This window comes from Lathyrus oleraceus, chromosome 1 (assembly GCF_024323335.1).
Source record: "Lathyrus oleraceus cultivar Zhongwan6 chromosome 1, CAAS_Psat_ZW6_1.0, whole genome shotgun sequence".
In the NCBI taxonomy this organism is placed as follows: Eukaryota; Viridiplantae; Streptophyta; class Magnoliopsida; order Fabales; family Fabaceae; genus Lathyrus; species Lathyrus oleraceus.
The window spans coordinates 201,009,082-201,081,170 of NC_066579.1; the positions used below are offsets into that span (position 1 = coordinate 201,009,082).

Consider the following 72,089-nt stretch of genomic DNA (forward strand, 5'->3'; position numbering starts at 1 on the left):
CGATGGTTGTATACATGGTCTACTCAAGGCTTGCTAGCTTACTGCAAAAGAGAATGTTCATTGCTCTTGTTGGCTTTATTTTGAAACCTTGGTACTGGCAGGTCAGGCATGCTGCGGTTGCATTATGATACATTATAGGTTTTGCCATACTGTTTCATTTTGATTCATTTCCTGATAGTTGTGACTTTGGTTTGTAAATCCGTTCTTGATTATGTTGGTGTTAGTGAACTGACATGCTTGACTCTTTGTTGTTCTATTCCATGGCAAGTTCATGGATGGACTAGTGTGATGGAGCATTATGGTGTACCATTGTCCTGTTTCTATTTGAGATCCATGACAGAGTAACAACTGGTTTTGCAGGCTTGTTTCTGGTTGTTGCAGCCCTCATCTGGCTTGTGCATTGTTTGTCATGGTGAGCTTAAGACCAAATCTATATGCATATTTTGTCCAATTGGTCAATGTATATGCAGTATTTAATTGTGTGATCATGACACTTGGTTGTGGTGGATGCAGTACCATCTTTAGAAAGGTAGAAATTGGTTGTCAAGGCAAGAGATCCAAGTCATGGCATGGTGGTCATGAATTTGAAAATGAGCCAAGTTACTTGGAAATGAAGAAACAAGGAAAAACACATCAAACATGACTCTTGGATGATGAATCAAGGCAAAATGGGCTAGATTAGGTCTTAGGTGGTTAAAAATGGGTGAGTTGACTTTGGTTAAAGTTGACCAAAAAGTCAACTGTTGACCAAAGTCAACCATTGGTCAAAGTTGTAAAAATGTGTATTTTTCATGTAATGACTAATGTGATGGATTGTAATAGCTTAAAATGGATTAAAATTGATTTGAAATTAGTTTGAAATGGATTGAAAATGGTTTGAAAATGGTTTTCTCTTTGTACATGTATGCTTGATTTTGAAATAAAATGAACATGACTTGACTTGTAGATGGAATAAACACATTACATGGCTCAAGAACATAGCTATGACTTGATGAAATAAGAATGAGGCTTGAACATGAATCAATAGACTTGACCGCACCATTTGGATTGTGATACAATAGGCTTTAGTGGTTTGGGTAGACAAGGCCATGAATGCACTAATAACAAGACATGGATTGAATTTAAGACCAAAGACCAAATGAAAACAAGTCAAGAGTGGACCAAGTACTTGAGGTGACCATATGGAATGACATGGATGGAGCCAAGCATGGAAGTTATGGAACCAAGGCTTGAGCCAAGATAAAAGGACAAGGATCAAGGTGGGCACCAATCATTCAATGGATGAAAAGAGGATGAAATTAGGGGTTTGGATGTCACCAGATGGAAAGTCAAGCTACAAAGTCCATCAAGATCATTCCCTTCTTGATTAGGGTTTTGGTGAAGCTTACTTCCCCAATCAAGCCTCTTGAATCCAACCAGATGCTTCATTGGCAAGTCTTCCAATGTATGAGCCCTTACTAGGGTTTTAACGGCCAAGACAAATCCTAGAGAATATCCAATAGATCCATCATCATATTACCAAGAATTAGGGTTTTGAGGACCCCTGAAGGTTACTTAGATAACACCTTGTTGGTTTCCTATTTCCACTATCAAGAAATTAGGGTTTTACATCCCCTATGCTTTGATGAAAATCCATGTCACACTTTTGAAATGATTCCTTATACAAACCCTAGCTCCATAAGCCAAGAGTTTTGAATCCATGGTGATCCACTAATGGAATGAATGATGATATGAATGAATTGTTAATGTATGCAACTGATCGCCAAGTCAAGTGGTTGGATGAGAAGATGGAAAAAATGGAGGACAAATTTTGGGGTACAACAGTACAGGGTATGCTCTTGGTATCTTGGTTGGGTGTTTAGCATGTTAAGGTCATAGGTTTGTCTGTTTATGGACCAATAATTTTGATGGATAAGGGGTTGTGAGTAACCGGCCTGGAAATGTTGTGGGGGTTAGATGATGAACCTTCTTGTGTGTAAGTAACCTGGTGTGGGTCGTATAGGTACATTTCCTCGGCGAAGAACTCAAACCTAACTTATTTGTACCAAGCTATATAATTACGAGTTGGTTTTTCTTCGGTTGGCATCACCGTGTCAGTTAAGATATGGTTTTTCTTTGGTTGGCATCGAACTGATATCATTTGGTCCAAACATCATTTCCCTCGCATCTTTATCATTTTTAACTCACACCTACCCACATGTGACATCGTGTATCTCAATACTTCTACTTTTTTCACCTTCAGGTATGTTTTTGTCTAACCAACGAACCAACTCCCTCTGTAGTTACTTGAAATGACAGATGTTCCATAAGAGCATTTCCATCGAAGGCTTGTCTCTCGAATAAATCGCTTTCTCATAGAAGCGACGAAGGCGAACCATGTTTGAAATATAATGAAAAGAAATATGGAAAAATAAATCACACCACACCTCTATTTATATAAAAAAATTACACAATATACATATGCGCCAATTGGATTGACAACACCATGTGCAGAAGCCAATTCAATTAGCGCCTCCTCTTTAAATTTAAGGGTATGCGCCAATTCATCTGACACTTATGTGTTGACGTTTTTTTTGAAAGTGGGGTAGTTTGGAAATTAATTTGAAATATGGGTTATTTTGGATTTTTTTTTGAAAATGTGGGTTATTTGAGTAAAAAACTCTTTTAATTCTTCTAGTTTGATTCTTCTAATTTGATAATTTTTAAATTTTACCTCTCTATTTTAAAATTCAGTTTTTTGTTCTTTCAACTTTATATCATTTGATATTTTTTTGGTCTCTTTCTAATTTTACATATGTGTCATTGATGATTAGGATAAAAAAAATTGTTTTTAACGACGTGACGATGAATAAAATAATTTATTATTTATTATTATTTTTACATAATAAATTAATAATTGAATAATTTGGTTTGAATTACCATCCTAGTAAAGCCAATGTCGTAGTTGATGCTTTGAGTAAGAAGTCGTTGCATATGTCGATGCTTATGGTTTGAGAGTTGGGTTTGATTAAATAATTCCAAGATCCGAGTTTAGTGTGTGAAAGGACACGTAATAGCATGAGGTTGGGCATGTTAAAGCTGACCATTGGTATTTTTGAAGAGATCATAGAAGGTCAAAAGATAGACTTAGGATTGGTTGACCGGTTGGTGTCGATTAATCAAGGTAAGGGTGGTGATTTTAGAATCGGCGAGAGTGATGCAATAAGATTAAGGGATAGAGTTCGTGTATTAGATGTGCTCGAACTTAATAAGAGTATTCGTGAGAAAGGTCACAAAAGTGGCTTGATTATTCATCCTAGTGCTACTATAATGTATCAAGACTTGAAGAAGTTATTTTAGTGGCCAAGAATGAAGAAGGAGATTGTTGAGTTCGTGTACACTTGTTTGACTTGTCAGAAGTCAAAGATTGAGCATCAGAAGTCGTTGGGTTTGATGCAACCATTGTCTATCCCTAAGTGGAGGTGGGACAACATTTTAACAGGCTTTGTGTCTGGTTTTCCCTAGACAGTGAAGAACCATTTGAGTTATCATGGATAGGTTAACTAAATCGGCTTACTTCATTCTGATTTAACTTAACTATCGATTGGAGAGGCTAACCGAGTTGTATATTGAGAAGATTGTCCATTTACATGGGATTCCATCCAGTATTGTATCTGATAAGGATCTGAGATTTATGTGGAGGTTCTGGGAGTGTTTGTAGAAATCTTTGGGTACGAAGTTACATTTAAGTTCTGCTTATCACCCGCAGATAAATGGTCAAAACGAGAGGACCATCCAATCCTTAGAAGACTTATTGAGGGACCGCGTGCTAGAAAAAGGAGGTGCTTGAGATAACTTTTTATTGTTGATCAAGTTTACCTACAACAATAGTTTCTATTCGAGCATTGGAATGTCACAATTTGAGGCATTGTATCGTAGAAGGTGTAGGACACCTTTATGTTGGTATGAGTTGGGAGAGAGTGTTATGATTAGACCGAAGATTGTCTAACATACCACATAGAAGATCAAGGTGATTCAAGAGAACATGAGAGCTTCACAAAGTCACTAGAAGAGTTAACATGATAAGCGAAGGAAAACACTTACGTCCCAAGAAGGGGGGCACGTGTTTCTAAGAGTTACTCCGTTAACCAGGGTTGGTCAGGCGTTAAAGTCTCAAAAGCTCACTCCACATTTCATTGATTAGTATCCGATTTTGTAGAGGATATGAAAAGTGGCATATCAAATTGCTTTAGCACTACCACTTGCTTATCTTCATGATGTGTTTCATGTGTCTTAGTTGAGGACATACATTCCAAACCTGTCTCATGTGATCAAAGTGGATGATGTGCAGGTGAGAGATAACCTGACTATTGAGGCATCACCCGTGCAGATAAAGGATTGTGAAGTGAATCAGTTACGTAATAAGGAGATTACATTAGTGAAGGTAGCTTGGGAAGGACCAACTAATGGAAACGTGACTTGGGAGCTTGAGAGCCAGATGATGGATTTGTACCCGAATATGTTTACTTAAGGTAATTTTCAAGGGCGTAAATTATTCAAGTGAGCGAGAGTTGTAACACCCTAGTTTTTGATTTATTGAAATTATTTAATTTATTATGATTTTTGTGTACTTATTTGATTATTGGGTAATATTAATTAAATGAATAAGGGTGGTGGGGGTGTGTGACATTTAGGTGAGAGTGTGAATGGTAATTAGAGGCTTATAGAGTTTGATTAAATTAGTAGAGTTTAATTTAATAATTAAAATAATAGTATTTTATTAGATTTGTTTAGTTTAATAGAAAATAGAGAGTTTGGGGTCAAAGTGTGATTTATGAGGAATAGAAGGGACGAAGGAGTAAGAGGAATAAGAGTTCAGACCATATTTAAGATTATACTAAGGTTTACCCTAATGATATAAATTATAAGTTTAACCTAGTTTTAGGGAGTTTTTATCAGTACATAAAATTAGATATGGAGAATAGAGAGGAGGTTAGGGAAAGTGCAAGAGAAAACTTAGAACTCGAAGGGGATTAGAGAATCAACTAATCATAATTTTGCACTGCTGCTATGATAGCTAGGTAAGGGGGAGAGCTATCTCAATAGTGAGTATATGCATGAGGGGTATAATTAAGGAGTCCTTAACCTCCAATAGGGCTTTGGAATGTTAATAAAATTTTGTTATTGATGATTGATTTGATATATGCATTGATGATCAGTGATGAAATTCATGTGTTATGAGGTATGATAAATTCTATTTTGATGAGTTAAAATATATTCAACATTGTTGTTATTTTGAAGGTTTTGGGAACAACATGATTTTATGAAAACCCATGAATTAAAGATGATGATTTGATGAAATTAGATGTTATTGTAGAGTATATAACATGTGTGTGATGTTTTGGATCGATTTTAGATGTCTGGATTGATAATTAGGAGTTCTGCATCGAACTCCATTGAAGAAGATGAAATTATGCATGTTTCAGGGTGGTGATGGGTAACCCGTCATGCTACCCAAGCTTGCCTTTCATGTCCATCATCACATAGGTGACATTCTAGAGTGTTGAGGTCGGTGACGTGTGTCACGTTGGTGATGGCTAACCCGTCATGTTGCCCATGTCTGTGTTCCAAGTCGATCGTCACATAGGCGACGTTCTGCAGTATTGCGGAAGGTGACGGACGTCACGACCGTGACGGGTAACCCGTCATGAGTCTGCACTGGGCACACATGTTTGTTTTGATGCTATTAAGTTGCAGATTTTGATTCCTTGTCCTTTATGTATGTTTTGGTTACTATTATGCTATATTAGTTACTGTTTAAATAATGTTGTGTTATGACTTAACAATTAAACACAATTTTAATCGAGTTTATGATTTAATCGATGAATGATGGATATGTGCTCACGTGATGATGATGTTGTGTTAATTGTTGTGAACTGTGATGATGGTATGTTGTTGTATGAGCACAAATTATATCGTTGAATTATGAGTATGTTATTGTAGGATGATAGTTTGGGAGGGGAACTATTATCGTTAGGTCAATGCATGTTTTGTTTATTGTCGGGAGGGAGTTTAAACATTATATTATTGTTGCATTAACATGCTATGAGATGCATTTATTATCTCGTTGTTGTTGATGAAAGATGCAAGTTGTAATCCGAGTAGGATGGATTAGTGACTTGTCCTGAATCCGAGCAGGGTGAACCCGGTTTCTGAGTGAACCAATTGATGATGATATGGTACCACATGCATATGATTCTGGTTGAAGTTATGGGTCTCATTGCATAATTTAAATAATGAACATGTAATTATTTTGTGTATGTTGATGGAGTGGGTGTGGGAATGATGTTATGTGATTGTTGTTAGATGTGTAGATGTTTGGATTCTACCTTGTAGCTTATGCCATTAAATTATTGATATGAGTTCTCACCCCCATTGCTTTTATGATGTCCATCATGGACATCTTACATATACTCAGGAGTAAAGTTGTTGATGTGAGTAGGGAATAACTCTTGAACTTATTTTCATTAGTTATCGCATTTTTAGTCACTGTGCTCTGATTCTGTAACAATGGGAGCGAACAATGTTTTCTTTTATTATGTTTGATGCCGACTTATTTGTTATGTTGAATTTTAAAAACTATTATGTTGAGTTGTTTTGAAGTTGTTGAGAGTTGGATATTAAAATCCCTTTTGAATTATTTTTGTGAAAGTTAACTCTTTATAAGACCCAAGTTGAAGTTGGTATGTTTGATTTTCGCAATTTAATGTGATTTCGCTACGATGATACCCTAAGTGAAGGTGAGCATGTGATGATAGGTGTTGTATGTTGTTTATTTTTCTGATGTGTGTTTTCAAAATGTCTATGTTATGTTGAAGGGTTGTCGAAGTAACACCTCAAGTTGTTGAGTAATCCTTATTTATAAGTTTCGGGGTTTAGGGTGTTACATTTCACACATGATGAGACATCTGTTCCCACATGAGTTCTATCTTCAGAAAAACAGCTTGAACATACCATGTTGTTTTGCATAATGTAGTCAATCCAAAAAGGAACAACAATCCCCACTTAGTAATTTTTTTGCAAAACAACATTCTTCAAACACATAAAAGATATGAGACATAAGTTGAGTATTAAACACACTACACACAAGCACACAGAGCAATAACAACAACAATAGAAAGACAAAAATCAGAATAACACACACCAATAGCGGCAACAGAAGTAACAAACATCTATAAATCAAATGGTTTCTACACATCAGATAGTCGGTCACATAATGATGTTTCCATAATTAGTCAAACAGACAATTAGTCAACATACACACACATCAGGGTCAGTACTGAGTTGCCAGTCATGTCAAAAGTCAACACACATAATAACTACTAGAACATCATATTTCATACACAATTAGTAGATCAACTCACACATTCTCAAAGGCCAGATGCTCCAACATGTTAGCATACATCAATACTACTACAACACACCTTGCAGCATACATAGTTAATGGTTAGAATACACTACCAACATACCCCAACTACTCCCACTTTTTTGCCACAATTTAGAAAGGTAGATAATAAATCAAATAAGCTAGAAGAAGAAAATACATTCATTCATTATTAGTGCAAATAAACCATAAACATAGATGAGTATAACTGAAGTGAAGAACTTAACAGATCCTTGAATGTTTAGGAATTATTACAGATCCAACAATAAAACATGCCTAAATACTAGGGCCAAATGAACATAACAAAAACACCTAGATAAATCAACCTTCAGACAATATCTTTAGACCAACTACCTAAATCCATGAAGGTAACCCAATCTTCATCAACACCTGAGTCAAAATCATGTGTTTGAACATGTCTCTTCTTCAAGGACTTCATCTTGGTTAAGTCTTCTTCTCATTCATAGATGCTCTAACAGATGGTCCAGTATGTGTCCCCACCTTGTATTTTTCCAAATCCTTATTCAGTGACTCTAAAGCCCTATCCTTCTTCCTAAACTTGTCTTCTAGCATATTGACATCCTCAACTTTAGCTTTTATAGATGATTGACTCATTTTTTAAAAGAATGGAAAGACTTGAGACAAGAGAGAGTGAAAAAAAATTTGGGTCCAAAAGAGAAATAGAAGAATAACTTCCTTGCTTGTAATGATGGATCAGTTAAAGGGAAAGTGTGAAATTGGAATAATTAACCTTGTTTCATGTGCACCTCAGACCTTATGAGAGAGATACTTTCTTGTTTTCCTTGCACATCTCCCTAGCTTTTAATTTTGTAGACTCTCACGTATGAAAATACCAAGAGCACCCCTTAACCTTTCAATTTAAGTTGCATCCAATGTTGTAGTAAATATGCCAGTTAACTATTTTTCAGTTGCTACATGCTCAAGGTTGACAACCTTGATGAAATGATGCCTTATGTTAATGTGTTTAGTTCTATTGTGTTGGACAAGATTCTTTGAAATATTAATGGAACTCAAATTATCACAGAACAATGTCATGACATATTGTTTGACATTATACTATTTTAATATTTGTTTCATCCAAAGCAATTGGGTGCAACTGCTTCATGCAACAATATATCCAGCTTCGACAGTGGATAATGAGACATAATTTCACTTCTTACTGAACCAAGAGATCAAGTTATTTCCTAGAAATAAACATCCATCAGATGTGAATTTTCTATCATATGCACTCCCATCCCAATCATCATCATAATACCCTAATAGAGTTGAATTTGTACTATGTGAATATATAATTCGATAGTCACACGTCCCACTTACATACTTCAACATTCTCTTCACTAGAGTGAGATGACTAACCTTGGTTTTTGCTTGATATCTTGCACAAACACCTATAGAGAAAGTGATGTCACATATGCTTGTTGTGAGGTAGAACAGACTCTCAATCGTGCTTATGTATAAACTTTGACCAACATCAACACCCTTTTCATCTTTGGTTTTTTTTCCATGAGTTGTAGCAGGTGTTCTCTTGTGACTTGCATTAGCAAGCTTAATCTTCTTCAATATACTTTTAGCATAATTGGTTTGAGATACAAAAATGTTGTCTTCCATTTGTTTTACTTAAAGACCAAGAAAGTAAGTGATCTCTTCTACAAGACTCATTTCAAATTTAGACTTCATTAGTTGGACAAAATATTCCACCATTTGGTCTGACATCCCACCAAAGACTATGCCAACAACATAAATTTGGGCTATCATGAGATTTTCTCCACCATTCTTCACAAATAGAGGTTTGAATATTCCTTCTCTTTTATATCCATTGTTAACTAGAAATTCAGTTAATCTTGCATACGAAGCTCTTGGGGTTTTCTTTAAACCATAAAGAGTTTTATTTAACTTGAACACATGATTTGGAAAACTAGAATCAATAAATCCCTATGGTTTCTCAACATACACTTCCTCATTAAGGTAGCCATTTGGGAAGGAACCTTTAAAATTCATTTGATACAATTTAAGTTTCATCATGCAGGAAATTCCCAATAACAATCTAATGGACTTAAGTATAACAACTATAGAAATGCCTCATCAAAATCAACACCTTCTATTTGAGTGTACCCTTGGGAAACTAACCTTGCCTTGTTCCTAGTAACATTACCATTCTCATCAGATTTGTTCTTAATCCATTTAGTACCAAAAACATTCACTACTTCAGGTCTAGGAACTAATTCCCATACATTACTTATTTTGAATTAAGATGACTATTCTTGCATAACATTAATCTAGAATTTATCAACCAGAGCTTTCTTAACATACTTTAGTTTAATCTTGGAAATATAATAAGAATTTGAAATCATGTCTCTAGATCTGGTAATGACTTAATCATTCAGATTTCCTATAAAATTTTCAATGGGATCATTCTTTTGAATTCCGATTGATGTTCCCTTATTGACTTGAGAACTTTCAGAATTTATGCTTTCAGAATCAATGTCAGACCCCATGTGTGGGACATCTGCTTGGACATTTGTCTGTTGGGGAGAGACATCATCTTCATCTTCATTCTCTCCTCAAGATTATCACCAATGACAACATTTTTAGACTACATTATTGTATTGGTATGATTGCTATATACACTGTAAGCTCTGTTATTTGGGGAATAACCTAGGAATATCCCTTCATCACTCTTTGGATCCATCTTTCTTCCTTGCTCACGATCTGCTAAGATATAACACTTGCTACCAAATACATGAAAGTGTTTAACATTGTTTTTTTTCCTTTACACAGTTTATAACAAGTTTCTTTAGTTCTAGATCTAATGGTCAGACAATTGTGAATGTGACAAGTTGTGTTCATAGCTTTAGCCCAAAAAATAGTAAGGTAGTTTCTTGGCATGCAACATAACTTTGGTTGACTTTTGCTATGTCCTATTCTTCCTCTCAACCACTCCATTTTTTAAGGTGTGATATATGCTGAGAATTTATGACTAATCCCTTCAGATGAACAAAACTTATAAAATTTTGAGTTTTCAAACTCTATGCCATGTTCAATTCTTATCCTCACCATCCCACCCCCTTTCTCTTTGGAGTTGTTAACATAGCTCTTTGAAAACATCAAAAGTGTCAGATTTTTCTTTGATGAACTTTACCTAAGTATATATAGAGAAATCATCCGCACAAACAAAGATAGATATTTTCCCACCTAGACTTTTAACTTGCATAGGCCCCACTAGATCCATATGATGTAACTCTAAAACTTTGGTGGTGGCAAGATGCTGAAGCTTCTTGTAGGACATCTTGGTCTGCTTGCCTATCTGGTGAAGGAGAATTGCGGTCCAAAACGCAGCGGAAATTAAAATTTTCTCCTTTAGAGATCCTTACGAATGGTCATGATCAGTGATAGAATATTTACCTCTTGTGACGACTGAAACCTTTGGTGCAGATCTCTTGTGACAATCAAAACCTTTGATGCAGATCCACGGAGCGATCACGAACGTTGAACGATGACAACGTCTCTACTCAGTCCACACGAACGGGTTCCTTCAATCTCAGTGCTAGATGGTACGAATGAAGGCTTTGAGTGAGAGAGAGAGAGAGTGTGAGAGAGAAAACGAAAATAATGCAACCGCAAACAATGCTTCTGCACAAGGGTTCTATTTATAGAACCACTTGTGTGGGCTTCAAGCTAAAAGCCCACTTAAGTGTATATTGGCCCATATCTTATAATATGCCCAAAATCACTTAAGCCCATGGTACCTTACCATATTTCGTATTCTACTCAAGTACACCGTACCTTACGATGTTCTATAATTCACTTAAGGGCACCGTACCTTACGGTATTCCTTAGTTACTCTATCTCTCATCAATCCGTCCTTTGTGTGTGACCCTATAGGTTTTCGTGACGTTGGCAATTATATTAAATCACGCATTTAACATAATAAATAGTGAGCGGTATCTAGCAACACATCACTGCTACCCAAGACACGAAAATGTCATGTGATATGACAATTCCTTTTGTGATAATACTTATGTGTATAATTACCCTTTTGCCCTTATGTCTATATTGAACACAAGGCATAGACCGTGTCATCCTTGTCCAGTTCAATATTGGGCCCATAGACATTTATCCTGTTATGCAGGATGGGCAAATTCCATCTAGGTCACTCATGTCCCTCAGCATGCTTTGTGGAGTACCCATCAACTATCTTTATGGTTATCCAGTTACGGACAACGTTGGATCAGCAATAAAGCACTCGACTCTACATCTAGGATCCATAGTGGTTTCAGGTCGAAGAGTGGAATACACTATTATCACCATGAGAATAACTTATGACACCTTGCATAACTTTCTATATAGTATTCTCATAGCGGGTCAATCCGGTATAAATATTACTCCTAATATTCATACCTATGTTTAAGACTTGATAACTCTTTATCCATGATCCATGAGATGTGATCATCAGTCTACAAACATAATAGTCTTAATGCTTTAATGTTATCCCACTTCACACTAAAGCTCGACTACGGATACTTTAGGAATAGTGTCCTTATGTTTAATGTGTTCTCATGATTAAGTCACACTTAATACATTAAACGGACTATCTATTCCAGGGACTTTATTAATCAACCATAATAAAGAGAATACCTTTTATTATTCGATACAAGTACCAAAATGTATTGGCCTCTAGGGCTTACACCAACATCTGGAACTATCAACAGATTTTTCCTTCTTCAATCTTGAGCTTTGGCAATCCCTTAATAGCATATTCAGATATAATATTCTTCATACCCTTGAGGTTTAGATTACCATGTTTTTTATGTCATAGCTTAGTCTCATCAACCTTGGATATCAAGCATGTTAAAGTCTGAACTTAGGTTTGAGATACCCACAAATTACAGTTGTCTTTTAATCTTTAAGCTTTCATTAGCATCTCTTGATCTATGATGGAGACAATACACTCAAACTTGTTGAAGTTCATATTAAAACCTTGATCACATAGTTGATTGATGCTTATCAAGTTTGTTGTTAACCCTTCTACCAATAACACATCATCAAGACAAGGAAAATATGGACTAACTAGTTTTTATATGCCATTGATTTTTCCTCTAGCTCCATCACTAAAGGTGATATAACTGTTTGAGTATGGCTTCAACTCTTCAAGATAACTCCGTTCACCATTCATGTGTCTTAAACATCCACTATCAAAATACCAATCTTCTCTTAATGAAACTCTAAGAGAGGTATGAGCAATGAGATAAGTGACAATTTCCTTGGCCTTCTAGACTTTCTTATCTCGAGTTCTCTTCCCTTTCGTACTTTGGTACCTTGGTGTCACACTTTGAAAAATGAGAACACGACTAAGCAAAATGCAATCGCGCGCTCGCGGGATGGGCTGAACAGAGTCACCACTGAACTTTATTTATTCCTAAAATAGTAAAGGGAAAATATCGATAAAACCCTTAAAAGAACGAATAAGATATGGTCATCGCAACCAATATCAGGGTTCGGGAGTCGGTTACGCAAGGAGAATGTATTAACACCCCTCACGTCTGTTGTATTCAACGGGAACCGTTTAGTTAGTTTCAAATGAATGTTAACTTATGTTAGTTTCTAGTTTTCTACTTATTTGGGATAGAAAAAGAGATAAGATAAATGTTTTTGAATTCTATTAATGAGAAATGATCTAAAAAGGTTTTTATTATTAGGGGCAAAAAAAGGAACTAAACCTAATTTTTTTATTAATAGGCCTGATAATATTTCGCAATCATGCTCCTACATATTTCCGAGTGCAATAGATAATTCAAGGCTTACATAGTTCTAGGTAACAAATATTTGTTTGTTGTTCGATTTTAGCAAAATCTATCTTGTATTAATCGACGAGAAACATTGCTTTACCCAAAACATACGGGGAGCAGACGTATACATCACATCAAATGGATTTACAAATCAACATTCAGAAAAATGTCATTTATCTCAACTCAACAATTATGGATGAAGCATTGCTTTACATCATCTTAAGACAAAATGTCTTTAGTTTTGAAAAGGTTTTTGAGATCATACGGCGGCGAAAAAATAGTTTGATTGGTTGAATATTTTTTTTATAGGTGAATGATAAGCATTTGATGAGAACGAGACATAAGCATCAGGATCAATCATTCGGGGTTCCACCGAAATGCTAGATTCCAATGGTCATTTTTCATTCGAATAAAAATTGTTTGATGGACAATGAACGCTTGATAAGAATCAATTGTTCAAAGAGTTGCGTCAGAATGCTTGACCCAACGGCCCTTATTTTGTCCAAGTTGATAAAAGTGTTTTAGGAAAGAAAGAAAAGAATGAACAACTAACCTAAAACGCGAGGCACGAGACCGATCATTCGAGGGTTTCCACCAAAATGCTAGATTCCAATGGTCCTCTTCTTTCGAGTTATTTAAAAAAATGTTTTAATATTTTAACTTAAATAATAAAGCATTTGAATCGGGATAAGAAAAAAATTAATCAGATTAAAAAGTACAACTTAGGGTAGGACCAAAGTTTAAGAAATTAGTCATAAATATTTTATTCTATTAATTAACCAACATCATTACTAGATATTTATTTAATTATTTATTCATAATATTTTAACAATAATAAATAAAACTTATTTGAAAATAATAATTCTATAGTTATTCAAACATTTAGAGAAAATAGCAAGAAATTAAGTTTGAGAAAAATACAATTATATTTTTTTTCATGTCTGGTAAAATAAAGTGAAAAAATAAGACCAACTTAATATTAGACATATGCATATTATTAAAAAAAATTATGATAATAAAACAATTAAATACTTTTTTTCTTCTCTTTAAAATCTAACTAAAATAATAACAAAAGAAAATAAATTAAACATAACTCATTTTTTATTTATTTTCCTAACATAATCTAAAAATAATAATAAATATAACTAAATTAACTCTTTTTATATTTTTATAACATAATTGGAAATAATAATGAAAATAACTAAATTAACTTTTTTTTAAATATTCTTATAACACAATCTAAAAATAATAATGAAAATACTAAATTAACCTTTTTTAATATTTCTTATAACACAATCTAAAAATAATAATGAAAATAACTAAATTAACTTTTTTTTAATTTTTTTATAACACAATCTAAAAATAATAATGAAAATAACTAAATTAACCTTTTTTTAATGATTTTTATAACATGATAAAAAATAAGAAAAAAATAAAATAAATGGTAAACTTATTTTTTTGGAATTTTTTATGACATAATCTAAAATTAAAATAAAATAAATGGTAAACTCTTTTTTTGGAATTTTTTATGACATAATCTAAAATTAAAATTAAATAAATGGTAAACTCTTTTTTTGGAATTTTTTATGACATAATCTAAAATTAAAAGAAAAGAAATAGCAAATTTAATTTTTTAGAATATTTTATGACATGATCTAAAATTAAAAGAAAATAAATGGTAAGCTTAATTTTCTTGACTATTTCATGACATGATCTAAATTAAAAGAAAATAAATGGTAAACTTAATTTTATGACATGATCTGAGTAAGTTTCTGGAAGTTTAAAAGGATCCACCAATGGGTAAATTCCATCCTTCAGACAGCTTTCTAGATAAGTCATTAGAACCTGTGGAGGATCAACTTTGGTAAAGATAGGGTAGTCATCAATTGGATTTCTTGTACCGCGAATATCATCCTTGGTCAGGATTATTTTTGGTCTTCGAAATTTGGAGATAAGACCCATACTCTTCAGATTCTTCCCCCAAAATATTTTCTCAGCATCCTTTACTAATTCTTTTATCAAGCCACTGACCAGAAGATCATCCACCACACCACTTTCTACCATAATATCTGAAATCTATCTACCATTGGGTATGAACTTGCTTCTGGCCTTCTTGTATGATCCACCAGTTCTGGATTCTCTAATAGAATCCCTTATGCACTTGAACAAAAGTGATGACAGTCCCAACTTAACACCCTTTTCTAGAAGTAATAGCATGGTTTTCTGACGAGTGTTGATGTAGTCAGAGTTGTTTGTACTTGACCTATGATTGATGCACCCCAAAATGATATTGAACCACACCCTTAAGTTACTTGTTAAGTCCTTGGCGCTAGGACCTTTTTCATCAGCAAAATTTGTCCCTTCTTTGAATATGACAGGACAGATATCAACATCTCTCTTAGTAATGATGGTTGCACAATGAACCTCTTTTCCTTTGCCATCATGACCAATAAGGTCTGCAATGGACTTCTTAGTGATGACAATCTTCCTATTCATGACATAGGAGGTTATGGTTTCCCTTTCAGTTGTAGCATAAACCCATAGTTATTTTACCAACACATGGTAAACTGGTCATGTGAGTCTTTCAAAGAAAGTGTTCCAACCTTGAACATTCAACATCTCTGTGAAATCAAAATCGTTATCCTTTAGGTTTTTGAAATCTACTATAGTTTCATACAGAACAATTAGCTCATCGACCGGAGTATGGAAAGTTAACTTAGGAATTCCTTCTAACAAGTTACTTTCAGTTGCCTTTGAAGTTTGTTCAGCCATTGATGATTGCTATTGTTCAGCCATTGATGATTATTGTTGTTCAGCCGTTGAGAGAGGAGGGTGAAGATGAGAACAGTTAGAGAGAGAGAAGAGAGGTAGTTTAAGGTTTGAAAAACTTGAAAGTGTGGGAGAATTGTGTGTGTAGTGTGAAAAAGTGAGTGAAGTGGGTTTAAGTAGAAAATCTTTGCAATAATCACAAAACGGAGTGCGCAGTCATGAGGGGAAGTGTAAAGGTTTAGATATAATTCCGAGAATTGTTAAACCCAATGTGTCACACTTTTATCACACATGCTCAAAAAGTGAGACAACTGTCTCCACTAAGAACCATACATAATCAAATGACAAGATAATCATTAAACACAACAACTGTTCAGAATCAGGAAGACAAATCGATAAGATTATTCTAATAAGAACCTTTCTGATTCATGAAAACTTCCTTACTTCAGAAAGCTTCGTGTTTCAGAGTCAGAAAGCAAAATAATCTCAGAATCTAATCTAAAGTTCTAAAGTCTTAACATTCTGAATCACATCTTTTCATTTTGGACACAGTTTTGTAAATATATTTTTCAGAATGAATATGAATCTATTTTCAGCAAGGGTTTTTGTAAAGATATCAACCCATTGATGGTCTGTATCAACAAATTTTAAGTGAAAATTTCCCTTTTGAACATAGTCACGTAAAAAGTGATGTTTTATTTCAATATGCTTAGCCCTAGAATGCAATATAGGATTCTTAGATAAACAAATAACAAAAGTATTATCATAAAGAATATGAATATTACTCTCAGATATTTGATAATCTTCCATCTGACTCTTCATCCCGAGTATCTGAGTGTTGCATCCAAAAGCGGCAATGTATTCAGCTTCAGCTGTTGATAGAACAATTGTTGATTGTCTCTTGCTGGACCATGAGATCAAGTTATCTATCAGAGATTGGCAACTTCCAGAAGTACTTTTTCTTTCATTTCAATTCTATCTCCAGCTTCGGTGCTATTTTCTGATGTATTCAATGAATTAGTGATTTAATTCAATGTGCATCGTTAATTATTTGAGTGTATTCTTGCCCCTTTCTATTTGTTGTTGCCTCTGTGTTCTCCAGGGGCATAGACAATCAGGTATAGGAGTAGATGCTAGATGATGTTGATGTGCCTCTTTAGTTATTTATCATTCAGGTCTTAGTGGAGTCACTCAGATATATAACATTGGGGAGCAAACTGTTCTATGTTTTCTTTTGTTGCGTGTCTTATTTATTTTAAGGATTGTCGAACCATTTTCTCCTTTATTGTTGTTGAGAATTATATGTTAAATTTATTGGTTTTCTACTGCTTAGTTTTGAAAGCTTTATTTCTGGTTCTTTTATGCTATGGTGAAGCATGTATGACACTCTATTTGTTGAGTTATATTGAAATATTTTATTAAATGTCAAGTCGGAGAAATATGATGTTACAACAGGTACCCGAGGCACCACATGCACCCGAAGCACTACGGGCACCCGAGGGGTTTGGAGGATGTCGGTCCAATTTATCGTTGCTGCCTCTATACCCAATGTAACACCCCGTATTCAATTAACTCATTTAATTGAATTATGTCGCTTGGTTTAATGATTTAAATGACTTAATATGCTTTTAACCATTTAATTAACGATAATATGTGTTATGTGGTGTTTGGGGATTATTAGAATTTTAATTAGTTTATTTAATTAAAATAGTAGAATATTAATTAAATAAATAGAAAAATAAGAGAAAATAATGATTTGTGGCATAAAATAAAATTACTAGAATAATAAGGGGAAAGGGAGAAAGTGGATATTAATAGAGGGATAAAAGTGTGAAGAGGGGAATTAATTATAATTAAGGTTAAAATAAATAGTAAAGAGAGAGGGAAGCCAAACTGGACAATACATATAATTGAGAAAAGAGGTAAAAGTGTGAAGAAAAGAACAAGTGTTTGAGAGAGAAGGAGAAACCATATCCAAGCTTGGAGTTTGTGCTAGAAATTCAGGTAATGGGATGGGGAGGGGGGGGGGGGGGGGGGGGTAACTACTTGAATATAAGTGTATTGCATGAAAGATAGAGAGAGATCTTCACCTCCCTCTAGGTTTTTATTCATCAATATTATGTTTTATGAATTCTTGAATGTGATTATGTGTAATCCATGATAATTGCAATATTTTATGTGTGAATTCGTGCTCTATTATATGCTTAATATTATGTATAATATGTTGGTATAAATTCTAAATTTAGTTGTCTCAATTGATGTGCTTTGGTGTAACCTTGAATTTGAGATTAATCGATGAAAATGAGCGATAATAGATAAATATGTGACAATTTGATCCTTGTATCATATGTATATATTATTTTTTGTGCAAATTAGGGCACTGAGGGTTGAAATCGGAGTTTCAAATGAGCTCCCATGGTCAAAACGTAGAAAGTGCATTTTGCAATAACGTGACGGGATGCCCGTCATGCTTTTGTGATAACTGAAAGGATGTCCATCATGCTTTTGTGATAACTGAAGGTCGTCAGCATGATGACAGGGAGACAGTCATGGTCTCCAGGCAAGAATTATTCTATCGGTCGTCACATAGGTGATGGTTCGTGAAAGGGGGGGGTGATAGGCTGGGTGACGACCATCACCCAAATGATGTCCTGGTCGTCATGCTGTTAGGGACTCGTTTTTGAGCAGTTAGTCCGATTTTTGATGTCATTTTCTCGTGTAGTCGATGTTTGACTAAGGTTTTAGAGTATTGGGTGTAATTAATTAATTAAGGTGACTTATTATTATAATGGAGCAATAATTAAATTAATTTTCATAATTGTATGTGTTGAATTATGATCATGTGGGTGATTTGTTGTGCTGTGAGTACAATTATGCATTGTGAATATAATTGTATGTGTTATGCTGAAGTGTGTAGTTCATAAATGGGGACTATTGTTGAATGTTGTATTACATTGTTGGTTATGGTTAGAAGTGGAGCCATAATTATTGTCGCTGCATTATTGTATGCCATATATCATATTGTGTATGTGTGTTGAAAGAGACAAGTCATGGGTTCAAAAGTGGGGATCTATGATCGTCTGAGATTCAAAAGTGGGGAGCTGGGGTTTAGAAGTAGGGACCCAGTTCGAATAAGGAACCATTGTTGAGTGGACGAGATCAGTAACAAACCTCTGATGTTCAAATTGGTAACACATGAATTGAGTCGAGTTGTGAGTCACATTGCATACATAAAGGCTATGTGAATTGAATTGCCGTGTTGTTGTATAATTGAATGTATGTTGTTAATTGCGTAATTTTATCTACCCTTGCATTCTCTTACACCGTTAATATATTTGAGCATATTTACACCCTTTTCTTGTTTTTTGTGTGTTGCTCTATACATTGTTGTACAAATACCCAGGAGGAGTAAGTGTTGTTGTGAGTGGGAAGATGAACTTTGAGCTTTTCTTTGTTTAGTTATTTTGAGTTATTCATTTGATTAAGTTATTTTAATTAAGTATTTTCAGTTTGATGAGACATGTGAAGTTATGTTATTTATTTGAGTTCCGCTGTGAGTTTTGAAAATATTTGTAAAGTATGTATGACGTGTTTGAGTAACATCCTAAAATGTGAATTTTATTCTTCATTTATGAGTTGGGGTTTAGGGTGTCACATTACTGGCATCAGAGCAGGTCGGTCCATCCGACCATGTTTTCTGATGTTATTTATTCCCTAGTATGCGCCATGTGTATAAACAACATCGATATACTGTTTCTTCTAATGGTTGTTTACTTGTGTGCAGAGAAATGTCTGGAAGAAATCATCGTGTGATAGTTGATGCTTTGGAGGCTATGGCTCATGTGATGGGTCATGCAAATCAAGCGCTGCAGAATCAGAATGGGATGGCAAATCTTCAGGGTGATGGCTTGTTCAGATGTGCATAAGGTCCTGTTTGGTACTCATATGTTGGATGAGGAAGCAGAGTATTGGTGGGATAATGCTCGCCAGAGGCTTGAAGCTGCAGGTACTGAGATTATATGGGAGAATTTCAAGTCTGAGTTCCTTGAGAAGTACTTTCCTGCCGATGTTTGTAGTAAGAAGGAGATCGAGTTCCTTGAGATGAAGAAAGGAAACATGATTGCTGCTGATTATGCTATGAAATTTGAGTAGTTGTATAGGTCTTGCCTGCATTACAATAGGGTAGGACCTAAAGGTTCAAAGTGTATCAAGTTTGAAAGTGTATTGCGTCCAGAGATCATGAAATTCATTAGGTATAAGGAGGTTCGTCAGTTCTCTATGCTGGTTAATAAGTTTAGAATCTATGATGAGGATAGTCGTTTTAGATCTGCTCACTATAAGAGTGTTAGTGAGAAGAAAAGTGGAAATCAAAATCGTGGAAAACCTTATGGGTCTCTAATTGATAAAGGGAAGTGGAAAGCTTCAAGTGGGAAAGAGACAAATAAAGGAGGTGCTCCTGCTTCTGTCAGATGTTTTAGTTGTGGAGGAATAGGTCATCATGCTAATGAATGCAAAAGTTCTGGTCATAAATGTTTCAAGTGTGGGAAGACATGACATCGTATTGCTGATTGTAAGAGTAGTGTGCTAACTTGCTTCAACTGTGGAGAGCCAGGTCACATTAGTACTCATTGCTAGAAACTAAAAAAGGGTCAGTTTGAAGGGAAAGTTTTTGCTTCGAGTGAGGCATGAACTACTAGATCAGATAACTTGATTCGAGGTATGTGCTTTATTAATTGTGTTTCTCTGATTGTTATGACTGACACGGGTGCGACACATTCGTTCATATCTCTCGATTATGCTATAAGTTTGAATCTAGAAGTGTCTTTTATGGTTAAGTATGGTCATTTATACCCCAACTAATAGTTCGATGACTACTTCGTGGGTTTGTTTGAATTTCCCTTTGACTATCTTTGGTAAGGACTTTGATATTAACTTAGTTTGTTTACCATTAAGATTACTTGATGTTATATTGAGAATGAACTACTTGGAGTTCGACCATGTTCATATTAACTATTTTGACAAGTCTGTGATGTTTCTAGAGATCGAAGTAGGTGAAATTCAGATGTTTATGTATGCTAAGCAGGTGGAAGAGTCTTTGAAGGATGTCGCTCATGTGTTTATGATGTTCGCTTCTTTGAAGGCTAAAAGCAAAATGGTGGTTGGTGATCCACTAATTGTTTGTGATTTTCCATAGGTGTTCCTAGATGGTGTTAGTGATTTGCCTCTAGAGCGCAAGGTTGAGTTTGCCATAGACTTAGTACCTGGTATTATCCTATGTCGATTGCACGTTACAAAATGTAAGCTTTAGAGCCGAGTGAGTTAAAGAAACAATTAGAAGATCTCTTTGCAAAGAAATTTGTTCGACCTAGTATTTTATTGTGGGGGTGCCAATGTTGTTAGATATATGTTGTGTGATGTTAATATGTTAATTCTCTATTTTCCGATTAATTTGAATACATGGAGTGGAAAATTGGAGTTCTGATGTGAACTCCATAGCAGAAACGAAATTCTGCATTTTGTAGGTCGGTGGTGGGCACCATGGGCATGACGGACGCCATGACCATGACAGATAACCCGTCATGAAGCCCAAACTCAGTTTTGGAGCCGATCATCAGACATGTGACATATGTGTTTTGTGATGTCCATGGCGGGCTCCATGCCCGCGGCGGGTAACCTACCATGCACCTTAAATAGGCGTAAATACTCGTTTTAATGATGATAAATGACATATTTTGGTTTTTCGAATTTTGTAGATGTTTTGAGAACTGTCAGACTCTGTTAACCACTGTTTAGAATGATGTTTGGTATGATTTATGATTAAATAAAATTCTAATCGAATTTGTGGGTTAATTGATGAATGTTGGATATGTTTTATTGTATGAGCATTATTTATATTGTTGAATGGTGAGTATGTTGTTGTGGGATGATAATTCAAGATGAGAACAATTTATCGTTGGGTCAATGCATGTTTTGTTTATTGTCAGGAGATGACTTTAAACATTATGTTGTTGTTGTATTGACGTGTTGTGACATGCATTCATATGCCGTTATTGTTGATGAAAGAGACAAGCTGCAATCTGAGCAGGCTGGATTGATGACTTGTCCTAAATCCGAGCAGGGTGAGTGAATTCGGGGTTCGAGCAGGTTGTGAGTCTAGTTGAGGTTGTGAGTCTCATTGCATAATTTTACATGATAACTATGTGATTGTTTGTGTATGTTGATTGGATTGAGTGTGAGAACAGTGGCGGAGCCAGATAAAAAAATTTGGGATGACCGCTAATGTAAAATAAAGATTATAAATAAAATGTAAATAATATTTTAAATAAAACATTAAAGTTAAAATAAATACAAAGTTAATTACTAAAAATTTAAATTACATGACTCAAAACTACCTTAAAGTAATGCTTTACGCGTTCTGAGTGACTTGAAATCGTCAATAATTGACTCCAAACTAATGCTTGCACTAATCTCCCTTTTAATATATACTATCGTGCTATCTCCAAGAAAGCCATCATCCATCTTGTTTCTCAACTTAGTCTTAATAATTTTCATTGCTGAAAAAGACCTCTCAGTTGTGGCCGTAAAAACGGGAAGAGTCATGATAAGACGAAGTAGTCTATCAATCAAGAAGTAAGTTTCAGCCTGTCCAGATGCAACCAAACATGAACATAGTTCTTGAATAGTTGATAAATTATTCAAGTTTGATGCTTGACGAGCAACAAATAGAAAATGTTGGAGTTGAAATTGCAAATTATTCTTCTTTTGATCACTAAAATCCATAGGATAATATTTTTCAACTAAAGAACAAATAATATCAATGCTAAAAGCTTTATATCCATCCTTAGGAGATAAAGAACAAGAAAGAGTTAACAAATCCATTGCTTGCTCACTGAATCTGCTATTTAACTCTTGTAACTGTTTGTCAATGGTAGTGAAAAAGATTTCAACTTTAAAATAATGTTGAATTGTGACTTGATTCTCTTCAAGACGGAAGCGTCCAAATCTTGTTGTTGAATGAACATCATTAAGATCAGGAATCTCAATACCATGCTTTTCACAAAAAGATACCACTTTAGTAAACAATATATCCCAACCATTTTCTCTCAATCCTTGAATAATATGTTTTGTTGAATGAACCAAGTTCATAGCATTAACTACATCTTGATTTTTGTTGTTGTAAGGCTTGACAAAGCATATCTGTTATTCCCATGATTTCTTTCATCAAGTGCAAAATAAATATAAAATCAAATGCCTTCAAGTAATTGTAACAACTATCTGCATCCCCACGTGTAGCATAACTCCCTCTATCTTTTGCAATTTTTTTAAAAACTAAATAAGTTGCTTCATACATGTTTATCAAGCTAGAAATTGAATCGTAATGTGATCCCCAACGAGTATCTCCAGCTCGTTTCAATGTACCAACTTGATTTGCACCTTTACCAGTTACAATCTCATCAATCTCTAACAAATAAGCAATTTCTTCTAATTGGGCAGCTTGTAACTCATCATGACGCTTTGTAGAAGAACAAACAACATTTACAACAAAGATCAGCTTCTCAAAAAATTTATGAACATGTTTGACTTCTCTTGATGATGTAACTAATGCAAGTTGCAATCGATGAGCAAAATAATGAACATAGTATGCATAAGGACAATCCTTCATAAAGAAGGCTTGTAAACCATTTCATTCTCCTCTCATATTGCTAGCACCATCATACCCTTGACCACAAATGTTAGAAACATCAAGGTTATGTCGAGAAAGTATATCACATACTGCTTCCTTAAGAGTTAAAGATGTGGTGTCTTTAACATGTGCCACATCAAAAAATCTCTCTTGTATTAAACTAACTTTATCAACAAATCTTAATACAAGAGCCATTTGTTCCTTTTTTGACTCATCACGAGCTTCATCAACAACGATACAAAATTTGGAATCACCAGTTTCCTCACGAATACTCTTTTTCACCCTACTAGAAAGAATCTGCAAGAGCTCTTTTTGAATTTGATGTGAAGTATACTTGCAATTTTGTGGAGCATTTTCCAACACAACTTTTGCAACTTCATCATTGTAGGATGCTAAAAGTTTCAATAACTCAAAAAAGTTACCTTGATTTCTTGATTTTTTACTTTCATCGTGACCCCTAAAAGCACAAGCTTGTAGTGTTAACCAACGAACAATGTCAATTGAAGTCTTGAGTCGTAACCGATTATTCATTCTTTGACTTGAACTTTGCACTTGAATAACATTTCTAATATGACCATCTTGATTCAACAAGTCTTGACAAGCTTTCATTGCATTGTTGTGTGGTGAGCAATGATCCTTCCTTATGTGTTTAAGAAAGGAACAATGTTTTCCATTCCTAACTTTCTTCCAATTTCTAAAACCCATAGAAATAAAGACAAGTGATCCGGGACGTCCACTTAGTTTTTTGCTAAAAAGGTAACATGGTAAGCAATATGCGACATCTCTAGATGGTGAATATTCTAACCATGATGGAAATATGCTAAACCAAGTATCTTGAAACCTTCTCGGATGATCATCGTTACCGGACAAAGGATAGTTTTCTAAATGAATTTGATATGAACCCCATTTTAGATAAGCTCTTCGTATTGCATCCACTTGATTTGGTGGATATTGCCAAATCGGAGGACGCTTTCCAGGATCGCGTTCCAAAGAATTTTCAAAACCATGATGATGCTCTTCAATTGTTGGATTCTCAAGAACTGTTTCAGATTCGGATGTCGGGATTATAATTTCTTCATCTCTCTCTTCTCTTTCAATTTCACATGCTTTCCTTTTGAAAAAAGAATCAATTTTCCTATTATTCATCTTTACTCTTCCTATAATATCATATGAGATCCAAAAATCAATTTAGAGAACATAAAAATTAAAAGAGAAAAAAATTAATAAACTTAATTAATCAACTTTAATCCGTTTTCAAATACCGGTAACTTCACTATTAGAAATTAGCAACAACAATGATTAAATAAATCTTATTACAATGTATAACTATATTTGTAAATTACAGTGTTATGAATTGGTTTAATAAACCTCATATAGATTATTTTAACACATCAAGAAAGAAGAACCCTAAAAATCTCAAAAAACACAAATCAAGCAATCACTTTAATTTGTTACTTTTTATAAAAGAAGAATGAATAAAGTTTTTTTACCTGTTAGATGCCGATCACTTTAATCTATTCCGATTCTGGTGCCGATAGCAAACCCATATGAGAAAGAAAGGAAAGGTAGGAGCTTTTTACCTTATCTGTATTTTAACCTAACTTTGAATGAAAAATAAAAAATAAAAAATAATTTTAATTTAAAATAAAGATGTTTTAGTAATTTAATATATATGAATTAAAAAAAAATAAAAAGTTGAGGAGTGGTCGTGGCCTTCCCACGTCCCCCCTCAGTTCTGCCGCTGTGTGAGAATGATGTTGTGTGATTGTTGTTGAACGTGTATATGTTTGAATTCTACCTTGCAGTTTATACCGTTAATTTATTGATGTGAATTCTCACCCCCTTTACTTTGATGTTGTCCACCATGGACATCTTTTAGATACTCAGGAATATAATTGCTACTGTGAGTGAGAAGTAACTCTTAGGAGTTACTTTTAGTAGTTATCGTTTTATTATTAGTCGTCATGCTCTGATTCTATGACACTGGGGGCGAATGATATTTCGTTTATCATGTTTGATGTTGACGTGCTTATGTGGTTGAAGTTTAATAACTATTATGTGGTAGTGTTTTGAGATGAATATTAGAAATTTCTTTTTGAAACCATTTTGTGAAGGCTAAGTCTAATACCTTAAGTGAAAGTGAGTATGCAATGACATGTGTTTTATAATGATAGTTTTTTGCTGTGTGTTTTCTAAATGAATCTATTTTATTAAAGAGTTGTCGTTTGTGACATCTTAAATTTTCGAGTAATTTTTCTAGAACGGAGGAGATAAGCAGTTCCTTGCATAATAAAAAAATTACATAAATTATAGTAAATTTGACTAATTTGAAGTTTTGGGGGTTGAGTCAATTTTATTTGGGCCTTGAATACGTATACATAGAGCTAGAAATTTACAACATAGAAAGAAAAACAAAAACATCCGAGTAACATACAAACTCACGCCGCGCTCTCTCTCTCTCTCGTCAGGCAAGCTCTCTAACTTTTTCTAAATATTTTTTTTCTCTTTTCATGTAAGATTTTTACCTCCGCAGTTTTGATGAATTTTTTGCGCTCTTTTTAGCGAATTCGAGACACTCTTCTGCTTTGTATCAATTTTTCTTCACCACTTTTTATTCACTTCACTTATAGATTCCTATGTTGAAACGGGTACCTGAGTTTCTCTCGAGTTCGATTGAGTAGGACATAAAGTTTGAACTTGTATGCGATTAGCACCTTGTTTGAGAAACCCTCACGGTTTTATCCAATTGAATATTGATTTACTGTAATTTGGGGTTTGATTTTTTTGGTATGATACATATGCTTATCTTTCATTTTTATTTTTGGTTAATTTTGTTTTTTATGATTAAAATTGTGTTTGTTGAGTTTCATTGTTAGCATGTTCATGTTTGCACAAATGTTATTAGAGGATTTTAGGGTTTGCTCATTGCTGCTGTCCTTAAATTGGAAGAGAGAGAGATGAAAATGAAAGAGCTATCCAGCTTGATTGTTGAGAGAGTAATCTCAAAGGAGTTTTATGCAAGGTTTTAAAAAACGGTGACGAAGACCGCAAAAACGGCCGCGAAAAAATGGTATCGCAAGGTGCCGATACCGGTACTATTATTTACCGGTTTTATGATAAAGAACAAATTGTGATTAATTCACACCGCGATGACCGCAGTTAGTGTCGCAACACCTATACTGACCGAAATCGCGAATGTCTTATGGGCCGATATTTAAAACTTTTTTAGTGTTTAAACTAACATAATAGTTCATGTGTTGATATTTGTCTATCAATCAATTAATGAGCTGAAGGAATTCTAACCAGGAGTTTTAGGGTTTAAATCTTGGAAACTGACATAATCACGTATTTACTAATATTTCATTTTCTTTTTTTATAGGTGATTTGAAATGGCTGAACCTTCCAAGGTCATTCACGTTCGAAATGTTGGTCATGAGATATCTGAAGTAAAATCTCTCACCCTTCTCTATATATGTTTGTACTTGTTGCATATGGTTTTTAATATGATCATGTCCAGAGTCATCTCAAGTTTTTTGAGGTCCTGTTTCACCACGATTTAGCCGTGACAATATTTTATGAGGCCTTATTTAGCCATGGTTTAACCGTGACAAATTTTGGGTGCGATAGCCTACCTTGCATGCTCTCAAAGACGACTCTGATCATGTCATGTATTTAGTATGGGCTATGCTGCACTTACTTTAACTCTATTATGGCCAGAAATGTGTTTTATGTTAAATTTACTCTTGTTTGGGAATGGAAGTATCCATGTTAGATCTTTATTGTAATTAGTTCTACAAGACCTATATCTGATATTAATTGTTTTAACTAGCTCTAATGTAATGTCGGTATATAAAACTAAGTTGGATAATATTGTATTAACTTCAAAGTTGCGTGTTCTCTTTGTTATTAATTGCTATATTTATTAAAGGAAGCTGAAAGATCGTGTCAGTAGATTATATTCTGTTGACATAATTTGAGGTTTATAATTTGATGCAATTTTGCGAGCCAGTGATTCGTATGAATTATGTCTTGTAATGAATACAAATGATTTTGAATACTGTAATATGTGCATGAATTGTTACAATTCTGTGTCCTTGATACAAATGTATGAGTCAGCAATTTTGTATTTCATTTTCCTATTCTTCCTTCCTTTTTCAATTTTATGATATAAATTGATTTTTTTTTAATCTACATTCATATCAATGACACATAATTGCACCAATTCATGCACATACAGCGTGAATGTCATTAATATGAATATCACGTAAAAGATAATGATTATAGGATCTGGATATTATTAGTTTGGGAAATAGACTTTTTGTTGGAAAATAGGTAATAACCAAAGAAGAATGTGTTGTATTGTACCACAAAGACGTGCTCCTTTAAGAGCTCTAAGTTTCAAATTTCTTCAATTATTTATATACTCTGTCTCATCTGGTTGCAGAATGATTTGCTTCAGCTATTTCAACCTTTTGGAGTCATCACAAAGCTTGTGATGTTGCGTGCTAAAAATCAGGTTTTCTTCATGCCTTCAAATGAATCTTTTGGTTTTTCTCCGACTCTTAGAACTCACAGATGAATTGTTATCATTCTTACAGGCTCTTCTCCAAATGCAAGAAATTCCTGCTGCAGTTAGTGCTATACAATTTTATGAAAATGCTCAACCAAGCATAAGGTATGCGATTGTGTCATCTTGTTGTTGGACGACATATTTTTGGTATTTAGAAAACACTACACATTCCCTTCGGTGTTAAGAATTGCTGTTTTAATCATCTATCTGTTTCATTCAAGGGGGAGAAATGTTTATGTCCAGTTTTCTTCTCATCAAGAACTGACGACAGTGGATCAAAATCAAGGACGAGAAGATGAGGTTGGTTTTATTTTGGTTTTTCTTTAATTGAACGATATATACTCCTTTTGTTCCCTTTTACTTGTCGCATTTTGTATAAAATTTATGTTCCTATTTACTTGTTGTTTTCAAAGTTCAATGCAACATTAGTTACCATTATGTCAATATTACCCTTAGGTATTTATTGTAGATAGAGAAATAGATAGAAAAAGATAATAAATGATTAAGGGTAATATAGGAAAAGACAAATAGTTATATCAAAGGCAACAAAATTTATCAATTGTTTTGATATGTGTCAGTGTTATCAAATAACGGTGCCATGGCCACTATGGCGGATATACATGGCGGCTTTTGGGCTTGCTGCAATGGTAAATATCGATCGATATTGCGGGTTTTCCCACTATAATCCTCTATAACGGCGCCACAATGAGGCCGGTATGGCGGGATTTTGGCTATCTGCCATGGACCGCGGACCGCCATCTGCCATCAACAACATTGATATGTGTAAAAAAAAATCCTAAAATGACAAGTAAAAAGGAAAAGAGGGAGTGGCTTTTTGGTTATAGGAAAAGAGGAGAATCGAGTGACATTTTTCTTTTGGCATTTGTATTCTCCATTTTTCATGTGATCTCTTACTCTAAATGATTATCTTACTTTCATATAATGGGCTTATTGTTAAGTTTTCTTTTTCTCTTATCATATACTTCTATATTTATTATCCTTTCTCTCTATCTCTTCTCCTTCTCTATGCTGTTTGCTGTCTGCGGTTGACAACTCTTTGGACGCACAGCCAAATCGAATTCTCTTAGTCACGGTTCATCAAATGCTGTATCCTATAACAGTGGATGTGCTACAACAAGTATTTTCTCCCCATGGATATGTGGAAAAGGTTGTAACATTTCAGAAGTCAGCTGGTCAGATTCTCTCAGATTTCTTCCTTTCTTTCTCTTTCTTTTCTTATCAAGCGCTTTTGTCACGAATATAACGTCATTACATGCATCACTTTTTAAGAATCAAGATTTAACTTCTCAATAAGAATTTGACGGAAAACATGGGTGAATGGCCTATAATATTATTTTAATGGATAAAGATTATCGTTGTATTGGATTTATGCATGTTTAATGGTTGCATAATCTGTTTCATCTTCTGTTTGAAAAATTGTGCAGGCTTCCAAGCTCTCATCCAGTATGAAACTCGCCAAAGTGCCATAACTGCAAGAACTGCACTTCAGGTTGTTTTAAAGTTGCATAGATTTCACACTCTACTTAGCTTGTTGATTCTGATATTGTTTTTCTGGAATGATGATTGTACTTTTTTGAAACTTTCTAGGGACGCAATATTTATGACGGTTGCTGTCAGCTGGACATTCAGTTCTCAAAGTAGGTTAAAATTATCTCTTTGTCAGCAACTTCATCTGATCTTCTTACAAGCTAATTTGTAAGAATGAGTAATGCCCAATATAAAATATACTAGGGCATGAAAACAAAACTATCAATTCGGGCCACCCACCAAATTATTCAAGCACTAAAACAAATATTGTTGGGATCAATGTAGTCAAGTTCGAGTGTTGGATCGTAAGTCTTACATGCTAAGGATGTCTGAGAGTGCTACGAATTAGAGAAAGATCGTTTTCGTCGCTGGCGTGGTTAAGATCAAGCTCTTTGAAGCAAAATGTAAAAATAAAAAAAATGTGTTCAGGGCTTTTTTGAGTCTATATTATAATTTTCATGTTTTTGTGTCTGTGTATGTATATATATGTGTGAAATTACCATTTTTCTCATCGGTAGTTTTACACGGATCCTGCTTAAGATCTTGTGTTTGACTACATTGATTAGGATGCGAGGGGGCTGTATTGGAAAAAAACGACGTTCTACATTCAAAAGAGAAAAGACTGAAAATAGTTTATTAAAGTTGACACCCTCACCTTACAAACTGGTTTTTATAGATGAGTTAGGCACAATATAAAAACCTAATACTTGGTTTAGATAATTACGTTGTTCTCCTTTGCTGGTTCATTTTGCATCTCCCCAACCTTCTTTTAATCTTTTCTTTTACTAAACTAATTTATCTTGTTCGGCGTTTGATTCATGTTTATTTCAGCCTTGATGAACTACAAGTGAACTACAATAATGACCGTTCAAGGTGATTCAATAAGTTCTGTTTTTATCTCAATGCAATCTATTTTTTAACAGCATATTCGTTGTCTATGTAGCACCGACACCTCTGAAAAAAGGTGTGTCAGTGTCGGTATCTGAAACTGACACCGACACTTGTGATTACTGGTGTCGACGTGTCAGTGTTGGTGTCGTGTTTTCGGTGTCCGTGCTTCATAGTTCATTGTTCCTGAGTTTATTCCTCATTTCTGCAGGGACTTTACAAACCCAAATCTGCCTACAGAGCAGAAAGGCCGACCTTCACAAGTATGTTCTATGAGATTTTCTTATAATCTATTTATGAACAAATTTTCTTGTTGATCATTATCAACTCCATTCTAATTCTAGTTTCATGTTTCAATCTTCTATGGAATAGTCTGGATATGGTGATGCAGGAATGTATGGGGTTCAAGGTTCTGGACCCAGATCAGGTGCTAAATATTTTAAAGTGCTTTGGTTAATTTGCTTTGTTTGGTTATTGAGGTCTATTTGTTATGTACTAATATTTTGTCATTTTTATTTTTACAGCTGGATTCTCACAGGTGGGTAGTTTCAAGCTCAGTTGAAGTCACCATATGTATGAAGAAGTTACTATCAGTTTGCATCTTATAAGAAGTAGCATTAAAAATGTGTAACAGTTTCTGTCTTTTCGTTTTCTATTATAACAATAATTTGATAAAAATTTAAATATGCTAAGTACTTGTTTTGCCTGAAGCCTCTCTGGCGAGAGTCCGACATTGGGTGAGATATTACCTGAAAATGAGTTTATTAGTGGGAGACAGACACCCCTCATTTTACAGGCGGGTTTTGTAGGGTTGAATTAAGTTCAGCCTAAATTTTAAGATTTTAGTAGAGCTTATCCAAGAACTGTTAGGGTTACTTTCTGTCGAGCCACTCTGGTACTTCAAATGTCCGATCCTAGCCGTGAGGGTGTGTGTTGGGTATCCCACATTGGACGTGTGTAAGAAATATGACCTTAAAATAGTTTATAAGGGGGAGACATCACTCACATTACAAATCGGTTTTAGGGTTGAGTTTGGTTAGACTCCCCATTTGCAATCAATTGTAGATATACATTTAATAACTTCAAAGATTTTCATTTACTTTATGATAAATGACATTATACCCTGAACCCATTACTATAACTTTCTTCTGTACAAATTAACTGTATACATGCATTTAGAACGAGCTTTTTTGTTTATATGTAGTGCACGCTCTGTTTTGCTTAATTTTAATGTTTTCTACCTAAAAGATCTATAAATAAGATTTTAACTATTAGATGTTTTAAACACAATTTAGTCCCTCTAATACTTATCACCTATGTAGCATCGACACCTCTGAAAAAAGGCGTGTCAGTGTCGGTGTCTTTAATTTTCAAATTATTACCGGTGTTGACGTGTCAGTGTCGGTGTCGTAATTTTGGTGTCCGTGCTTCATAGCTTATTTATCACTGTGTTTTGAATTTTAGATGGGCAATGCTGCAGCTGTTGCAGCAGCCTTCGGGGGAGATTTTCCTCCTGGAATAACTGGAACAAATGAAAGGTGTACAATTCTTGTCACTAATCTCAATCCCGATGTAAGTACATTTGACTAGAACTTTTTCCTTCTGGTAGAAAGTTGTCTTTTTTATTTAATTATTTGCTTTAAATTTGGTTACTTCAGAGAATCGATGAGGATAAACTGTTCAACTTGTTCTCCATTTATGGAAACATTGTCAGAGTTAAAATACTCCGGAATAAACCAGATCATGCACTTGTTCAGATGGGGGATGGTTTCCAAGCCGAATTGGCAGTGTATTTTCTGAAGGTTTGTATTATGTATGCATACATTGGTGATTCTATATCTTTATACCAGGCCTTGTGATACTAGACCTGTTTTTTCTGTGCATGTATATTAGTATCTATAGTGTGAATATGTGATAAAAAAGGATTGGAAGTGCAAACAATAAAGGGAGTGCGGAAATTTATCTGTCTGAAACTGTTCACTTTGATTGATTTGAACTGTTGTATTTATTGAGATGCATTCAACACTCTAAGACAGTTGCAGAGAGTTGTTCCGTTATAACAAAAAGCTGACTTGGCATTACTAACTGCTAATAGTTAACACTACTGTCTGTTGGCAACAATATACTCTTCAAGATCGAGCTTTTTAAAGCAAGATCGTAAAGAAAAGTGCTGGGCCTTTTTTGGGCTGTCTAATTGGGTCAGGGTTTTTTAAGTGAAAATTTGGTTCTTATTATTTCAATCAGGTTAACTCTCTCCTAACCCTAAAATAGAAACAACTGCACCTCTTTCACAATAACTATCCCTCTTTCACGACAATCTGCAACTTTCAAGCTTCATCTTCCCATCCCCATTCAGTTTTCCCCTCTCGCCCCTCTGTTATTGTCGCCGTTAATCTTCCCCACGGCGATAATGTCTTTTGAACTTGTTAAGTTATGGAATGATGGTAATGGGTGTATGTGTGTGTATTTATGAAATTACCATTTTGTCCTTCGGTAGGATCTTACGTAGGGGTGGCAAACGGGTATGCCTGCCCCGCAAAAGCCCGAAAAAAAACGGGGCGGGGCGGTCATAGTTAAGGATGTGGGCCTAAAACTTAGGCCCGCCCCGCAAAAAAGTGAGGGCGGGGCGGGGAAATCCCGCGGGCACTGCACTCTTTAAGCCTAAAAATGCAAAAATTTATGTAAATGTACATGCCCGCGAAAAAAATAGGGCGGGACGGGGCGGACACATTAGAGGGTGAGGACCTAAATCCTTGGCCCGCCCCGCACTAAAGTGCGGGCAAAACAGGCATGTCCAACGGGTCGGGCCCGTTTTGCCACCCCTAATCTTACGTGCCGTGCTAATGATCCGAGTTTTACGATCTTTCACAGGCCGACCGATCCTACTTAAGATGTTGTGCTTGACTACATTGACGTACATTATCACAATATTCACTCAATATACACAAATACTTGATACTTTATCAGTTAGAAGATATTACGGCTATTAGTCTTATTGTTAGCGAGCTTTTCTGAATAGCTGATCACATGTTTTGTTCTTTTCTGTCTTGAGTTCAAAAGCTCTTAATCCATATAACTGTATCTTATTTACTGAATAGCCGAGCAGAAAAGCCCAAATACGAGGTTGAATAGGGAAAATGGAATGACGTGGCAATATTCAGTTAGTAAGGGAAGGATTATAAGAGATAGAGGAGAGGAGAATGGGGATTATTGGAAAGTTTGTTAGAGAGTTGGTTAAGGAGAAAATATCTCTATGGAATTAGGAGTCTCTGGCTCTGTGCTTGCATCGGTTTCTGGTGTAAGAGCTTTTCTGCTCAACTATTCAGTATAGAAGATACCGTTATCTGGTATGCAATGATTAATGTGGATTCTTTCAAATATTGGTTTTGATCATATTTTCTAGACGGTAGAATCGAACATGTGGCCATTTAGCGTGATGCTGTAATATCTTAATGATCTGATATTCTTCAGTATGCTTGAATTTTGAAATCAATTGCATTACTTTTTATCTATAGTTCGTAGATTCTTGGTTAGGAGAATAGATCAGAGAGTCAATCAGCTAGAGGTAAAGAAAAACCTAGAAAATCCGCAAGAGAAGTTATTAAGAAAGATCTTGAGATTAACGATTTTGATAGAAGCATGGTTCGAGATAGAACATCATGGCGGAAGTTGATCCATATAGCCGATCCTATTTAGTGTGATAAGGGTTGGTTGTTGTTGTAGTATGGTGTAGTACTGTTATCATTTTTCTGACGCATGTACGGCTACTATTTGAAAATTGGAAAAATGTGTATTATTTTATTAAGATTAGATTATTCGCCAATTCATATTCAGATGATGGGAATGTGCGCATTACGCCGATTCACATTGAATACTTTAGCCATCCACAAAGCATGTGTTTCATTTCATTGATATATTTTATATTTATTATTTTACTGCTATTGTTATTGTGGGTTGCAGATTAATCACTAATTTTCAGCTCAAGTGTGAAACTGATCACTAAAACCTTTTCAATTCCAAATAGGGTTCCATGCTATTTGGAAAGCGAATGGAGGTGAACTTCTCAAAGCATCCGAACATAACCCAAGGTGCTGATACACACGAATACATAAGCTCAAATCTCAACCGGTTCAACCGCAATGCTGCTAAAAACTATCGGTATTGCTGCTCGCCGACAAGGATCATCCACTTGTCCTCCCTCCCACAAGACATTAATGAAGAGGAGATTGCAAATCTTCTACAGGAGCATGGAATCATTGTCAACTGCAAAGTCTTTGAGATGAATGGGAAAAAGCAGGCTCTTGTTCAATTCGAGAGCGAGGAGGAGGCAACTGAAGCCCTTGTATGCAAGCATGCAACTCCACTTTCTGGCTCCGTGGTTCGCATCTCCTTTTCGCAGTTGCAGAATATATGATACAACACACTTTGATAAGGTCCAAAGAAGTTCTATCTTAATTCAGCACAACGGATTCTGAAATTTGGAAGGATAATTTTTATGGTCTCGTTTTTAATTAACTTATAAAACCTGTTCTAGACTTTTTTTCTCCATTGTCTCAGCTAGTTCTCTTATGTTAGATTGCTAACATAATGTTGATGAGGTAAGCTTTATGGTTGCAGAAAGATGAAGTTTTGAGGCGTAGAAAAGAGAAAATTAGAACCTTGTTTAGAGTTGGGGAATTGAGTTATGGTTTTTATAATGATTGTTGATGTATATGCTTTGTAATTTGGGCTTAGTTGGCCTTTCTGTTGTAATATCATCATTAAACACCAAGATTTCTTGTCCAACTAAACAATAAGCTACATTGTTGTATTTTGAATAAACATCAAAATTTCATATTTGAAAACATGTTTCATAGTATTTTAGTCTTTGGTCAACCTTGGATGAAAGAATGGAAAATAAAAGCGTTAGGTGAAAAAAAGATCCTGTGTATTGTGCAGATTTGAGGGATGTGTTCATATGATCTTCTATTTCTCTCAAATAGATCCTGCTTTTATTTCTATCAAAAGAGTCTTGTATTTTTCAAAACAGCAACAATGTTGTACCTTTAATTGTTTTCCATCCGAAACTGTGAAGAAGTGTATGCTGTTTCTTGGGGGCATTAGAGAGAGTGACGGCAACGGTAAGACTATGGTTGCCTGTCAAAAAGATATACTAATTTTAATTTATTTTATTATGGTTTTGGATCATGGTTTGGATATAATGCCCATCGTAAGACACATGATCAATTGTGTAACTTATACCTTTAATGAAGTGATATTGTTTCATGAAGTCATATGTTTTAAAAAGGTTTTATGCAACTATAAATATTTGAGATATCTGATTTTCATTCTTTATCTTTTTCAACAGGAATTGTCTATTTGAAAGGGAAAATCAATTCAAGTAATTGATATATATCTTATAATTTTAAATTTCTTGTCAAAACTTTTAGTTTTGTGTTTGTTGAAAATAAGAGAGTAAAAAATAGATTTTCTTTTTTACTTTTTAAAATCACAAGTGAGTGTTCCTTATTGATTTAGTTAGTAGCTTGTGTATCTATGTTACGATTTGATTTGTGCAAGATTCTAACAAATAGGAAAATCTCTTATATGTGGTAAGAGGATTAGACTATTCTTAGATTGTGAGAGGAACTAATATAATCCCTCAATGTTCGTTACTTTTTTTGCATTTTACCGCTTTTATACATCATCAACAAACAAGAAAGTTAAATCAATATTTCACTAAAATAAAAAATTGTATCTAATTCATCCATCTTAGATGCATTCTACACTTACAAAGATGAAAAAAATCCAACCAAGAATCATCTGACCGACTTGCCAAGCATGAAGAGGATGTCAAAAAAAAATGGTTCTCCTTTAGTTAAAGGAGAAGATGAATTATCTACAAGATTGTGACTAGTCAGCGGAAATATAAGAGTGAGAAGGGAGTCACTCTTAATGAGCCTTATGAAGGTTTGACTACTAAGGAGACCATCCACGAGAAAGAATATTATGATTTGATTAATAAGGAGGACACATTCAAAGAGGCTCAAATTTTTTTTGCTGGTAAATAAACTTTTGTGAAGAACGCTCTTGAAGCCCTGACTCCAGAGACGTCCACAAAGGCATGTTTGACAAGAAGATAAGTTATTTTCTTGACATTAGTGTTTATACTATCAAATAATATTTTGACAAATATTTAAGATAAATAGAGCTTATGTAGAATTCAAAGGAAGAGAGTTAAGCTAGATTAGAGATTCATGGAAGAGAAGATTGTCCCCATGGCGTCTACCTCTAAACTCTTCATTGCTTTATTTTTATTTTTTTATCTTCAATCTTTTGTGTAGTGGACTTCACTTCCAATATCTTATTTAATAAAACTTAAGTTGTTTTTCCCTTTTTGTGGAATTGTATTTACATTGTTATTTAAATAAAATCTTTCTTGTTATTTAGAAAAAGGTCAATTGAATTTAAACATTTGTAAACGAATATGACAATTTGGTGTATACTGTTAGGTGAGAATGTGGAGTAATGTAAAGGTCCAGAGGGAGGTGAATAAACCCTTAAAAAATATAAAGTTTGATTGATTCTCCAAAATGGATTATCAGAGGTTTTTAAAAATGCACGCAGAAGGTTTAAAGCAAAAGTGTGAAGATTATACTTTTGTAGGAACTTGAACACGTTAAGACTTAACCAATTCACAAATATCAATATGGTTTTATGATGATACACAAAAAGATAATCAACTGATTCAGTTGTATATTTCACAAAGTGTTTTTATACAACGATTCAATATCAATGAATTCTAACCTCATCAGTCTCTTAGAATTTAATCACCACTAAAAATCAATTAGACACCGGTTCTAACAAAACCTAACCTTACATAATAAATCGATACCAATTAAATAAACGATAAATTACACTAAGAATTGAAAATCTAAGCATGTATTATCCTACAAAAATTAAATGTAAAAATGTGTGTGTGTGTGTGTGTGTGTGTGTGTGTGTGTGTGTGTGTGTGTGTGTGTGTGTGTGTGTGTGTGTGTGTGTGTGTGTGTGTGTGTGTGTGTGTGTGTGTGTGTGTGTGTGTGTGAGAGAGAGAGAGAGAGAGAGAGAGAGAGAGAGAGAGAGAGAGAGAGAGAGAGAGAGAGAGAGAGAGAGAGAGAGAGAGAGAGAGAGAGAGAGAGAGAGAGAGAGAGAGAGAGAGAGAGAGAGAGAGAGAGAGAGAGAGAGAGTACACCGTGATATATAGTGATTCAATGTTTGCCCTTACTTTGCCTACTCCACTCTTTAATAGTTTCCCATTAGAATTAATTGTGTTCTTTTTTATTTTGACAAATATTACAAGAGTTCATAACAATCATTAATCCATAATAATACTGAGAAAAATAAATTTCATATCTGGATATTTACTTGTATACAACGTAATGCCAAAATCTTCTACTTAATCTTTACTCGATTCACGCTTCTTGGTTCTTTCCAGCTTCACTAATCTGCTTACATTATTTGTGTATGGAAATCATCCTTTGATCCCACCAATTTCTTAAGTGATGGACTTTCTGAAGATTTGAGAAGAATTTCACCTTGTCCATAGTCTTCCACACAGTCACTACCAAAGTAATCTGTAGAGAAGAACCTAATTCTTTTCACTAGAATTTGTCAGTACCAATGACAACAACCTCAATCTTGTAAGCTACCTAAAAATCTCAATCAAATATTCAAGAAGTATTAGTTTCAATACGACATCTCCCCCAATCAATTACAAAAATTAATGGAAAAAATTAGTTAGGTTAGAATTAAGAGTATTTCATGATTTGAGTCAAAAGAGCAAGTGACGTGGAACAAGAAAACATAAAGATTTTGACCCATTTCTCGTCTGATTTGAATCAAGAACAAAGTTTGATTTGAGTTAGAAAGCCCGTGATTCCAATCAAGTGTAAAGATTAATTCAAATTAATTTAAACAAAGGCAAAAGAGAAATGTGGAAAAAACTGTCTGATTCGAATCAGGTGTAAGGTCTGATTCGAATCAAATGAAGCAGAGGTGGCCCATATATGTCTGATTCGAATCAAGTGCAACTTGTGATTCGAATCAGAAAGTTGTCTGATTCAAATTAAGTTAATAGTATGATTCGAGTCAGAGTGTTTGAAAGTATTTGTTTTTCTTCTGTTCCATTTGATTCGAGTCAGGATATGTACATGATTTGAATCATGCATACAAAATCTTAGTTTTTTTTTATGGTTTTCAAAATACTTTGAGATTTTCGTTTCCACGTAATTTGGACCAATAACACAAATGATTCTTATTCCACTAACTCATGCAATTGACTAAAGTATAATGATCAAGCTCAAATACAACCATTTATTTATGCATGCTAAAAATAAATCGATTCAAACTTAATTTAGAGATGTGCAATTACAAAGCAGACTAAATACACAAAAGTAAAGAAAAAGAAAGAGATAAGACAAGTAATAAAACCACCGTATTGGGATTCTTCCCCTGAATATATCAGGGGCATGCAACTTCAGTCTCCCCTTTTTTGATGCTTCACATGCTTTCACTTGGAATTGAGTCGACTTTGAGTCGAAAGCAAAACTGTTTGTGATCCCCATAAAACATTGCACACAAACCATATCATAAAACTCATAAAAAAATTCTAGACTCACATTAAAACTCCCTCACTTTGACAACACCAAAAAGAGATAAATCGAAATGAGTCTAAAAACCAAATAACCAACTATAAAATGAATAACTATAGATGAACACATGAGCTAAACAACTAAGAAGAATATACAAGAACAAAGATCAGATACATAATGAAGAGAGACGTGCTACATGCAACAAAATGCAAAATAGATCTGCAACAATAACATTCAATAAAATACAATCAAGTGATCAAAATTATCATGTAAAGGAAGATTAAATATTGCATGAATAAGTATACAAATGCTCGAATACACATAATTAACAATATACATTTAAAGGACTTAAATGCAAAGAAGAACAATAAAAAACATATGCTAGAGATGAATGAGTAAAATAAAGAAGGTAATAAGCAAACTAATGAACATATTGTAGAACTACATGCACACAATGATATAAAACCGAATATAAGAATTATAGGGACATACCAATGTAGTAGACAAAACTATGATTTTCTACAAAATAGTGTTAGTGAAAATAGAATATACATAGAAAATGAAACTAAACAGAATTCTTATTCTATTTAAAGCACGAGGAATCTAAGATTCAAAAATCCCTACATATATTGTGAAAAGGTTCCGATGATAATGGTTTTGTAAAATTGTCAACAAATTGAGTTTTAGTGTCAATGTATTAAAAAATAACATCCTTTTTTTCAACATGATCTCTAAGAAAGTGATGTCAGATCTCAACGTGTCTGATCCATGAATGAAGTACCAAATTCTTAGTGAGACTTATTGCACTAGTACTATCACACTTAATTGGAATGCAATCAAGTTTTAAATCATAATAAAGAAATTGTTGCTTTAGCCATAATACTTGTGCTCAATAACTACCATCGGCTACATAATCAACATCGACGGTAGAAAGAGCAACACTATGATGCTTCTTACTGTGCTAAAAAACTAAACAACTTCCAAATAAGTGACGAGTGCCAGTAGTACTTTTCGTATCTAAATTGAACCCTATGAAATCAGAATTCAAAAAACCTACTAAGCTACAAACACTACCTTCAGGATACCAAAGACCGTGTTGGGAGGTTCCATTAAGATACCTCATAGTATATTTTACGATCTTAAAGTGACATTCCTTAGGTGATGTTTGATATCTAGCATACATGCATACACTAAACATGATATATAGTCTACTTTCCATTAAATAGAGTAAGGATCCAATTATACATCTATACCTATTAATGTCGAAGTCCACTCCTTTCCCGTCTTTTTTAATTAGCACATTTGATGCCATGAGTGTTGAGATACTTTTTGAATCTTTCATATAGAACTTTTTGAGAAGCTCTAATCATTATTTCATTTGACTTATGAAAGTGACTTCTTCGACTTTCTTGATTTGCAATGCCAACTCTCCCATAAGATATATCTCAAATTCTCTCTGCATCAAACTTGCAAACTCTCGACAAAGAGTTTCATTAGTAGAAGCAAAAATAATAGTATTTACATATATTTGAACTAAAAGAATATGTTTTTCTTTGCATCTTATAAACAAAGTGGTGTCCACTTTACTATGATTGAATCCTTGTTTTATTAAAAATCCACTAAATTGCTCATACGAAGCTCTTGGAGCTTGTTTGAGACCATAGAGAGTTCTTTTCATATTAAAAACATGGTTAGGATTATCATGATCCTCAAGACCCCAAGGTTGTGAGACACACACCTCTTAGTTTATATGGATGTTAAGAAAAGCAAATTTAACATCAAATTGGTAAAGCTTAAAATCCAGGCAGCACGCAAATGCCAAAAGGAGTCTAATAGCTTTTATACGAGTTACATGAGCATAAGTCTCCCTGTAGTCTATTCCTTCAGCTTGACTATATCCTTTTCCACTAATATTGCTTTATTTATAGTAATTATGCCATTTTCATCCATCTTGTCTCTAAATACCCATTTAGTGCCAATGACAGTTTAATTAACTAGAAGCAGAACAATGTCTTAAACACCGTTACATTTAAACTAGATAAGTTCTTCTTTCATAGAAAGTAACCATCCCTCATCAATTAAAGCATCCAATATCGATTTAGGTTCAATCTGAGAAATGAAAGCAGAGTACTTACATAAATTATTGACCTGTGATCTAGTACTTACACTTCTTTTGATGTCTCTCAGAATTTGATCTGACGAACGATCATTTGCGATTGTCTAATCTTGAGGCAGTTGGTTCGTGGTCTCTTGCGTGTCATCCTCATCTAATATTTCCTCTTTATCTTCATTAATTTCCTCATCATTTGATGAAGGAGGATAATCCTCTTTGGAACTTTTGTTGTTGATCAAATTTTCCATTATCACACCTGAAACATCAGAAAGAATACCTTTCTCCGTCTTTTGGGGTGAGGACTCATCAAATGCAAAATGAATAGATTATTCTACTGAAGAAGCTCTATGATTGTAAATCCAATAAGCTTTACTCATAGACGAGTACCCTAAGAATATCCCTTCATGATACTTAACATCGAATTTACCAAGATTGTCCTTTCCATTATTTAAAATGAAACATTTGCAACGAAAAACGCGAAAGTAAGAAATATTTGGTTTTCTACCTTTAAGTAACTCATATGGTTACTTATCTAAGATGGGATGAATGATCGCCCTGTTTAAGAATGATATGCAATATTAATCGCATCCACCAAAAAGTACTTAGGTATGCTCATTTCACTTATAATGGTCCAGGCCAATTCTTCTAAAACATGATTTTTACGCTCAACAACACCACTTTGTTGTGGATTTATCGGACATGAAAAGTTATAAGCATTCCCGTTTCCGGTATAGTATTTTAAAATTGATGGTTAACAAATTCACCACCATGATCACTATAGAGTGTGATGATTTTAAAACTAAAAACATTTTGGACAAGCTTAGCAAAATCAACTAAAGCCATAAAAGTTTCATCCCTATGGGTTAAAAATAATATCCAAGTAAATTTTAGAGTAGTCATTAACAATCACAAACCCATAATAATTGCCCCATAAACTTTTTGTCTGCATAGGGCCAAACAAGTCTAGGTGGAGAAGCTCGAGAGATTTTGATGTCAAAACAATCTTTTTCGATTTAAACGACACTCTCATTTGCTTTCCCATTCGACAAGCATCACATAGTTTGCCTTTTAAAAATTTAATTTTAGTAAGACCAAACACTATATTCTTAGATGCTATTTTATTTATTAAGTTTAAATGCACATGAGTTAAGCGCCTATACCATAACCAAGAATATCCACCCTTGGCACTAAAAACTTAGTTCCTTGCATTGACACATCATCTAGATCAAGAATATAGACATTATCAGTTCTATAACCTTTAAACACAAGATCCTTACTTGACTTATGCTCAATTAAACAACTAAGAGTATAAAAAACCATAATGTACCCTTTGTCACATAATTGGCTAATGCTAAGTAGGTTGTGTTTAAGCCCTTTAACTAAAAACAAAATTTTAATGGTGATTGTGAAGGGATTTCCCAGAATACCTTCTCTTAAAATTTTATCTCTTGTGTTGTCCCCATACATGACATGACTTATTTCATTCTTATCGAACTTGATGAAAATGAAGCATCTCCTGTCATGTGTCTTGAGAATATGCTATCTAGAAATTATAATCTTTTCTAGGAGACAAGACTTTTCTGTGACAATAAAATAGGACATTTAGGTCCCTAACTAATGGGTCCTTTAGGGTTAGTTGAGGTACACTTAGTAATCCATGTCATTTTTCCATTGTGAACTTGAACGTTTCTAATAGGACAAAGGCCTAATGTGACCCTTATCACAACAATAATAAAAAATAGCTTTAGATGAAATGTTTTTTCTATTTCTTCTAGTGACATGAGGGTTATTCTTGAAAATCGTCCTTCTATCACTTGAAGATCTATAACAAGTACAAGATAGTGAAGTAGCATGAGTTAGTTGTCCTTTTAGAATTTCAATTCCAAGTTTTAAATATGGACAAGTAACACACTCTACTTTAGATACCTTCTCAACTAAAGTGTCCAAAACATTATAGCGCTCATCAACTAGAGATGTATGTACTTTCTTAAGGAAATCCAAAATGCGATTAAGATTATTTATCTCCTTTTCAAGTTTAAAAATAATTTCTTTTTAGCCATAAATTTTCTTAAAAGCATTTATAGAATCCACATACATATCATTAAATGCTTCCAACAATTCACTATATGAATATTCATCATCAGACTCAGAAGTATATACATTTGAAGTTTCACCTTTCTTACGTGCCATCAAACATAAGTTTACACACTCACCATCTGAGCTTGAGCAAGAATCTGAGGAGGAGATCTCATCACCCTTTTCCCACACAATATAGGCTCTACGACCTTTGGAGGTTTTTCCTTTCGTCTTATAGAATTCCTTATATTTATTTTTATGATGTTTGGTGAGACTTAGACAAGTGGTTATAAAATGTCTCGAATTTTCGCACTCGTAACACGTAATGTCATCATCCTTTTTCTTGTATTCTTTCTTAGGAGGGTGAGTATTTCTGAAATTTACTAAGCCTTTGTCAGAATGCTTGAGCTTGTTTCATAGATTTTGATGGTGAAGCTTTCAAAGAAAGATCTTGCTTCTCTTCTTTCCCTTTCTCTTTCTTTTTTGACTTTACTTTGCTATCGACGAGTTGTTTCAGTTCACTTTTATGCTCAGCTAGCTTCCCAAACAACTTTTTAATATTCAAAGTATTAAGATCCTTATAGTTTTTTTTTATAGCGGTAACCTTTGGTTTCCACTCCCTGCACATAGATCTAAACATTTTGTTAGTACAATCTTTGTTAGAATAGGTTTTACCCACGTTGTTTAGTTTGTTGATTAAGTGGATGAATCTATTTTTCATGGAATTCACAAGTGTTTTGGGTTTTATATGAAATAGTTAGAACTCCTCTGTAAACTTATTGACATTAGAATCTTTGACGTCATCTTCTCCCTCATAGAGAGTTTAGAGAGCGTCATACAAACCTTTAGCACTTGAATGAAGTGAAATTGAGTAGAATACTTTCACGCTTAAAACGAAGTTAAGTATATTCTTCACTTTCAAATCATATGAAGCCTTTTTGGTTTCATCACCCGTCCAATATTTTGGATGTTCAACAACGTCATTATCGCCCGTAGGGATGGATGGTCCCTTGATGACGGCGCACCACACATTTTTTTCAACTTAAAGTAAGTGTATGTACATGTTCACTTTTCAATAAGTATAATTTTTCCCTTAAAAACAGGTGCTCTACTATATACTCCCTTTGTATCATCATCGTCTTCAATATTCTTAAACTTTGGGAGTCGATTAGACTTAATCAAAATACCAACTCTTGATGCCAATTGTTGGGTGAGAATATGAAGTAATGGAACGGTCTAGAGGGAGGCGAATATACAATTTAAAAGAAATTATAAAATTTGACTGATTATTCAAAATGGATTATCAGAGGTTTTTAGAAAATGTGCACAAGAGGTTTAAAGCAAAAATGTGAAGATTATACTTTTGTTAGAACTTGATCACGTAAATACTTAACCAATTCACAAATACCAAAGATGGTTTTATGATGATACACAAAAGGTAATAAATTGATTACGTTGTATATTTCACGAGGTGTGTTTATACAATAATTCAATATCAATGAATTCTAACTTCTATAGTTTCTCAAAATTCAATCACCACTAAAGATCGATTAGGCACTAATTCTAAAAAAACCTAACCTTACATGATAAATCAATACCAATCGAGGAAACGATAAACTACACTAAGAATAGAAAAACTAAACATGCAATATCATACAAAAGTTAAATGCAAATGTGTGTGTGTGTGTGTGTGTGTGTGAGAGAGAGAGAGAGAGAGAGAGAGAGAGAGAGAGAGAGAGAGAGAGAGAGAGAGAGAGAGAGAGAGAGAGAGAGAGTAGTCCAGGATGTATAATGGCCGAAGTTCATCCTCTTGTTGCGCCACTTTTAAATGGTTTCCCATTGGAACCTGTTGTGTTCCTTTTGACTTTGACAAATATTGCAAGAGTTCATACAATCACTAATCCATAATAATGCTGAGAAAAAATAAATATCCTATTTGAATTTGACTTGTGTATAGTGTAATTCCCTACTCTTCTAAATAATCTTTACTTGATTCGTGTTTCTTGAATCTTCCAGCTTCACCAATCTATTCATAGTATTCGTGTGTGACAATCACCCATTGATTCCACCGATTTCTTGAGTGATGAACTATATGAAGATTTGAGAAGAACTCCGCCTTGTTCATAGCCTTTCACACAATCACTACCAAGGAAATATGGAGAAAAGAACCTCTTTCTTTTCACCGGAATTTGTCAGAACCAATGACAACAACCTCAATCTTGGAAGCTACATGAAAATCTCAACCAAAATTTCAAGTATGAATTTCAAGACACTGTCTCCCTCAATCAATTAGAAATATCTCATGATCAAGATCTGAAATCAAACTTAAGGTTGAAGATGAAAGAAATTCATTTCCAAGAGTTTTTGAACTTTCAAAAAGAGAGGTTGTTGATTTCTCAAAAAATCACCGTAAAGATTATTTTCCGCTTTCATTGTTTCTTTTGAAATGATATGACAAAATGAATTTATATGTGCTTGATATTAAGCAAAAAAATGGACGGGAAACAATATTTAGATTTGTGTCAAGAACATTTCATGATTTGAGTCAAAAGAGCAAGTGAAGTTGAACAAGAAAACATAAAAACTTTGACCAATTTCTCGTCTGATTCAAATCAAGAATAAAGCATGATTCAAGTCAGAAAGTCCATGATTCGAATAAAGTGTAAAGACTGATTTAAATAAATTTAAACATATGCAAAAAAAGAAATGTGGAAAAACTGTCTGATTAGAATCAAGTTTAAAGTCTGATTCGAATTAAATGAAGTAAAGGTGTTGTAAATATGTTTGATTCAAATCAAGTGTAATTTGTGCTTCGAATCACAAAGATGCATAATTCAAATCAAGTTAAAAGTATGATTCAAGTCAGAGTGTTTGAAAATCTTTATTTTTCCTCTTTCAATTTGATTCGAGTCGGGATATGTACATGATTCAAATCATGCACACAAAATCTCAATTTTTCATGGTTTTCAAAATACTTTGAGATTTTTCTTTCCACTTAACTTGAACCAGTAACACACATGGTTCTTATTCCATTGACTCATACAATTGACTAACAACATCATGATCAAGGTCAAATATAACCATTTATTTATGCATTCTAAAAAATGAATCGATTTGATTTAGAGATGTGCAATTATAAAAGAGACTCAACAAAAAAAGTAAAGAAAACGAAAGTGATATGACAAGAAATAAAACTATCGTTTTGGGGTTCTCCCCCTGAATGTGTTAGGGACATGCAACTTCACATACTCATTATTCACAGCCCTTTGTTCAATGTTTGTGTCCTAGAATCTTTGTGATAGTTTCTGGGATCTATGTTTGACTGTATTTGGACATATCTAGGAAGAAATTCCGACTAAGGGTGTGTTTCTCTTCCCTTCCCATAAGTGATAACTTGGTTTGATGGTATTAACGACTTCACACTATCGTGGCTAGCTGACATACGAGGGACATGTATTTTTTGTTTATGCTTGTTTATATACTACTCACACTTTTCTACTTTTTACTTTAGCTATACCCTTGCTCGCTAATCACCACTTATGTGTTCGAGTTTTAATGTCAGTTTGGGGGTTTGAGGTTTACCTTTATGTTTTTGGCTTTTCCTTTTGTGTTGCCACCACTTACACATTAGAGGTTTAATGCTAGCATTGGGGGTGTAAGCTTTACCTTGTCATTAACACCTTAGCAAACAAATGTCTTGGTAAAAATCTTGTTCATTAAGTATATTCTTGTAGAATATTACATTGTAAAATTTACACAAGAGAATTTAAGTATAAGAGGGACTTAGCTGTATTAGCTTTTAAGATTGGTAGCGTTCCATGTTCTCGTGATGAGCTTCTTGTGGAGGATTTCAATTGTGTAGTCTCCCTTGCCAATACTTGTTCTGACAAGTATGACCCTTCTCTTTTTGGTGCTAGCTTTCCCCCTCCAACGTTATTTCCACCAATGTCAGCTCTTTGCAAAACATGGCCGCCTTAGTGGAACTCTATGAGGTTTATCTCTTTGTTGTATTTGGCCGTTGGAGCTTTCTTGACAATGAAATATGTGAGTGAGGCTAAAAGAATCTTTTCATTTATAAAGTCTAACGTTTTTATTGGATCATTTGTGAGTTTTCCACACTGTGGAGGGGGAATGTCATTCTCCAACTGAGCTATCCAAATTTGACGGGAGTGACAACTTTAGTGTCATATGTGAGATATTCTTCCCGGAGAACATATTTGAGATTTTTTTTCCTAAAGAACATATGGGAGCTTTTCTGCCCAATTGCCTTTCGACCCTTTTTCTCTTCTTCTTAGTCCTCATAGTAGGAATCTGTTGCAGACCTCTGTCTGGTTGTTAGTTTGAGGGTGTTCCAATGGTGTGAATTGGTGATTGTCTCCCAAATTTTGCAAGAGTTTTCTCAAGTTATTGTATGTAAATGAAGTTCTATTGTCGTTGACTATAGGCTATTAAATTCCATATTGGGCTAGAGTTTTCTTCTTGAAGAACCTTTGGATGTTAGTGGACATGATATTTTCTAAGACTTCAACTTTAATTCACTTGGTGAAGTAGTCTGAAACCACTATAAGAAATTTAAACTACCCTAAGGCAATTAGGAAGGATTCAAGTATGTCCATGTCCCACTAGAAGAAAGGCCATTGAGTAGTCAAGGTGTTGAGTTTGGTGGGAGGGGCTATATGAATGTCTCTGAGCTTCTGGAAACCTTCACATTCTATCTTTTTTTTGCGTCTAAGATCATTGTGGTCCAGTAGTATTATTTTTTGAGGACCTTGTTGGCCAATGTATGTCCTCTGAGATGTTGTATAGATATAACCTCGTGGACTTCAACGAGGGTTTACTACTTCTTCATGCTCTAAACATTTTAGAAGGAGATGGATCAGGCGGGGGATGAGGATGTGATGGAGAAACCTATCTTGTATAATCTCCCCTCTATGATCGAGGGGGGAATCGCTAGAGACTTAGGGATGAAATATTCATTGATTAGTTTTGTGAACGAGTTTCGTCGATGATGGATGACTATCTGTTCAAGATATTTATGCTTGTTCCTTCTTTGCGGATATTAAAGGTTCTCATGTAATACATTCCATAATATTATTTACTATAACTACTATGCACTAACTACAAAATATATCTTCCTACTCTAACTAATCTCATTAATCAAGGAAACTAATACCTAGATTCTAGGAACTCACTAACTAAATTGTTGGATTTGGGAGTATATAAATAGAACTCACATTCACTATATTGAACAAAAAAATTATAACATATAAATAAGAAGAATCAACTGTAGATTTCTCTCCATAAATCAACCAATTTATAATGGTCTAACAACAAACGACGAGAAGAAGAAGACCTTATTGAGGGAGGGTCTTCATGTGGCATGTAACTGCTATCCCCGCCAAGCAGAGCATATTGGTTGTCACGGTGATGAGGGTGACGCCTCATTAGTACCTTTAGAGTTCTTGTGGTTGCAAACTAACATTGATGGGGCGACCACCGAGATAGCTCTAGAGTGGCTACATTGCAAGACCTATAATTATGTTACAACGTCAATTGGAATCTTCTTCTGATTCTCTTTGACATGGAGGAATGTCACGATTTTTTGCTACAATAGGTTGAAAATTTTCAAAAAGAGATCGTTCGAGTTTGGTATGTCGAATGAGGCTTGAAGGTGTTGAAGATGATGTATTGGTGAGAGAATTGAAACATGAGGAATAGGAAGATGAAACTGCGGTAGAGAAAGCAAAATATGAAATAGAGGAAGCTGATTATGCAATAGAGGAACATAATGAGTTTCGTGGAACAATGAATGAGGAATCATTGTTGAAGCTTAGAGATCTTCTAGGGGTCATTCTTCGTAGAAGGCGAGAAAGAACTGATGTAACGTTGCCTTGAAGAATACGAACGATTGATCAGAGTTGGTTGTTGGTGACACTTCAGGTGCGAGTTACCTTTGAACCTGGAATGCCCCATACTTCTTTCAGGATTATCGATTGACCTCACAAACCAACAAAAGTATTTTCAACATGTTTTGTCCTCATTGACACGCTTTCCAGAAAACTTCCCAGAAGGTCAACCATCCAAATACTACTCCGAGTCAAACACGCTTAACTATGGAGTTCTTATTTGTTAGGATATCGAAAAGAAGATGCATCTTGTTGGTATAAGTAGTACCAATCAATCCTTATAAGCCTTCCTTCAATCATGCATTCTCATACCTACACAGTCTTAGGATCCCTCTCATTTCGATGTGAATTCGACGACCATTCTCCGCCCTCTTCTGCCTCGAGTGTTACATTCACTCTCAGTCCTCTTCGGTCTCGGGTGTTACATGTCTACCAACTTCCGCTTGGTTCGTTCCCGAACTACATCGTAATGGGAGAGGCTTGACTCTGATACCATGTTGTAACTGAAGGAGAAGGGCGATCCAAAACGCAATGGAATTTAAAATTTTCTCCTTTAATGATCCTTATGAATGGGCATGATCAGTGATAGAATCGTTACCTCTTGTGGCGATTGTAACCTTTGGTGCAGATCTACGGAGTGATCACTAACATTGAACGATGACAACGCCTCTACTCAGTCCACACGAACGGATTCCTTCAATCTCAGTGCTAGCTGCTAAGAATGAAGGCTTTGAGTGAGAGAGAGAGAGAGAGAAACGAAATTGCAACTGCACAAATGCTTCTACACAAGGGTTCTATTTATAGAATCACTTGTGTGGGTTGCAAGCTAAAAAATCCCACTTAAGTGTATGTGGCCCATATCTTATTATATGCCAAAATCACTTAAGCGCGTGGTACCTTACCATATTTCGTATTCTACTTAAGTACACCATACCTTACGATGTTCTACAATTCACTTAAGTGCACCGTACCTTACGGTGTTCCTTAGTTACTCTATCTCTCATCAATCCGTCCTTTTGTGTGTGACCTACAGGTTTTCGCGGCATTGACAATTATATTAAATCACGTATTTAACATAATAAACAATGAGCGGTATCTAGCAATACATCACTGCTACCCAAGACACAAAAATGTCATGTGATATGACAAATCCTTTTGTGATAATACTTATGTGTATAATTACCCTTTTGCCCTTATGTCTATATAGAACACAAGGCATAAACTGTGTCATCCTTGTCCAGTTCAATATTGGGCCCATAGACATTTATCCTGTTATACAGGATGGGCAAATTCCATCTAGGTCACTCATGTCCCTTAACATGCTTCGTGGAGTACCCATCAACTGTCTTTATGGTCATCCAATTATGGACAACAATTGATCAATAATAAGGCACCCAACTATACATCTAGGGTCCACAATGGTTTCAGGTCGAAGGGTGGTATACACCATTATCACCATGAGAATAACTTATGACACTTTGCATAACATTCTATATAGTATTCTCATAGCGGGCCAATCCAGTATAAATATTACTCTTAATATTCATACATATGTTTAAGACTTAATAACTCCTTATCCATGATCCATGATATGTGATAATCAGTCTATATACATAATAGTCTTAATGCTTTAATGTTATCCCACTTCACAATAAAGCTCGACTACAGATACTTTAAGAATAATGTCCTTATGTTTAATGTGATCTCATGATTAAGTCACACTTGATACATTAAACGGACTAGCTATTCTAGGGACTTTATTAAACAAACATAATAAAGAAAAAGACTTTTATTATTAATAAATAATTCGATACAAGTACCAAAAGTATTGGGCTCTAGGGCTTACACCAACAATCTCCCACTAGCACTAGAGCCAATTAGGCATACCCCTAATGCCCATAGATTTAGTATGGTCATCATGTTTCTGCTGCACAAGAGGCTTTGTCAGTGGGTCAACAATATTGTCAAGTGTAAGTGCTCTGCATATTTTCACATCTCCTCTATCTATTATCTCTCAAATAAGGTGATAACACCTAAGTATGTGTTTGGGTCGTTGGTGAGATCTAGGCTCCTTAGCTTGTGCGATAGCATCATTGTTATCACAATAGAGACCAATGGGATCCACAATGCTAGGAACTATGCCAAGTTCACTAATGAACTTTTTGATCCAAACAACTTTCTTTGCTGCATTTGAGGCAACAATATACTCGGCTTCAGTTGTAGAATCAACAATTGTATCTTGCTTTGAACTTTTCCAGCTCACAGCGCCACCGTTTAAGCAAAACACATAACCAGATTGCGATCTAAAGTCATCCTTATTTGTCTGGAAGCTAGCATCAGTGTATCCAATTACAGCAAGCTCTTCCTGACCTCCATATATCAAGAATGAATCCTTAGTCCTTCTCAAATACTTAAGGATATTTTTGACAGCTACCCAATGAGCATCACCGGGATCAGATTGGTACCTAATCTTTGCACTTAAAGCATACGAGACATCTGGTCGAGTACATAACATGGCATACATGATAGATCCTATTGCAGATGCATATGGAATCTTATTCATGTGATCCCTTTCTTCCTTAGTTGAAAGGGATTGTGTTTTTGATAGACACAAGCCATGTTGCATATGTATGAACCCTTTCTTGGAATCATGCATATTAAAGCGTCTCAACACTTTGTCTATGTATGCACTCTGACTTAGGCCAAGCAGTTTTTGCGACCTATATCTATAGATCCTGATTCCTAATATATAGGCTGCTTCACCTAGGTCCTTCATAGAAAAACATTTTCCCAACCAATACTTTACTTGTTGCAGGGTAAGAACATCGTTTTCAATGAGTAATATGTCATCTACATATAATACCAGGAAAACGATCATGCTCCCACTAACCTTCTTGTAGACACAAGGATCATCTTCGTTCTTGATGAATCCATATTGTTTTACTGTTTCATCAAAATGAAGATTCCAGCTTCTGGAAGCTTGCTTCAATCCATAGATTGATCTTTGTAACTTACATATCTTTTGGGCTTCTTCTGGTATGTCAAATCCTTCAGGCTGTGTCATGTACACATCCTTAAGAAGATTCCCATTAAGGAAAGTAGTTTTGACATCCATCTTCCATATTTCATAATCATGATATGCAGCGATAGCAAGTAAAATCCGAATAGATTTAAGCATTGCAACTGGTGAAAAGGTTTCATCATAGTCAACCCCATGAATTTGTTTATATCCTTTTGAAACTAGTCTTACCTTAGAGGTATGTACCTTACCATCCATGTCAATCTTCTTTTTGAAGACCACTTACATCCTATAGGGTTAACTCCTATAGGAGGTTCTACCAATGTCCAAACTTGGGTTGTGTACATGGAATCCATTTGATATTTCATGGCTTCTATCCACTTCTTAGACTCGGGACCAGTTATGGCCTCTTGGTAGGTCACATGCTCATCTTGATCCATGAGTAATACATCACCTTGATCAGTTATGAGATATCTATATCTCTCAGGTAGGTGACGTATCCTGCTTGACTTACGTTGGTCTTGTTCTACTTGAGCAGGTTGCTCTTCCACAACTACTTGTGTTTCCTGCTCTAATTCCTCCATAGGTGTATCAATGCTTTGTGATTCTTGAATTTCTTCAAGCTCTACTTTCCTCCCACTGATTCTTTTGGAAATAAAATCCTTTTCTAGGAAAACTCCAGTTCAAACGACAAACATTTTTCCCTCAAAAGGATTGTAGAAGTAATACCCTCTTGTTTCTTTAGGATACCCCACAAATAAGCATTTGTCAGATTTGGGCTCAAGCTTAGTTGAAATTTTTCGTTTCACATAAACTTCACAACCCCAAATCTTCATGTAATACATATGTGGTTTCTTACCACTCCATATCTCATATGGTGTCTTCTCAACCTTTTTGGATGGAATACGGTTAAGTGTGTAAGCTGCTATCAATAGTGCATGTCCTCAAAAGGAGTTTGGAAGATCGGCGTGACTCATCATGGATCAGACCATGTCTAACAGGGTTCAATTTCTTCTCTCAGATACACCATTCCTGGGGTGTTCTAGGAGGAGTAAGTTGGGATAGGATCCCACACTCTTTCAGATGGTCATCAAACTCTAGGCTTAAATACTCACCACCTCGATCTGATCGAAGGGTTTTAATATTCTTACCTAGTTGGTTTTGTACTTCATTCTTGAATTCCTTGAACTTTTCAAAGGACTCTGATTTGTGTTTCATTAAATACACATAACCATATCTACTGAAATCATCAGTAAATATGATGAAGTACTGAAAACCTCCTCTGGCTGGTATGTTCAGTGGTCCACATACATCAATATGTATGAGGGCCAAAAGATCATTAGCTCTTTCACCTTTTCCTGTGAATGGAGACTTTGTCATCTTTCCAATTAAACAAGATCTGCATGTCTCATATGATTCATAACCAAAAGAGTTCAAGAGTCCATCTTTATGGAGTTTGGAAATGCGTTTCTCATTTATGTGGCATAATCGACAATGCCAAAGGTAAGTTGGATTTAACTCATTAGGTTTCATCCTTTTAGTATTAATGTTATAAATAGACATTTCAAGATCAAGGACATGTAGTCCATTGTTCATTTGTGCAGTAGCATAGAATATATCATTCAAATAAATTGAGCAACAATTGTTCTTTATTATAAATGAAAAACCAAACTTGTCCAAACAAGAAACGGAAATAATATTCCTGCTAATTGCAGGTGCATAATAACAGTTCTCTAACTAAATTATTAAACCACTAGGTAAAGTCAATACATAAGTTCCTACGGCTAAAGCAACAACCTTTGCTCCATTTCCAACTCGTAGGTCAACTTCACCTTTTTCCAAATCTCTACTCCTTTTTAGCCCCTGCACATTGATACAAATGTGAGGACCGCATCCAATATCTAATACCCATGATGCAGAAGTAGATAAATTAATTTCAATAACAATAATACCTGAAGTTGAAGTCTCTACTCCATTCTTCTTATCTTCTAGGTACTTTGGGCAGTTTCTCTTCCAGTGTCCGGTCTTACCGCAATGGAAGCAAGTGCCTTCCTTTGCTATGCCTCCACTAGGATTCAAAGCAGCAACAATGGGTTTGGATTTGGCAACTTGCTTGCCTTTCTGTTTATCACCCTGCTTGGTGGGTCTTTTGTTCTGTCTCTTTCCATTTCCGATCAGCATAATGGACTTCCCTTTTGACTTCAGATTCTGCTAAGCAGTTCTTAACATGGCTAGCAGTTCAGGAAGAGATTTGTCCATATCATTCATATTGAAATTAAGGACAAATTGACTTAATCTATCTGGCAACAATTGCAAGATCAAATCAGTCGCAAGTTTCTTTCTGAGGGGAAAACCCAACCTCTCAAGGTTTTCCACATACCCAATCATCTTGAGCACATGGGGACCTACAGGGGCTCCCTCAGCTAACTTGCCTTGAAAAAGGGCTTTTGAAACTTCAAACCTTTCATGCCTTGCTTGCTCTTGATAGAGCATCTTCAGGTGTTCGATCATATCGAACACTGCCATGTTCTCATGTTGCTTTTGTAACTCTGAGTTCATGGTAGCTAGCATGAGACAAGCATTTCCATTGGCATCATTAACATGCTTCTTATAAGCATCTCTTTTTGCCTTAGGTGCAGAACTAGGAGGTTCATCTTCAGGAACAGGTTTCTCTAAGACATACAACTTTCTATCATGTTTGAGGATAATCCTCAGATTTCGGTGCCAATCCAGAAAATTTGTCCCAGACAATTTTTCCTTGTCAAGGATTGATCGTAAAATGTTGTTAGAGGTGTTTGTTGTCATGGTAATCTACATGAAAATAATGAAAATATAAATATCAATAACATATTTAATTAGGCCTTTAATTAAATATGCTCCCACTATTTTACTCAAAACAAATGACCCTCACCATTTGATTCGGAAAATCCCGTTGGATGATTTTCTAGTGGGTCGAGATCCACATTTCACTTTGTTTAAAGTCCGCGTAGGCGGATTACACAAAACTAGGTTATTTAGGTAGGAACTCCTTCCAATTGTATCTAATACAACTCCGAATATTTTAGTTGGATGAATAACTCCTCATTCCAATCCATCACATGGATCATTTCCAACTCTTGCTTCTAAACATATATAATCTTATTATAATTTGTTTAGTTAAGTTTGACCAATTATTTTAGTAATTGGATATTACAATTATTCCATTGCACCTTACTAATATAGAACATGCACCTCGCGTAGGCAAAACCTACATTATCCGATACTAGTCTTGATGAGTGCTAAAACTTGGAAAGCATAAACTTAATATTTAATTTGAGGGAACTTGCAATTATTCTGATCTCACCGATTTATTTATCATATAAATCGTCTCTCACATGCATCAACATACATTCACATGCATCAACATACATAATGAAACAGTTATGGTCCCTAGCGCAAGTGTTCTCCCAAGCCAATGAGAGAATTCTCTTTCTTCATAACATTACATTACATAAAAGAAACTCGTTTTATATACGAGAGAGTGAGATGAGAAAAGAAGTTACATTAAGAGATTAGAAGAGAGGCACGATACGCATGTCGTATTTTAAAATCCCAAGACAAAATAAAGGAAAACTAAGGCCATAACCGATCACCACAAGACAATAATAATAAACACATTATTATTATTAATTTAAATTATGTTAATTAATTAAAACCAAATTAAATTTCGGCGACCGATCACACTACGCAGAGTTAGCCGGTGGTTCCGCTGCCCGGTCAGTTGACGGTGGTTCCGCTACCCGGTCAGCTGACGGTGGTTCCGCTGACCGTTCAGCGGACGAGGGCCAAGGGGGCAGCGCCCCGACTCAAAATTTTAACGAACAATTCATTTGAAATCGATGTCGTTTTTCGCATCAACACTTGATACTTTAAAGCACAACTCTTGCGTAGTCACAACCCTAATCGCATAACTCTTTGACAATACAACCCTGTGCTGTCATTAACCCTAATGCACCAATTTCAGACCGTCAAACACACCTCGATTGCTAATTAAGTATGATTGATCAACACGTCATTGCTTCACCATACTAATGTCGGATCAAGAAGCAAATGACCATTGATCGCTCAAAGGAAAACAACCATTAAGTGTTTGATGGACGAAACAGAAACAGTATATCATATATACCATATTTTGCATCAGGATTACTTATATCATATATATAACTTGATCGATCTCAATTGCGTAACCCATGGATGATCGATGTATCGCTGCTTCACCATACTAACATCGGATTCCGAAGCATAGTCAACATCAATCATCCAAGTCATACACACATGATGCCAAATTTAATTACTCATTTATTATTTGATTCATTCTGTCTTTTAATCGTATTAATACAGAAAATACAGAAAATAAACAGCTATCAGATGCATGGTTTCGTAAGTGGCTCTCATACCACTGAAGGAGAAGGGCGATCCAAAACGCAACGGAATTTAAAATTTTCTCCTTTAGTGATCCTTACGAATGGGCATGATCAGTGATAGAATCGTTACCTCTTGTGGTGATTGTAACCTTTGATGCAGATCTACGGAGCGATCACGAACGTTGAACGATGACAACGCCTGTACTCAGTCCACATGAATGGATTCCTTCAATCTCAGTGCTAGCTGCTACAAATAAAGGCTTTGAGTGAGAGAGAGAGAAACGAAATTGCAACTGCACAAATGCTTCTACACAAGGGTTCTATTAATAGAACCGCTTGTGTGGGCTGCAAGCTAAAAAAGCCCACTTAAGTGTATGTGGCCCATATCTTATAATATGCCAAAATCACTTAAGCGCGTGGTACCTTACCATATTTCGTATTCTACTTAAGTACACCGTACCTTACGATGTTCTACAATTCACTTAAGTGCACCGTACCTTACGGTGTCCCTTAGTTACTCTATCTCTCATCAATCCGTCCTTTTGTGTGTAACCCTGTAGGTTTTCGCGGCATTGACAATTATATTAAATCACATATTTAACATAATAAACAGTGAGCGGTATCTAGCAATACATCACTGCTAACCAAGACACGAAAATGTCATGTGATCTGACAAATCCTTTTGTGATAATACTTATGTGTATAATTACCCTTTTGCCCTTATGTCCATATTGAACACAAGGCATAGACCATGTCATCCTTGTCCAGTTCAATATTGGACCCATATACATTTATCCTGTTATGCAGGATGAGAAAATTCCATCTAGGTCACTCATGTCCCTTAGCATGCTTTGTGGAATACTCATCAACTGTCTTTATGGTCATCCAATTACAGACAATGTTTGATCAACAATAAGGCACCTGACTATACATCTAGGGTCCATAGTGGTTTCAGGTCGAAGGGTGGTATACACCATTATCACCATGAGAATAACTTATGACACTTTGCATAACATTCTATATAGTATTCTCATAGCGGATCAATCCAGTATAAATATTACTCTTAATATTCATACCTATGTTTAAGACTTGATAACTCCTTATCCATGATCCATGAGATGTGATCATCAATCTATATACATAATAGTTTTAATGCTTTAATGCTATCCCACTTCACAATAAAGCTCGACTACGGATACTTTAAGAATAATGTTCTTATGTTTAATGTGATCTCATGATTAAGTCACACTTGATATATTAAACGGACTACCTATTCTAGGGACTTTATTAAACAAACATAATAAAGAAAAAAACTTTTATTATTAATAAATAATTCGATACAAGTACCAAAAGTATTGACCTTTAGAGCTTACACCAACAGTAACACCCCAAATTTTCATCCAAGACATGATTAGAAAATTATCAAAATAATTGTTTAAACATAAATAAAATGTTTCAGAAATTTAATCAATCCAATGTCAATTCAAATTCCTAAGCGGAAAAACACCGCACTTCTAATTCAATTGAAAAATACTAAATAAATAAACTCAAAATATAACACGATCGATCTATTACTACATGATATTGTTTTGAAAATCCCCTATTCCCCGCGATCATACATAAAACACCTTGATATTCCATATTTGTACTTAAAATGTTGTTGTAAGAACTTTTTGTCATGTAATTTTAAACTAGACTAGTGTTAAGGATTAAATAAATATTTGTATGCCTATTTTGATGTTTAGAGAGAAAAAAGTTTAAATTCCCGTGACTGTGGATGATGAACGTCGAACTTCTATGATTAAATAGTTTAAGACTTAATTTTAGATAAGTCATGTTATTTCTTTTAATTAGAGTAAAAGAATAAACTTTATATATAGTTAACATATTCTATGTATAATATATATATATATATATATATATATATATATATATATATAATCCATGACTATTTAATGTTTATAACTAAGAGTTTTTGAAATATTTGTGCCATTACTTGCTGTAACTTGTAAATTCATGGTATAAATATATTTTGTATGCTGAAGTCTGTGAGATAGATACATAAAGGAAATGCATATATAGTGAATAAGAAAAGTCAATACAATAAAATGTTAGAATAAATAGGCTATAATTTATTTGTAATCTTACACGCACATACGTTAGAAATTTGGTTGGAGCAATTAAATAAAAAGTCTATTTTTTAAAAACTAATGTAGTTGCTATATAAACTTGTAAATTAAATGGATTAATTGTATTAGTTAATGTAGAGAAAAATAAATATTACTTTTCCCTTGAGATTGTCTAGGTGACAGGATTTTATTTTATTTTATATCATACATGACATGTTATATGTATTATGTAAGTGTTTTAGTGACCAATAAGAACCTTGCATGATTGTTTCAGTGATTTTGTATGATTGTTTTAGTGGCTGGTAAAGATCTATGTGTGGTTGTTTTTTTGGCGTTTAAAGATCCTGGTGTGGTTGCTTTTGTGGTGGTTTATATCCCGATATGTATAGTTTGCACATAACTCTTTGTGGTCATTGTTGTCGTTAATCTCGTGTTAATTACTTTATGTACATTATGTATTGGTTATTGTTCAATATTAACGGTTTTGGTGGAATTTTCTTTTATTCAATTCTTTTGAACATGATATGTGTGTTCAGTGGCGGAGCTAGAACTCTAGGTTATGTTTGGATTGATTGAACATAATAGAGCGAAGCGGAATGGAACATGACGGAGCGGAATAAAGTGAAGCAGAATGAATTATAAATCCCACTCCATTGTTTGATTATTATATTAAAAATATCTTATTCCATCACATACATCCCAAATTGAATGAAACAAAAAATAAAGTTTTGGATGAAATTGGATGAAATGGATTCCATCTTGTTTCATTCCATTCCATCAATTATTTTCAAATCCAAACAATGGAATCTCATTAGTTACCTCCACTCCATTCCATTCCATCTCATACCATCAATCCAAACATGCCCATAAACTAGTGGGGACAAACATATATATATATATATATATATATATATATATATATATATATATATATATATATATATATATATATATATATATATATATATATATATATATATATATATATATATATATATATATATATATATATATATATATAGGCACATCTAAAAATAGATCTTGTCCGATTAATTTTTATTAAACAATTTAGAAATTGTTAGGATTAACTCAACACATTAGAACCTTAAGTGCAAATATCTTGCAGATGAATTCAAACGGACGATCTTTTATACTAAATATCACAAAATCAACTAGACTATGTGTTAAATATTATTTATTTTGAAAACATAATTATATATTATTTATTTTATTATATTTTTATAAAGTCTAACCTAAAATTAAGGCCCTTAATTATTGTAGCACATGCACAAGACCGACTATAGAAACAATATATAATAATATTAAATATATGATTTATAAAACAATTTTTAAACTAACTATTTAGATAATAAAAATAATTTAGAAACTAAAAGAATTGTAGATAATAGTATTAAATATATGATACATGATTTTTAAAGTACCAAATGATATATAATAACTAGTATATAGGACATTGTGCATTGATTAAAAGTTAGTGGGGGCATGAATCCATACTTTATGCTGAATAACTCTATTCATGTGTGTTTATATTTGTCTGATATTTAGCTCTTGTTTAGTTTAGTTTGACATGGGTTGTAGTTAATGAAAACTGATCTCTTACAATAATATTTTAGGTATAGATGTAGAATATCAAAGTGATTGATGTTTTGCTTGATGCATGATCGCGAAGAAGGTGTGATTTTCAAAACAATATCATATAGTAATAGATCATCATGTTACATTTTGAGTTTATTTATTTAGTATTTTTCAATTGAATTAGAAGTGCGATGATTTTCCGGTTAAGAATTTGGATTGATTAAATTTTGAAATATTTTATTTACGTTTAAACAATTTTTTGAATAATTTTTGAATCATATCTTGAATGAAAATTTGGGGTCTTTGAGAACCAACCATTGGAAGTGAAACCAAAGTAGTTACAATTGTGGAATTTGAAGAAATTTAAGAGAAACAAAAAAAATTGATTTCCAACAAACAATTCTGCAATGGAACAAAGATGAAAATGCTTCTAGTGCAATCCAACAAACAATTCTGCAATGGAACAAAGATGAAAATGCTTCTAGTGCAATGGTGAGGTGACAGTTTTCTGGTTATTAAAGATGATACTTAAAAAAAAAAAAGATTAACACTTTTTTTACACTTAAGTTAATATGAGATTGAGGTGGAATTTTGCTCGTATGAGTTTAATCGTATCCGAGTGTAACTCATGATCAAACTTATATAAGAAAGATCATTGTAACCGTCTTTGAATTGTCCAATGTAAAATGCGAATAACCAACTTCTCTAATCAAAAGAGAATACACATTTTTTGACGAACCCACAACAATACTACTAATAAAAAATAAATAAGTATTAAAATATAGCTTGATTTAATTTTAAAAAGAGATTAATTACTATGGACTGTCAGTGTAAAAAAAATTACACTGTCGATTCATCACCATCACCTGTTTGGATTATTTTATAGATTTTTAAAATAAAAGTCAAATTTATTTTAATATCCAACGTCTAGAATTAACTGACTGTGTAAAATCGTTTTACACAGTCAGTATATTTCAATTAAATCTTTTTAAAAAATTAATTTAAAATCTAAACCTATTTGAACATTTTATAAAAATAACATTCAAATACATATATAATATTCGATTTTGTGCAATTTTTAATTTTTTAAATCAATTTGATATTTTTATTTGGTTTTGTTTATATTTGAAAACCCCCTTTATACTTAAGCATAGATACTCTCATTCAACATCTTGTCTTCTATTATCTCATTCAAAAGAAAGGAAAAAAAAGTTATAAGAGAATGTACTTTATAACTAACCATAAATTGAAACTGAAAACTCTCTTAAAATGGATACACAAGCATTTCGGTTATGCTATCCATTAACATTCACCAAAACCAACAACAACAACCACTACATCAAAACTCTCTCTTCTCTTTGGAACAAAACCCACTCTCACTCTCTCTCCATCAAACCCCACACTTGCAGCTTCTTCAACCTGGAAGCCACCAACAGCAGCAACAACAACACTCCCTTCAACGAGGCTGCTTACGAGACCGAGCGGTTAACCCTCGACGCCGAAGCTCGCCAAGCAATGGCAGTTCAAGAGGAGAATTCTTCTCTCCGAGATGATCCCAAAGCTTGGAAATGGATAATCCGAAAGAGAATTTGGGATTTGATGGAAGATAATAATTTTGCACAAAGTCCGAGGCCTGTTCATCATAGAATCCCCAATTTCGTTGGTGCTTCTCTTGCTGCTGAAAAGGTATGCGATTCAAACACATTGACGCTGATTTTCAAATGTTCGAATCTATATTTAGTCGAAACACATGAAATTAGGGTTAACGATGTTCAAATTTGTGCTTAATTAAGTCTAGTTCATTGTTAATGAGTTATATTCTATCTTGATATGCTTATTAACCTCTCACTGCATTAATCATATTTAAGAACTCGGTGAACCATTTAAAATTTGTCCAATTTTATGCTCCAAAATTGATCTTCAAACAATATTTTTTTAAATAATTAATAATACAAGCTCTTATGTAGATTTTGGAGTGAATATAATTCTGTTATTTCAAATTGTAAGGTTGAGAAAGTTTGGTCCCAAATTTATAAAATGTTAAATTAGTCTCATAAAATCGAACATAGTTTGTCGATATAAACTTGGATTGTAATATAGATATCCATCAAAACTGTAAACATAGTTCTCAAAATATGCTGCAACTGAACATATCATAAATGTGCAAACTTGGCATTTCTGACTTGTGACGGATGAATTAAATGTTTAGCGGTCTTCAATTTAAGTGACTTGTTTTCATTCTGTAGATTTTGAAGAGTAATTAAGTGATTTATAGATAGATTTTGCTTCTCAAAATAATCTAATAATAGGTGTTGAGATTTTGCATAAACTTTTCCCCCTTCTCACACTCGCAGACTTTAATGTGTTCGGCCGAAGGTTTGATACCAGACCAAGCTTCTATTGTTGCTTTATGTTTGACAAAGGATAGCAGTATGCAAATCACTTTCATTGCTACCATCAATGATAGACAGTAACTAAACCTGACAAAGCATGCTCAGATTTTGGTCTCCAATTAAAATATCTACCCTTCATTGCTACCGTCATCAATAAGGAACCTCTAGGATTTTGTCTGATGCGTGTTTGATTTTTGAAAGTGAGACGGAAACTGTCTTCCCCTATTTGTCTTAGACTTAGTTAATTCTCGTTTATCTTGGAAACATGGTGAACATCATGCATTACTACACCCATTCTGTTAAAATCAACAAACAGACAAACATTGCCATCATATGGTTTCTACAACCTCTATGAATATGATAGTCTCTTGGCTTATGGAAGCCTTGTAACAGGATTAGAGCAGTGAGCACTTGTTCGTTCCACATGTGTTGGAGAATTCTAGTCTTCAGTGGCGTTAGCCTGTTTCTTCACTTGATTTCTCTTGATTTGACGTACCTTTTCAATATGCCTAATCTTGCAATATATGCATCAAATATTAGGTTTGTGCCAGCAAAACTTCTACAAATGAAAATAGTCTTCTTGCAATTATAGGACACGGTGGAACTTTTCCATCTTTTCATTTGCTTCCCTATTGTTCGTACAAATCATAGTTCTCCACTAAATATAGATGGGAAGGAGGCTAAGGAGGAAAATCATGTTTGTGGAGGCCATTTCTTCTGTTGGTTAACTTACTTTTTCCTTTTAGTCTCTGAGTCTTTGGTGTCCCTTCTAAAGAGAAAATTGTTAAAAGATAATTCATTAAAGATATAGAAGATTTACTAAGAAATTGAACCGTAATTTTAATATAGAAAACAAAATTGATCATATTTCTAAATCTGTGTTATTAAAAGGGAACACAAAAAGAGTATTCGATGCATTTATTTTTCTTCCATTTTAAATTTGGTTCTGTAGATGGAGCTGACTTATTATATAATACTAATTTATTATTATGATGTTTCGATATGTCTTTTTCGAGATGATATACCATTGGCAGATGCCTAAATTAGTATTTCATATTTATTTACTTTCATTTTTGAAATACATGTGTTAAAATTACATAGTTAAATAAGGTAACTAATTTTTAAAATTTTATTAAATAGGAGTTTGATCTAAATCTTGTTGAGTAGGTGAGCGAATGGATCTAAATCTTGTTGAATCAGATTAGAATTTACTGATTTGAACTTATCTACTTACATAAGCACTTGTTATAATCGATTATTTTTTGATGGGGTGTGTTAGAAGTTGTTATTCATTGTTTAGTAGAAAGCTGTTTTTGACTGAGAAGTTTCTTAACCTAGTCGAAGTAGGATGTCTAGTTTGTGTCCGACAAGGTTGTGTAACCTAGTCGATGTAGCTGTAAATGTCAGTTGTATTCGATAGAGTCGAATACAACATATAGCTGTTGTGTCGAAGCCAAAATATAACTTTTTATATTTTGGACTTGGTTGTATGTTTTGGGCTTGAGCCTTAGTTGCCTATATATAGGCATTCCTCTGTAGTTTTCAAATAACAACTTCATTGTAATTTCTTTAGTTTTGACTCAATAATATTCTCCTTTCTTCTTCCTGAAACTCTTATTTGGAATTTGAGTAGAATTATTTGACATGTGGTGTGGGTTCTTTTGCAGATGAGGGAGCTAGATGTGTTCCGCGGTGCACAATGTGTGAAGGTTAATCCAGATTCTCCTCAGAAACAAGTCAGATTTTTCACTCTTTCAGGTTAGATAGATGCTTTGAGTTTCTTGAGTAGGGAGGGGGAAGGTTACTCATGAATTATAAACGCATTTTGTTATTAGTGCCTTATTGATTTGTGCAGATGGAAAGAAGTTGTTAACTCCTCAACCACGCCTGAGGACGGGTTTTTTCTCCGTAATCGAGTCCAATATGTTAACTTCGGGTACCATCAAGGAAGCCTGTACATCTGTTGGGGTTGCCAAATATGGACGACCAATCGGATTAGATGAAAAGATAAAAGTAGATCTTATTGTTATCGGATCTGTTGCTGTTGACCCGACTACAGGTGCTCGATTAGGAAAAGGAGAGGTACATTTCAATGACTTTCTGATCATTTACTAGACTTTGAACTTGAATGTTACTTCAACTAAGAGAGGACTAAAGTGCAGGGATTTGCAGAACTTGAATATGGTATGCTGCGGTATATGGGAGCTATCGACGATTCAACACTAGTTGTTACCTCTGGTAATTTTGGTTTCTGCTTTTGTAACTTATGTGTTTTCAGTATACATGCTCCTTCCATGCTTCAATCATTATTGATTTACTCATCATGTGTGAAATTTACAATTTTCATTTATTGATTGATATATAACACAATGAGAAGTAGTGTTACAGTGCATGAGTGCCAGTTGGTAGATGATATTCCAGTTGAAAAGTTGTTGATCCATGATGTACCAGTGGACATCATTTGTACTCCAACCAAGGTCATTTTTACACATACATCCATTCCAAAGCCTCAAGGTTCGTCAAATATATCCGTCTAATTATAGAATAAACATTTATACAGTTAGAAGTGTCTAATTAAGCTGTTTATCCACAAACGGGACTTTTTCAGCTTTTAATTTTTTAAAAAGTAGAAATAGTTTTTGAGAAAAGAATTCAAAGGCTCTATCTTCTTTTCAATAGGAATTTATTGGGACAAATTGTCTCCTGAGAAGCTGGGACAAATTCGAATACTTAGAGAGCTTAAAAGGAGGATTGAACAAGAGACTGGACAAAAGCTTCCTACTGGTCCATCAGAGAAATTACCTCCTACTGCTCAACGAGGGAGAAGGGGTTAATTTAGTAAATATCAGTTTTGACTATTAATTTATGTATATATTGGATATGTATAACATAGGCTTCAAAATGGAAATGTTTAATAAGGTTATAAATACCAATTCTAAAGTAATTCAAGTAAGCAATTAACCAGTCTGAATATTGGCTAACGTTATGGAGGTAAGAAGCAAATTAAGTGAGATGAAGGGTTGCTTTGTTTCGGTTTTTTTCTTTTTTAAATATAATTTTTATAGTTTTACATATTTTTGTTGAAAAAAATTATAAATATTTTTTTAATAAAAACTTCAAATGAAAAATTAAATTAAATAATTATTTATAAAATGTTATTTTAAATATATCATCTCTTCACTATACTTTTTTGGATATCAAAATTTTAAAAAATTAATTATATTTGAAGCTATTTCAATTAGGGTCTCATAAAAGTTACTTTTGAAATACACTTTAATTTTTTTTTATAATTTTGATTATAATTTAATCTTTAATAATATATATTTATGCTATAGGATATGAAAAATTAGTCTTTTAATTATACATTAATCTTTAATAATGAATATTTATGTTATAAGATTTCAAAATCATATTCGTTCATCTGTTATAAAAAGAGTCATTTTGGATAGCGGAATTATGAAAAGATGCATAAACCCTAGTATGACTACAAGTAGATTTGCTATCATTTGCCACCTTCAGAGACTAAATGAAGCAACTTAATTATGAAATTGTGTTTGTATCTTATAATTACGTGAACTACTTATGTGCATTGAGATTTAACTTGATCTTATTTTTAATGATGGTCCTCTCATTACGAAGTGACTTAGGTTGCCAAGGAGGAATTTAACTTCTGCGCCAGACCCATCTGGAGGGATTTATGACATATGAGCGATCATGGTCGACCTGAAAGTTTGGTGGAGTCGATTGACAGAGATTAATATCTCTGGGTAGATCTCAAACTTCTGAGAACAATTTCCATCTACTACAATATGATTGCTGTCGAGTGTGTCGATATTGAGGTAGGTCCAACTTCCAACTGGTCGCTCTCCCCCATCCTTTCCAACAAATGGATCTGCGACTTGTTTGAATGGTGCTCTGTCCCTTTTTTACTACCACATCTTTTAGAAATTGGGAATGAGATTGCCTTTGACCGTTTTCGAGAAAGAGGTGCTTGAACATATGCACATTGTCCCCTTTCAACTTCACTTGGTGGCCTAGACTTTTGAAAAAGTATTTCAACATTGATATGAGTACAAAGGGCAAGGGGGTTCTGCCTTGAAAAACCTTTTCCTTCATCTTTTTTCGATTTCTCATTCATTGACTAAAAAGGGGCGTGGCGAAGGGTTGGTCACCCTTCGTCATGATAGTAACAACAAAGTCTTCATCGTTTATACTAAGAGCTTGAAACACATTAAGACATCTATCTCTTAGTAACCTTACTTTATCCGATTGCTCACTTAGAATATGCAAAGTCCAATATTCCCCTGTAACATCCTACTTTCCGACTCGATAATTAATAAAATAAAATATGTATAACACATATATCTTTCACGCATGATTATACTCAACTTCAATAAAACATATATGAACCACATGATAATAAACCTTATTCATTTGATAAGCAGCAAAATTATGAATAGTTGGCATAAAAAACCTTAACAACAATAAGTTTGAAAAAAAGTGATCCAATATCCAATTAGAGAAAAATACATGCAACATGAGAAAACACATAAAAGAACAACATGTCCCATCGTGTTACATATTAGAGTGGCTCTAACTATAAAAATTGATTTCCAAACAACTAAAGAGACACAACACCGTCCCGAGCCTCAAGCTCCTACTCAGGTACCTGATTGTCTGTACTCTAGAGGAGCATATACACAACAACACAAAAGGGGATGAGAATACATTCAAATAATAAATGGTGCACAAAACAATCAGGATAGATTCATACATCACATACTATACATATATCAAATATGCACCACAATATCATGTATTCACATTTCACCCATATCATGGTAAAACTCACGCAAATCATACAAGATTACTCATCATTACACAAACATTTCATCATCATGCAATGCAACATCGACTCAACTCATACTCGTCACGGTCGCCACTCTGAACCAGACTCACAAATCAACTCTATATGCATGCGGTACCGACTCAACATTTGATTCTTCATACGAACCGAGTTTTAATCAACTGCGAACCCCGAGCCCCCACTCTGAGCTCCAAGCCCCCACTTTGAGCTTGGGATAAGTCACTAGTCCCCACTATGAACCAACAAACATGCCTCTTTCACAACAACAACAACATATGATGCATGCCATATCACAATGAAATAACAACAACACAATAATGAATACAACCCCACTCTGACTATAAACAATCATGCGACCACAACAACATAACAATAAATACAACTCCTTTCTAGTTATAAACGATCATGCAACAACAACAACAACAACATAGCAACGAGTACAACCCCACTTTGACTATAAATGATTATGCATTTAATGCATCACCAGTAGTTCTCACTCAAACTCTCATCTCATCAATCGCCAACAAGAAGGTACAATAAATCACATAATTAAACTTGCATTTCACAACAGCAACACCACATCAAATTCATTTCCAAGCACAACACTCAATCATGTTAAATGGGAGAGGCGCAACCGAGACCCACCCATCCGTCTCTTGATAGGTGAAGCAAAAGGAATAACGATCAGACTGCCACTAAAGCTAGGACCAAGAGGAACCGTGTCAAGGATCTTGCTTGAGAAGAAACCCTATCAAAGAAATTGACGTCAGTCGGGTAGGTCCTTGTCATTATTTCTCTTGAAATCATGATGGTGCCTCTCATACCAAACTTCCCACTATCTTTAGATATCAGATGCCTCACACTGCTCTAGAATAAAAGCTTGTATATCTACCAAGGATTATGATTACACTTGAAATGTTTTTGAGATTGGTAAGCCAAGGTTGTTTGCATAGCGACTTTCTTGATGTTACAAGTAGCCTCCATTGCAGTTTTAGTCGCAGTTGGTCATGGGGGAATTTTGGCATCAGGAAACCTTATTCGGAGAACATAACCTTTAAAGAATTGATTTCATCTTGCAACATCATAGGTGCTTCAGCTTTAGGAAAAACTGCACGGGCTTCAGCGGGAGTTAGACAAACTTTCTTCCTTCAAAGAAGAAGTGGAGTTGTACGAAATCTATATGGAATTGGACGGCAAGGTGACCAAATTGTATGTCACCCTTGAGGAGGAAAGGAAAGCTTCTTGTGAAGCTAAGTCTTATTTGGAAACTTTGTCCTCTGGTGTTGTGACTGCTGAAAATGAGTTGAAAGAGGGGTAAAAAGCTTACTCTAACAAGGTGAAATCCTTTCATAAGGAGTTGGCTTAGCTAGAGAGATATTTTATAGCTTCTCTAGTGGAGGGCCTTGGAGATAGTGCTTTCAAGAATTCCATGGAACAACATGGGCAAATTTTTCCAACATTCAGATTCGCCGTGACGAAATGAGCTTTTTCGAAGAGATAAACGACAAATTACTTGTTAAGCAAAATTGATCTTAACTTTTGAAATGACTTATTTTTGTAATCAAACATTATATCCGGCCTTACAAATTAATAAATAATTTGATGTACCTTTTCTCGTTTATTCGAATATGATCGTTGTTTGATTAGTTATCGTTCATCTCGTTTATGGCGGTTTGGTGTGTCTTTAATATTTCCATTATTACTTCTCCCTTTCAATGGGAATAAGTGTAATTGGGTGAGGTGGGCTTTGCCTTTTAGGATTAACCATCCCTTTTGAGGGGAGTTTAAGTAATTCTTCCACATCATAGAGGACTGTCCCCGACCAAGGTTTGGGTCCCCATCTTCGCACTCAGGTTTGAGCCCGATTCGAGGTGTACGTCTCCTTAAATCCATCTCTTACACTCTTAGTGTGGCTAGTTCATAAAAGGTGGAGGGGGGGGGGGGTGCACGAGTTATGGCTTAATATGTGTTATATATTGTTCCATGTTTTCATAAAAAAAGAGGAAGCACGTGCAAAAGATCCATTTAGCAAAAGAGGAAGAAAGTTATCATATATAGATATATTAAAGGATTAAATCGAATGTAAACACTAGTTTAATCTTTCACCCTTTCCGACGCTCGGGGAAATTCAACTGAAATACCATTTGAGTTTGGCGATGTTCCAGGTTCTTGGTATTATTCTCCGGTTAGAGTTTCCAGGATGTCAGCCCCCTTTCTAGTGTTTTCCTGGATCCTATATGGTCCTTCCCAGTTTGTCGTAAACTGGCCATCTCAGACACTGTTACCTCCAATATCGGTCTGTCGTAGTATTATGTCTTTAATTTGGAACTCTCTAGGTCAATCACGCTATTTGTATAGGGTTGTCGTAACTTGTTTGGTGAAAGCACTAACGAAGGCAGGGAATGCCCTTATTTCATATGTGAAGTCAATTTCTTCTCTGAGTTCCTAGTTGTTGTCTTCCTCTGGTAGGGAGTGTGGTGTTCTCCAAATTAGTTCTTCAACCTCCATATGAATGGCAACCTCATTATTGTTAGTTAGAAGGAAATAAGTTTCGCCGGTCGTTGAATGAGGGGTTGTTCTATACACCCATAAGACGTGTGACAGTTCATCTTTCCAATTTCCTTTGGCGTCTTCAAGTCTTAGATTCACTCCCTTAAATAACACATGATTGGCTGCCTTTGCTTGCCTATTCGTCTAGGAATATTATACTGATGCAAAATGTTGTCTGACTTCTAATTCGTCTAAAATGTTCTTTAACTTATTGTATTTGAATTGAGTTCCATTATTTGTCACGATAGCTTGGGGAACTCCAAACCTGGCCAAGATATTCCTTTTAAATTTTTTTAGGATGTTTGCTATCGTGATCTTCACTAAAGCCTCTTCTTCCCTTCACTTTGCAAAGTAGTCAACCACCACTATCAATGCTCAAATTCTCCAGGTTTTCTTGAATGAATGAATGGTTGACCGTACCCCATTGTACTTGCCAGCTTAGAGAGCACATCACCTAGAATACTTTGTTCCCTAGGGACATGTTCGACCTCAGGTGTCTTAAAATTTTCCAATTTCTCTTTAGATAGCATCAAATATCATCGCAAAAATGGATCCTTGGTTTGCACCTCCCCTTTGACTTAAGAAAAAATAGTTGGAGATTTGTCCTGAATTTAAAGTTCTCTTCCCCCACCTCTGCTGCCAATGTGAGCTTGACAATGACTGCTTCATATTCAACTTGATTGTTGGTGGCTGAGAATTCAAGGAGTAAGGCAAATATGACCATACGACTGACTTCATCTTCTAGAATCATGCTAGCATTGTTACCCTAGTTGTTAGATGATCCATCTGTAATTACTGTTCAAGTGTGGGCTGGCTCGGGTGGGCCAAAAGTCATTTATGATAGGAAGTCTGCGAATAATTGGGCCTTCAACGCTTTCCTTGCTTCGAAAAAAGACATCAAACTCATAGATAAAGGACTTTGCCAAGGATAGGTCGAGTAAGCACCCTGGGGCGAAACCAATTCTATTTTTAATGACATAAAGGCCCTTTCACACTCCGACACCCATTTGATTCACGATTCCTTCCTTAACAATATGTAGAACGATAGTGCATGTTAGGAATATTTTGTGATAAACCTATTCAAAGCGGTAAACACCCCGTTCGACTTCATAACCTTCTTATTTGAGGTTGGTGTGTTCATCTAGATGACAATTTCACTTTTTCCAAGGTTGGCCTCTATCCCTCTTTCTGTAAGTTAAAGTCTCAAAAATTTACCGGTTCTCACTCCAAAGGTACATTTTTCTGAATTGAGCCTCATGTTATATTTTTGAAGTCTCATGAATACTAAACTGAGGTGTTGTTCATGCGACTATTCTTGACTCGAATTCACAATCATGTTGTCCATGTTTACCTCCAACGTCTTGCCTATGTAATTTTTAAAGACCCTGTTCATCATTCTTTGGTAGGTCATGCCTCCATTCTTAAATCTAAATGGCATCACATTGTATTGGTAATTTGCTTGCTCGGTCATGAATGTTGCCTTTCCTTTTTTAGGTCAAAACATGGGTATTTTGTTGTAACCATAATAAGCATCCATGAATGATAAAAGTTTGTATTCGAATGAACTATCTACCAATTTGCCTATATTTGGTAGCAAATGCAAATCCTTTGGGAAAGCGCGGTTGAGGTCGATATAATTGACACACATCCTTCACTTCTTGGAGACATTTTTTACGAACATAATGTTGGATAGCCATTAAGTATATTTGAATTTGAAAATAAAATCGGTGTCT

At 34.6% G+C, this 72,089-nt stretch overlaps 2 protein-coding genes across 2 annotated transcripts; both read left to right on the top strand.

The window, feature by feature from the left end:
- The first annotated feature begins 26,054 nt into the window (after positions 1-26,054).
- Positions 26,055-35,547, top strand: LOC127127620 (polypyrimidine tract-binding protein homolog 3). The gene is made up of 15 exons (XM_051056871.1): positions 26,055-26,151; positions 27,063-27,129; positions 28,128-28,199; positions 28,282-28,358; positions 28,475-28,553; positions 29,323-29,446; positions 29,699-29,763; positions 29,862-29,911; positions 30,633-30,674; positions 30,901-30,952; positions 31,062-31,116; positions 31,214-31,227; positions 32,154-32,261; positions 32,348-32,491; positions 34,714-35,547. The coding sequence occupies exons 2-15, from the start codon at positions 27,073-27,075 to the stop codon at positions 35,101-35,103; spliced, it is 1,329 nt and encodes a 442-aa protein (XP_050912828.1). The 5' UTR covers positions 26,055-26,151; positions 27,063-27,072; the 3' UTR covers positions 35,104-35,547.
- Positions 35,548-61,750: 26,203 nt separating this feature from the next.
- Positions 61,751-65,950, top strand: LOC127127628 (5-formyltetrahydrofolate cyclo-ligase-like protein COG0212). The gene is made up of 6 exons (XM_051056884.1): positions 61,751-62,232; positions 64,607-64,697; positions 64,795-65,021; positions 65,102-65,177; positions 65,328-65,453; positions 65,619-65,950. Exons 1-6 carry the CDS (start codon positions 61,816-61,818, stop codon positions 65,771-65,773), a joined length of 1,092 nt encoding a protein of 363 aa, XP_050912841.1. The 5' UTR covers positions 61,751-61,815; the 3' UTR covers positions 65,774-65,950.
- Positions 65,951-72,089: the final 6,139 nt, after the last annotated feature.

Coding starts and splice junctions, on each gene's coding strand:
- LOC127127620 (XM_051056871.1), top strand. CDS start 27,073: ATGGCTGAACCTTCCAAGGTCATTCACGTTCGAAATGTTGGTCATGAG. Junction 29,764..29,861: donor CTGCAAGAACTGCACTTCAG/GTTGTTTTAAAG, acceptor GAAACTTTCTAG/GGACGCAATATTTATGACGG. Junction 32,262..32,347: donor TCACTAATCTCAATCCCGAT/GTAAGTACATTT, acceptor TGGTTACTTCAG/AGAATCGATGAGGATAAACT.
- LOC127127628 (XM_051056884.1), top strand. CDS start 61,816: ATGGATACACAAGCATTTCGGTTATGCTATCCATTAACATTCACCAAA. Junction 64,698..64,794: donor CAGATTTTTCACTCTTTCAG/GTTAGATAGATG, acceptor TGATTTGTGCAG/ATGGAAAGAAGTTGTTAACT. Junction 65,022..65,101: donor CTCGATTAGGAAAAGGAGAG/GTACATTTCAAT, acceptor ACTAAAGTGCAG/GGATTTGCAGAACTTGAATA.